The sequence below is a fragment of the Lygodium microphyllum genome, chromosome 2, assembly GCF_053477565.2.
Source record: "Lygodium microphyllum isolate KBCC chromosome 2, Lygodium_microphyllum_v1.1.10, whole genome shotgun sequence".
NCBI lineage: Eukaryota > Viridiplantae > Streptophyta > Polypodiopsida > Schizaeales > Lygodiaceae > Lygodium > Lygodium microphyllum.
In genome coordinates this window covers 150,875,836-150,947,924 of record NC_141136.1, presented here as the reverse complement: position 1 = coordinate 150,947,924, position 72,089 = coordinate 150,875,836, and positions in this window count along the sequence as shown.

The following is a 72,089-nucleotide window of genomic DNA, read 5'->3' as shown; positions in this document are numbered from 1 at the left end:
CCACCTTTTGAAATTTTTGATTGATGTTGTGGGATGTCAAGGTTGAGTAGCAAAAGATTTTATATTAAATTTTTAACACATAGGATAAGAGTCATTAAGTGATGTAGTGGAATAATGGAATGTTCATTGTAGCAAAGTGCGTCAGTGAAGTTTTGAGATCCGAATGAAACATGATTTCCATTAAAGTGCAATAGTATTTTCCTTTAAGAGCAATGTTGCACCTAGGGTTGGGGGGGGGGGGGGGGGGGGAGTGGAACGCCACCCTCCCCCACTAATCCTAGGTCGCACCCTGTGTTTCTAGGAGGAGTGGGATTGCCTTAATCCCCCCTGCCTTGCTAGCACCTACTATCACAATGCTGAGCATCCACTGGTAGAAAACCATGGAAAAATTGATTAAATATGATGTCTTAAAGAAGCTAAAAACTATCTTGGCAAGGTTATGAAAGTTGATATGTGAAAGAAAGCAAAATCTAAGAGATATCAGCCACAAGCTCAAGTTGAGTGATGAGCTTATGCTGGCATAGATGTTTGTATATGTGAATACAAACATGCTAGCAATGGAAGATATGGTGAGCTATTAAGCTTACTTTTGACACTATTTGGGTTGGACAAGGATCAACACAACAATCTAAGAAAGCTAAAAGGAGTGGAGCTTACTATTAACCATGAAAGAAAGGTGGAGAGACATAAAGAAAGAGAGGCTATTTTAATACAAAGAAGATTTTTGAAAGAGGATCCAAAAAGCTACATGAAGGAAATCAAATGAATGCTTGGGAACCTTAGGAAGGGGTATCGAACCTTATGCTTGTGTGGAATTGAGAAAGCGGAGGAGAAAGCAACACTTATTTTTTTGAATGCAAGCATAAGCATGATTTTAATGCATGCATCCAAGTGTAACAAAAAGAGGAGGCTATTTATGTGAAAGTTTTGGGGAAGTGTAGGAAGAAGAAGAGTTATTTGTGGAGTGAAAAAACATCAACACTTGTCATAGGCTATGAAAAATAGGGCACAGACTAAGATGGAAAAGATAGCAGTCTGTTTGATGTTGTAGGCTCATGACGGAGCACATCCTAATCAGTTTGATGTCTGCAACAACGTGTATAGCATCGAGTGAAGATTAAGAAAGAAGAGACGAACATGACCTTTGTGAATGAGCATCAAATGAAACTGTAGATTATCAGGAGGAGCAACCCTCACCTGTAATGCATGAAGATGAAGGCTGAATGTGCCTCAATGCTCCCAATAATATGTGGAGGAAGCAATGTGCTGCTTGCAAACTGAAATCATCTGCTAGGCGTTTATTGTCTATGGGAAGGAGCTTGACTTAGCAACCAACAGATGTCAATAGGTCTGAAAGGAGGTGATGAACGACTATCCTAGGTGTAAAAATTACACAACGCAGCACGAATAGAATCTGAGAAAGAGATAGAGAGTACACAACAAATAAGAGGAGAATTTAAGAAAAAATCTTTAGCTCCAAACAACTGATACAAAGATGGCTCTGTCCACCCGTGCACTTCCATTGTGAAGCTTAGATGGCGATCTAGATAGAAGATAGGTGAAGAGCTTAAGGCTAGCTGAAACAACTCTAACTCGGTGAAAGATAGATGATTGATGGCTCTGAAGGGGGTCATGATGGATGACCTTCCATATGCACCTATGTATGTTGACCTTCCATGTGCACATGTGTTTGTTGAACTTCTATATGCACATGTGTCTGTTGATCTTCCATGTGCCCATCCACTAGTTGGCTAGGGAATATTCCCTACCCCGCAACTTGATGCAATGTGCCTTGATTTACTATGAGCTTAACTAGTCTATCTAACCCAACGATGAGACCCATAATGGTCACCTTTTTGCCATATGGACACATAGACCTCATCTGACATACAAGTCAGGACTCAACCAATATCCGGGCTCACATATGGCTTCTCCTCACAATGGGGGCCTTACAACTTTGAGCACCATGGATCATTGGTGGCACCTTATGAGGGTGGGGCATTGATCATATCTAGCACCCCCCTCAATATCCACTCGTGGCAGGTGAGAACTATCTCCTCGGCCCAATGACAAGTCTTTGAAGATGAACTTGAAGCAGATCCTTCGTAACTTTGGTGAAGATATCCAATCCATTCTCCTCTATTGGACAGTAGACCAGTTCCACTATCCCATCCTCGATTAAATCATGCACATAGTGATATTGGATCTCGATATGTTTGGTGTGTGCATGAAACACTGGATTTTTGGCAATGGCGATGCAACTCTGATTGTCACATCTTAGCATAGTTGGTTCTTCAGCATGCACTCCCATATGCCATAGGATCCTTCTCAACATACAGCTTCACATGAAGGCAAAAAAATTAGCCTTGTACTCTAAATTGGTAGAAGACAATGCTGTTGTTGGGCTACTTCTTACTAATCCAAGAGAAATTTCCTGAACCCAAAGAGAAACAATAACAAAAAATTGACTTCCTGGAATCACTATCATCCAATCTGAGTCACAATCCCCACAAGAGAAGTTTAGGAACTGTATCCGATACCGTAGTTAAGAGTTTCCTTCAAATATCTGAGCATTTGCATCCCAACTTTCCAATGACTCTCATGAGGTTGTTTGCGAACTTGCTCAAAACACCAACAACAAAATTGATATCTGGTCTGGTGTTACACAAGTAGATCAAACTACCGAACCTCCTGTACCTTCCAATTTTTGGTAGTGCTGATGTATCCTCAACTGATAACTTTGCATTTACCTCCATAGGTGTAGCTATCTCCTTGCACTTGGTCATACAAAATGCCTTCAAGATCTCCCATGCATACTTCTTCTGAGAGATGAAGATCTTTCCTGGCTCTTGCTAGACTTCAATCCCCAAACAATAGTGTAACAAGCCCAAGTCTGTCATTTCAAACTTAGAACTCAAAGCCTTTCGAGTTTGGTTGATCATATCTTCATAATCACCTGTAATAAGAAGGTCATCCACATATAGGAAAATCACTACAGACTTTTCACCATCCCTGTAAACATACAAGTTAGCATCTGAGGCACATCTTTTGAAGTTTAAGTTTAAAACGAGCTTATATATCCGCTAGTACCATGCTCTGGGAGCTTGTTTTAGCCCATACAATGCCTTCTTCAACTCTCACACTTTTTTCTCAGAATGGGGGGCCTTAGACCCTAGTGGCTGAGCCACATACACCTCCTCCTTGAGGTCACCATTTAAGAACACTAACTTAACATCCATTTGGTAAACTGGCCATTGCTTGTGGGTGGCCACTGCAAGTACCGTGTGAATAGTGGTCATTCTAGCAGTTGGGGCAAATGACTCTTGAAAATCAAACCCTTCAACCTATGAAAATCCTTGTGCAACCAGCTTGGATTTGTGCTTTTCTAAGGTACCATCAACCTTGTATTTTACCTTCTAGATCCACTTGGTGCCAATAACCTTCCGCTTTGCTGGCCGATCTACTAGCTCCCAAGTATAATTCTTCATTATGCTATCATACTTAGCTTGCATAGTTGCCTTCCATGCTGGATTCACAAGTGCTTCTTCTAAGTCAGTTGGCTCCTTTACTTCTCTTATAATCAGCCATCAAGGCCATATTGACTATGTGAGCAGAAGGCCTCCTTTGCTCCTCTATTCTCTGAGACCTCCTTGGTCCACCATCTGACTCCTCCTCAACAGATGTAGTCATAGGATTATTATGGTCATAGAGCTGCTTCACCCAATGTGGCAATGGCTTTTTCGGTGGGGTGATGTTAGGTTGGTGAACTTTTTTCTCATCATCTGAAGATGATGCTTCCTCCTCCTTAAGTTTCTTGGGACAAGTTCATAGTGCACTACTTCTTTGCTTGATGATAAAGTGGAAGAACTTGCCTTCTCCTCCTCCACTATATGTGACTGCTCCTTGAACACCACATCACGGCTTGCGATGATCTTATTTGCCTCTTGATCATATAATTTGTAAGCCTTCTGCTCATCACTATAAACCAAGAAGATACATTTTTTTTTGTTTAAAATTGTTTCTCTTCTCATTTAGAATATGTGCATAACATTCACTTCTATAAATTCTAAAATGTGAGATAGATGGTTTTTTTTACTAGTGTAAGCCTCATGAGGTGTTTTTCCCTTGAGAGCCTTTGTGTAGCTTCAATTTAGAATGTAGACTACAGTATTAACAGCTTCAACCCAAAAATGGTTAGGCAATCCCTTGCCCTTTAGCATGCATCTTGCCATCTCCACAATGGTACGATTCATGCATTCCACAACACCTTTCTGCTGAGGTGTGTGAGGCATCATCAATTGACACTCGATCCCCTTACTCTTGCAAAAGTCTTCAAACTCCTTTGAGTTGAACTCACTACCACCATTTGTTCTAAATTTCTTCACACTTTTCCATGTTTTATTCTCAACAGGCTTTAGCCATTCTTTAAACTTACCAAAAGCTTGAGTCTTATCACGAAGGAAGAATACCCACATCTTCCTATTGTAGTCATCGACAATCAACATAAAATAAGAAGATCCCCCCAAGGCATGTGTAGGCATCTTACCGCACAAGTTAGCATGCACCAACTCTAGAGGAGCATGTGCTCTATTCTTGCTTTCCTATGGAAATGCCTTTCTCTATTGCTTGCCCATTATACAAGCTTCACATGGTTCCTTTAACTCAGTCATTGCAGTTAGGTGAGCAACCATACCTTGCTTGTGCATCTCCTTCAATACTGCAAATCTGATGTGTCCAAACCTTTCATGCCAAAGCTTACTTGTGCCCACTCTAGTGGTAGCTGTAAGAGCACTTAGCTCATATAGGTTGTTCCTTGTTTCTCCTTTGCCAACAACTTTGCCAGCATTGTTGAGAATTTCTACACCTGTCTTCTTGAACCTCACTTCATGACCAAGATCAAATATGGCAGCAAAAACTGATAATCGATTTCTCCTAATTTTGGAAAGATACAACACATCTGAAATCTCTTTGACTTCACCAGTTGCAGCAACAAAAGAAATAGTACATGTGCCCACAGCAAGGCATTTTGCATCATTTTGCATCATTTCCAACCACCACAGTGATGGATTCTTGTAGAGGTTGCATAAAACTGTATAGACTTTTCTTATTGGTCATGTGGGACGGGAGGCCACACTATCCAACACCCATGAGTTAGTAGTAGATTCTTCTTGTGTTGAGGAGCACACTTCTTCAATGGTCACCATGAATAACTCCATCCATATTGGTTGTCTCTTTCCCTTTAATTTTAAGGATACCATCCTTTTCATCTACCTTCTCAACACGACAATCTACGATTACATGTCCTTTCTTCTTGTAGTAGAAACACTCTCCTTTAAACTTCTTCTTACCACCCTTCTTCTTTTTATCACCATCATTTTTTGTGGAGGTTCCTTCTCAAGCTTTCAGCATCAATTCCTCCTCCATCAATAATGCACAAAACTCCTCAAAAATCAAAGCTTGAGGTCTCACTTGAGTATTAAGGGTAGTTACTAGTCCATCAAACTTTTGTAGAAAAATCCGATTGTCAAGGGCATCAAGGGTATCTATGATTTCAAGGTATCGAACTTTTTCCTGCTGATCAACAAGAACCACCAAGGTACACCAACACCTGAGACTATTGGGGCTATTCTTTTTTCTCAATCCACTTCTCAGAACGTAAGAGCTACTATACACCTTCAACAGTTGGAGAAGCCATTTCTTGTGGCCAACTTGTACTCAAAAAATCTTCCCAACTGAGAAGTTTTGTCATTGTAGATGTCACAAATTTTAAAGCAATTAAGTGGTTCAAAGTTTGATGGACTAGTAACTACCCTTAACACCTCCGAGCTAGCTCCTCACTAGTATTTTGTATCCCAGTGCCAACCATCTGGTCATGTAGATTCTTAATTCGAGTGATGAATGCTTCAGCTATCTCTTCTTTAGCAAACTTATCCGCTACTAGTTAATTCTCCAAATACTATATTAGAGAATTTGGGAATCTTCAAAGTCCCACTTTCAAATAAGGGTTAAAGAGTTGGTCATGTGGCTCTAAATCTTAACCCATGCTTCAAAGTGGGACTTGGAAAGACAATCTATATGTTAATTAGGGTAGACTCCAATTTCAACTAAGGGGACAAGATTTGACCATGTGGCCAAATATTAACTATATTGAAAATTCCTAAACTATATGAGAATTCTCGAATTCCCTAATATAGTGTTTCTAAGTTTTGAATCCTTGTTTGGTTTTCCATTTCATACTAACTACTCAGTACATTCCAAGCCTCTGATGCTTTGGTTGTATGCTGAATCAAAGTCAGAACAACATTTTCAGAACAACTTGTAACTAAGGCACACAATGCATCTGCATTCCTTCATTTCCAAGCTAGTTAGAAGGTATGCATTTAGAGGAATCATCACGCTAGAATTTGAGGGGTTGAGGGTAGGCTGTGGTTCTATATCAGTCCCCAACACAATCTCGAAAAGCTCATAAGAATCAAGGATAGTTGTAATTTTGAACTTCCACAAGGTGTAGTTTGTACCATCTAACTTACCTTCGCTGAAGGTTGGTGGATGAATCCTCAGTGTTTGAATAGCTGGTACAACAGCACCACCTCCTGCACCGCTTCCTTATGTGCCAGAACCACTTCCAGAAGATGACATAGTTTCTCTTTGCTGTTGAAGCCTTTGCCTCTTGTGCATTCTTCGATCCTAGAGCCCCCTAGGCTCTCATACCATGTAAAAATTACAAGATGTAGTGAACCGAATCTGAGAAAGAGATAAAGAGTATACAATAGATAATAGGAGAATTTTTAAAAAAAATCTTTAGCTCCAAACAACTGATACAAAGATGGCTCTATCCACCCGTGCGCTTCCACTGTGAAGCTTAGATGGCGACCTAGATAGAATATAGGTGAAGAGCTTAAGGCTAGCTAAAACAACTCTAACTGGGTGGAAGATAGATGATTGATGGCTGTGAAGGGGTTTAGCTTTTATAGCATGTGAAGGGGGGTCATGATGGATGACCTTCCCTATGCACCTGTGTCTGTTGACCTTCCATATGCACATGTGTCTGTTGACCTTCCATGTGCCCATCCACTAGTTGGCTAGGGAATACTCTAAGGAATATTTCCTATATCATTGGCTAGGGCCCCTGATAACTTCCTTACCCCACAACTCAATACAATGTGCCTCGAGTTGCTACTAGCTTAACTACTCTGTCTAAACCCAAAGATTGTAAAATATTACACGGCGCAGCGAACAGAATCTGAGAAATGTTGAGATATCGAGCTCCACTCGTGATACGCGAGGGTGACCATTGTGTATTTATGTCACCGACTTGTCAGTTGCAGATGCGGTTGGTACACCGCCCATGAATAATAGCCACATGATAGCTATCCTTATCTACTCTAGTTCGTGGCTCAGTTAGTATGTCACCTTAGTTAGTTGAGTTTGGTTTTGAGACCCATATAGAGGGTTCTTCTATTTCTTTGTACTAGAGTTCTTTTGGCTTATACAACTAAGAAGAGGAAAACTGTTTTCAGCCTCCACCCTTGTGTGTCTTCCCCCATTGTGCAAGCAAGAAAGCTTCAAGCGAGACTCCTTCCTTCTCTCCCACAATCTTGACATGGTATCAGAGCCTTGTTCGTGGTAAGGAGCTCAAGAAAGCAAGCCAAGCTCGCGGTGTTCTGGTAAGAGGAGCAGTGTTGCTTTCATTTTCTGTTTTGGGAGCAGATCTGTGCAAGCAGCACAACCGGAAATTGCAGGAGTGCATTGTCTCAGGTTGAGATGCCTTTCGCGGTGAAGCAAGAGGGTAGTATATACTGCGGGAGAGGGCTTTAGCCCTTGGCGACCCTGTTTTTTTGATTTGAGGCCATTTCGGGGCCTGTTTTGGAGGCGGAAGTTTTCTGCACGCACTCAGAAGAAAGCCCTGTTTTATGCTTTGCAACCACTGCTCTACAGGTTGGTGAAAAGTTACCACAGAAATTGCATCGTATGCTTGTGTGCAAAGACATTGGGTTACAGAATCATCCTTGGTTCCTGTTTATGCAAAATCGTCACTAGGAAGTGACTGTGTGGTCAAATACCACTTTCGCCAGTTTTACAGTTTTTCCCTTGTGAGGGTGAAGCTGTGGTTTTTGCAGTGACAGAATTTTTTGCAGTCTTCTGTAATGGCATCTGATTCTCTTTCCCAGATTGTCACTGAAAAACTTGACAAGAACAACTTCCAAGCATGGAAGTTTAGAATGACGAATTTCCTTATGGGAAAAGGATATTGGGAATTTGTTGCAGGAAATGAAGAAGAACCAATTCTTCCTGATGTTCCCAATCAACAGCAAATGCAGGCATTCAAAGCATGGCATGAGAGAGCCAGGAAAGTTATGTACTGGCTGTCTATCAGTATTTCGGACTCTATGATTGTGCATATTCAGGATGCAAGTACGCCAAAGGAGGCATGGGATACTTTGTCAAAAATGTATAGCACAAATACGCAAGCCAGGAAAATGCAGCTCAAGCAAGAGTTGCATAATGTGCAGAGAGAAAGTATGAGCATCAACGACTACCACATGAAGGTGAAGAAGATTGCAGATGCACTTGCTTCCATTGGGTCGCCAGTGGAAGATGATGATTTAGTTTCCGTGACCTTGAATGGTCTAGGAAAGGATTATGCACAGTTTCGGACATCCATTTCAGTTCGTGAAAGATTTCCTGATTTTGAGGAGTTGATTGCTCTTCTAATTTCTGAGGAGCAGAGAAATGGTGGTGCATCTTCTTCAGGAGGAACTTCAAAAGAAGCTGTCTTCTACTCAAATGCTGGAAGAGGTAGAGGCAGAGGTAGAGGAGGCCGATTTGGAGGCCGTGGTAGAAATCAGAGTATGCAGCAAACTCAAGAAAACCAGTCCTATGGAGGAGGACGTGGTAACTCTAGAGGCAGGGGGAGCCAAAGAGGTCGTGGTGGATGGCAAAGAGGCCAAAATGCAAACAGTAATGTTGAATGCTACTATTGTGGTAAAATGGGTCATATGGCTAAAGACTGCTATAAAAAGCAGAATGACATCATGAATGGAAAACTGCAACAAGGGAATTATGCATCTTCTAGCAGACAGGGTGATGACAGAAATGAGCATTTGTTCATGGTGCAGCACATGAACAATTCTGTGACAAGTGCAAAAGAAAGAAATGATGTATGGTATGTTGACTCAGGTGCATCAAACCACATGACAGGTCATGCAGAATGGATGGAGGATGCAAGGGAAATGGAAAAACCAGGATTTGTGGAGACTGGTGATGATATTGCACATCCTATTGTGCAGATTGGAAAAATTCCATTGTCTATGCAGGATGGAAAAAAGAAATACTTGTCCGATGTATTTCATGTCCCGAATATCACCAAGAATCTGGTTTCTGTCGGTCAAATGGTTGAGCAGGGCTTGCAGGTCAGATTTAATCCTCATGGATGCTTTGTTGAGGATATGAAAAATAAAGGTCGCTTGATAGCAAAAGGAAAGAAGAAGGGCAGAATGTTTACACTGGATGCAGACATGTCTGAATTGAGTGCAGCAATGTTTGCACATGGGACCGGTGTAGTTGCAGATATTGATATCTGGCATAAACGCATTGGTCATGTTAATGTACAGCGACTTAAATCAATGCAGGCCCAAAATATTGTTGCAGGTTTGCCAAAATTCAAGGTTGCAGAAATGCATAAGGTATGTGAAGCCTGTCAGTTTGGAAAACAGGCAAGGAAACCATTTCCTAGACATGTTCAAGAGAGTAAGAAGCCATTGGAATTAATCCACTCTGATGTGTGGACTACGAAAGCTGCATCTCTTGGAGGCTGTCATTATTTTGTCACGTTTATTGATGACTATAGCAGAAAAGTTTGGGTGTATTTTATGAAAAAGAAAAGTGAAGTGTTTGGGCATTTCAAAACCCTTAAAGCTATGGCTGAAAAAGAAACAGGTCTGCAAATAAAATGCCTAAGGTCAGATGGAGGGGGAGAGTACCTCTCAAATGAGTTTGCAAAGTTCCTGCAGGAGCATGGCATAAAGCAGCAATATTCATGCAGTTATACCCCACAACAAAATGGAATTGCAGAAAGGAAAAACATGCATATTGGAGAGGTATCTCGTGCCATGCTCAATGAAAAAGACTTGCCAGATTTTTATTGGGCTGAAGCAGTTGCTACAGCAGTCTATATAATGAACAGGACTCCCACTGCAGCAATACATGGGATGACTCCAGAGGAGAGGTATACTGGTAGGAAACCAGATATTTCTCATTTGAAAATTTTTGGTTGCATTGCCTATGTACATGTGCCAGATGAGTTGAGATCCAAGTTGGATCCAAAAGCTGAGAAGTGCATCTTTATTGGTTACTCTCTGCAGCAAAAAGGGTATAGATGCTATAACCCTTCTACTCGTAAGTTTACAGTGAGCAGAGATGTTGTTTTTGATGAGATGAGTAGCTGGTATAAACCAGTAAATGTGATTGATGATGTAGATGCACAAAATGGTAATGCTGCACAAAATTCACAGCAGCAGTCACAAAATATTAGTGGACCTGGAGCGTCCTCTAGTATTGGTTCACATTCTTCGCCATGGACAGGCAGATTGAGATCAAGAGAATCTTCTCAAAGTAATGCAGATAGTGGTATGCAGGTATCACGAAAAGGAAAAGAGAAGGTTGATCAGCCCATGTTTGATGTGAATGCAGGTCACTCTTATGTGGATGGTGAATCCAGTGGCTCAGAACACAGCATTGATGATGAGTTGGGTATTCCTTCTATTGTTACACCTGGAGTAAGGAAGACTAGGGATGTTTTGAGAGCACCTGGGAGTGAACCTACTTTGCGCAGGTCTACGAGAACTAGGTATCCTGTGGATAGGCTGAAATATGATGGATTTACAGCCACTCACTATGCATATATGGTGAAGGTGATACAGGAACCAGAACCCACTTCTTTTGAGCAAGCCATGGGAAAAGAAAAATGGGAGAAAGCCATGGATGAAGAAATGGATGCCTTGGAAGCAAATGCTACATGGGAGTTAGTACCTTTGCCTAAAGGTAAGAATGCAATTGGCTGTAAGTGGGTTTATAAGGTGAAGCACAATGCAGATGGTTCTGTGAACAGATACAAGGCAAGATTAGTAGTCAAGGGGTATGCACAAACATATGGCATTGACTATGAAGAAACATTTAGTCCGGTTGCAAGGATGGCAACCGTAAGAGCAGTCATTGCTATGGCTGCATCAAAGGGATGGTCTTTACATCAGATGGATGTAAAGAATGCCTTCTTGCATGGTGATTTGCAAGAAGAGGTCTATATGGAGCAGCCACCAGGTTATGTGCATGCTGTTCATCCTGAGTTTGTTTGCAGGTTGAAGAAAGCCTTGTATGGCTTGAAGCAAGCACCTAGAGCATGGTCTGACAAGATAGGACAGTATCTTGTCACTATTGGCTTTCAGATTTCCAAGGCAGATTTCTCACTTTATGTGAGAAAAACAGAGAAAGGTATTATGCTACTTGTCATTTATGTTGATGATTTGATTATGACAGGTGACAGTGATGAAGATATCCTTCATGTGAAAATGCTATTGAAGCAGAAGTTTGAGATGAAGGATTTGGGAGAGCTGCGTTATTTCTTGGGCATTGAGGTGATTAGATCACCAAGTGGGATACAGCTCTTGCAGAGGCAGTATGGATTGGACATGCTGTCCAAATATGGGATGACAGGCTGTAAGCCTATTTCAGTTCCTTTGGAGCAAAATGTGAAGCTGAGCACAGATGCAGGTGAGCTTCTAGAAGACCCTACTATGTACAGACGCATAGTAGGAAGTTTGATTTATATGACTATTACCAGGCCAGATTTGAGCTATGCTGTTGGATTGGTAAGTCAGTTTATGCAGGCTCCAAGGAAACCACATTTGGATGCGGCTAGACGCATACTTAGGTATGTGAAGTCCACATTGCAGTATGGACTATTTTATGAGACTGGGGTTCAGATACAGTTGCATGGATACACTGATGCTGATTGGGCTGGTAGTATTTCTGATAGACGATCTACCAGTGGATATGTATTCTCTTTTGGGAGTGCTGCAGTCACTTGGAGCAGCAAGAAACAGCCTACAGTTGCCTTGTCGAGCACAGAGGCTGAGTACAGGGGTGCAGCAATGGCTGCATGTGAGGTAGCTTGGTTGCATAAGCTACTTTATGATATGCATCAGTCTACAGATGGGCCAGTTGTCATTTATTGTGACAACATGAGTAGTATACACTTGGCAAATAACCCAGTCTATCATGCTAGAACAAAGCACATTGAGGTGCATTATCACTATGTGCGAGAGAGGGTTTTACTAGGTCTTATTGATCTAGTTTATGTCAGCACAGAGGATCAGGTAGCTGACATATTCACGAAGGCATTGGGCGCAGAGAAGCTGCGCAAGTTCAGAGACCTGCTTGGTGTGCAGGAATTGGGATTGAGCTCGAGGGGGAGTGTTGAGATATCGAGCTCCACTCGTGATACGCCAGGGTGACCATTGTGTATTTATGTCACCGACTTGTCAGTTGCAGATGCGGTTGGTACACCGCCCATGAATAATAGCCACATGATAGCTATCCTTATCTACTCTAGTTCGTGGCTCAGTTAGTATGCCACCTTAGTTAGTTGAGTTTGGTTTTGAGACCCATATAGAGGGTTCTTCTATTTCTTTGTACTAGAGTTCTTTTGGCTTATACAACTAAGAAGAGGAAAACTGTTTTCAGCCTCCACCCTTGTGTGTCTTCCCCCATTGTGCAAGCAAGAAAGCTTCAAGCGAGACTCCTTCCTTCTCTCCCACAATCTTGACAAGAAAGAGATAGAGAGTACACAACAGATAAGAGGAGAATCAGTAAATTCTTTAACTCCAAACAACTGATACAAAGATGGCTCTGTCCACCCTTGCACTTCCACTGTGTGAAGCTTAGATGGCAATCTAGACAGAAGATAGGTGAAGAGCTTAAGGCTAGCTGGAACAACAACTCTGACTGGGTGAAAGATGAGTGAGTGATGGCTGCGAAGGGGTATAGCTTTTATAGCCCGCGAAGGTCGTTAGGTCGGCCTGCTGACCGCCGACCTACCATATGAGCCTCCACTAGTCAGCCAGGGAATATTCCCTTTACCATCGGGCCGGGGGCGCTACCCCCGGACCCCACAATAGGGGCCCCTTTTAACTCCCTTACACCGCAACTCGATGCAATGCGCCTCGAGTTGCTACCAGCTTAACCACTCCGTCTAACCCAAAGATTAGACCCACAATGGTCACCTTTTTGCCATCCGGTCACATAGACCTCATCTGATATACAAGTCAGGACTCCACCAATGTCCGGGCTCACACTTGGCTTCTCCTCATAATGGGGGCCTTACAACTTTGAGCACCATGGATCATTGGTAGCACCTAATGAGGGTGGGGCATTGATCATATCTAACAAAGATTAGACCCACAAGGGTCATCTTTTTGCCATCAGATCACATAGACCTCATCTGACATACAAGTCAGGACTTAACCAATATCTGGGTTCACATATGGCTTCTCCTCATAATAGGGGCCTTACAACTTTGAGCACCATGGATCATTGGTGGCACCTTATGAGGGTGGGGCATTGAGCATATCTAATACTAGGCAGTGAAGTTGAACCATTAGAGGCATGGGGGAAAGAAGGCTTAAAGCAGGGCAGCCTACTCTGGTGGAAGTAGCGTGCAAGTGGGCAGTGGAGTTGAAGCATTAGAGACATGGGGGAAAGAAGGCGTAAAGTAGGTTGGCCTACTCTGGTGGAAGTAGTGTGCAAGTGGGCAATGCAGGCCTTGTTTAGAGAATACAATAGCATAAAGGTGACGAACTACAACTGAGACACGACTTCAGTTTCTATTTCACAAACCTTCACCTTCCAAGGATTGAACTACAAATAGAAACCTGTTGTGTTCATCAAGCGTAAGAGAAAGGAAAAGTTGGAGCCAATGAGCTCGATGATACGTGCTACAGTAAATCCCATCGCAAGTCAGAGGTAATTATGGCTATATTTACGTTGAGGAGGAGTAGTTGAAGAGACACGAAAGAAGGCGCAGGGATAGAGATGATGCTGACTTAGAAACTCAGCTTGCTACCATGAACTGATCAAATACTTGATTACCCTTGAAGATCTTGACCTTCTAGATGCATACATCGTCAATACTAGTTCCTTAAGGTGATGGACCGCAATAACTTACACGACAAGTTAGCTTGTGCTTGAGATTTCTAGCTAGGTGCAACAATCTGATTCTCCTCTTCATCAACAAGATTAGTGCTTCTCTCCTCTTTATCAACAAGATTTGTAAGAGAAGCACTATCATGCCAGAAGGAGGCTTGTTATTGAAATGTTACAGATGGCGTAAAGGATTGAGTTCTTCCCAAAAAACCGAAGGAGAAAAGTGCAACTTATGGTTAAATTGAAGAAACCTCAAGCCTTCCCTTATTGCTCCTTCTTGCTATTTGTTTCCCTATTGCTTAGCTTTGTTCTCTCTGTATCCAAGTATGCATATCTCTTCCCATATCACATTGATGTTGTAATTGATTGGAGAGACAATCGTCATAACTTTAATTGATGAGCTTGCCTTATGCTACATATTCTAGTCATGTTTGTGCTTTGAGTTGAATATCACTCATGTTAATCAAAGAGTGAGTGAGAGAGAGTCTCAAGCCACGCAATCGTTGCTATGTTTTCTTAAATTTGGATTTTAAGTTATGTGTTTAAGTCGAGGATGAAGGAGCAGCAAAAGATACTGGATTTGTTGCAATGCCAAGTCCTATGCAAGCTGATTTATGAGTGAGCAAGGTTCAATATTCTCTTGAGAGTGATATGCTAGGAGAGGAGTTGAGTTACAGGCCAGTTCCATAGAGTATGTTTGATGTGTATTGAGTTTCTCGTAGGGTCCGACAAGGCATCCACTCCAGTGTTTTTCTAGCATTTTTGTCTTATATTTTATAAGTACTAGCTCCCTACTTGCTATGCCTACTTCATGAGACCCTGCATCTTTCGGCCCATTGAGTATGCAGTGCCCCAACACTGCTTAAAAGCAAGTGCCAACTCGATGCTAGCAAGGTGAATGGTATTGCCTGTCTAGGATTGGCTATGTAGTGACACTTTTTAGCAATTACATTGTCAATTGTGAAGTGGAGCCAATAGGAATCATCTTTTTTAGATATTTAATGTATAGATTTGCTTTTCTTGACGTGGAGCAACCTCCGTATTTGCCTCAATTGGTTGCTGTCATTTTATCCATGCTGCTCACCTTGGCGTGACTAGGCTCTGAGTCCCTTAAAAATTTATAGAGTTTGAAATCAAGAACTTACCAATGAATAGAGTATCGTTATTGTTTCCTGAGAGGAGCAGCAAATTACATTAAATCCTATGATTACTCATAAGCTAAACATTTGTACATTTAAGTGATGGAAAGCTTAACATAATTTAAAATAGTCTTAAAACATCAAAAACATTAAGAAATTAGTATTTTAGATGATTTGGTTCACCAAACTAGTGACTTATTAAAATATTCTAAAAAAACCAAAAAATGAATTTTAATAAGTTTAAAAGTCCGTTTAAAATGCTTTAGTCCACCTAAATAGTGTCTTATTAACATATTCAAAAAGAACAAAAGAAAATAAAAGTATGGCATGTAACAGGGTAAATAAAATCCATTGAAATGTCTTTAAGTTGATAAAGAAAAATGTTCTGACAAAAATCAAAGCCCTATCATGCTCGAATGCCATGCAAAGTTGACACGATCCATATCGAGGACGAAAGAATAGAATAGAAGTCATATTATGTTATTTAAAAGGGTTTTTCCTCCCAAGAAAATCATATTTTTATAACCTTGTGGCCACATAGGTAGTAATCTCGAAAGTGAGGGTGGCTGGGAGCACGCATGCCACATAAGGGATGAGGCTTGAAAGATATCCCAAGCCAGGGTGGTGGTGGTGGGGGCCACGGTCACACTTGGGGTGACTGACCCTTACAATTGCAAGGCTCAAGCTGATCTTGGTAAATAACGGAGCAAATGATGTGCCTGTGATGATATGCAAGAGTGTGGATGACATGCCGGTGATGATATGCAGTGCGCACTGATCAACATTCGAATCAATAAGGGCCATCATCGGCCTTCAAGCTCATGGTTTAATGAAGAAAATATTCTACACGATGATGATCTCTAGTCGATGAATAGATTCGTAATTAGAGCATAAATTAGTCAATATAAATAAAACAAATTACTAGGAAGTTGGCGAGCCACAATATCGACATTGGCATCAACTATTATACAACTAGTTGCAATCATGTAGATAGTTTTAAGAATTACTATTATAGTAAAAAAATATAAATTAAAATAATAGAAAGAAGTAAAAGATGTTATCTTCATTAATAAAGAGGTCAATTCAAGATACATATATAATCAATACTCAAAGGTTTATTGTGATTTTTGTGACATGAATTTTCTCTCTCTAGAGTAACCAATCCACAAGAGACTTTCTCATGGCTCGCAATGTTTGCTCATTGCGTTCTCTTAAAAAAGTAGGATATCTCTTAATAACACCATATGTAGATTTTAATGATGCATATAGCTCATCAATGGATTAGATGTCCACATATTTAAGAAGGATGATTTCTTAGTCTTCCTCTTCAAAGGCATTAACAACCTGCATTTTAGAAATACAACATAGATTAATGCGCTACTACATCATAAGTTAATTAGCTACTCTATTGTCTTAATATTTAATAAGATTGAGTTACATATAAAGTTCTTGATGGTAATCCTATATCAGAAGGATCCACACTTTTTGATGGCTCAACATGGTCGAGAGCCTATAGTATAGATAACAAAATAAAGTTAACAAAATTAAATTATGCCACATTTAGTAAACAAAGATGCAAAGAAGTACCTTAGATAATTTCTTATTTTTGCCCTTACTCTCCTTTTGTTGTTGCTTGCTTTGCTGCATTTTCTCGCTCATCTTATCGCAATAAGTTTGTAATTAGATATAATTTATTAATTGCATATATTAAAATAAAAAATCAAGAGATGGCTAAGCATAACCTTTGTACACGAAGACTTTTTCTTGCAACTTCAACCTCCTTAGGATCTTGGATCGTATCTTGTGGAAGAGAGTGTTCACTACTGCATGAACCCTATAATACAAGAAAAGTAAAACTCAAAAATGGAATATCTTTTAATTTAAGAGTATACAAAATCAAGAATATATGTATATATTCCTCATACAGATAGAATTCCTTGTAGTAGCTCCATAAAACTATGATCTGAGTTTAAATAGTCCTGAAACATAGGTTAAGTTTTAGAGACAATCAAATGGAAAAGGACTACAAAAACCAAGTTATACTGACCATTTCATTATCTTTTTGACATTTTTTGGAAGCAAAAATTGAAATAAGAGACAGACCATCATTGTGTGATTCCAACTAGAACAAGCAAGAAAATTGAAATCAATATCAAAAGCTAAAATTTTCAAATATTTAAATATTTAAATGAGTGAATGGTGTACATACATGTGTTATACTATTCTCAGAAAAGATACATTTATCTTCCACCATAAGTTGTGGATAATACACCTCGTCACTTGTATCCTAAAATTTTAGAGAAAATATAATGAAAGGTAAATATATCTAAGAAACTTAAAGTGAAATGATTATAATAAATATAAATATAATAAAAAGTATACAATAGAAAAAATAACACTTGAGATGAAAATTGCAAATCTTACCAATTTTTATTGCATATCCACGTGCTCGAGCTACGATTCTTCTATTAAGAAAACATAGTTGTGCCAATCAGTAATAATTTCATATGTATATAATCTATATTGAGAAAATTTTGATAAATAAATATGCTTACCAAAGATATATCCACCAAAGATGATCTTTTCCTCTTGAGTTTCTTTCTGAGATTTTGAGCAACACAAAGATAGCACAAATATACATCCTTCTTTTTCCAAAGGTAAGTAGCACCAGGAAACTCAATGGGGTAAAATTTGATCATAGTTTTGATCTATGATCTCTAAAATTCTATGTTTGTCATCTTTATTATTATGAAACCACAAATCCTTGCCAATCTCATGGCTCTTGACCCAATTATACACTTTTATGTGATTATCACAATACCTAAAAATGTGTGTATCTCGATAGTATTTTAGTAAAAATGGTTTTCCAAACTCATCTTGGTCTTCTCGACTAATCCTTTTAGGTGGTTTGAAAATCTAGTCATATATAGGAGACTTCATAAAAAATACATCCCCTATTTGTATACTCTTGATTTGCTTTTGAGGTGGCAACTGGACTCTTTTACTTTGTATTGAAACTGGTTTGCTCATGCTCAATGTTTGTTCAGAACTATCATTCTTTGATTTCAGTTCCTCAATTATTTTTTGCAGAGTGATGATAGTACTTTGCATCATTGAATCTAGAGTTTGTTGACTTGGGGAGGCCATGAGACAAGCTAAAATTAAATCAAAAAATTATGTTAATATTCAACCAATAAAAAATCATTCAATCATATAAAAAGGATACAACAATGATCACACTCTCTTTTACTCTCTCTCTCTCTAAATGATTTTTTTAAATTCAATGGGCTTTTAATTTTTAAAGAAAGACACCATAAAACAATACAATATGCAACTATACAACTATACAAACTATACAATATACAGCTATACAAACCATGAGACAAGCTAAAATCAAACAAGATACAAGCTAAAATCAAATTCAAAACTTAATATGCTTAGTATTCCTCAAAAAAGAGATTATATCTATAAGCTAATCTTCTTCAAGCAAGAAATTTTCTCGTTCTTTATAAAAAGAAATAATAATAATCACCCTAATATACAAACACCCATAGATAAAGCATTATGATATACACAATGGGGTGGCGATTAGATAATGATGCCCATTATGACCAATGCTACTAGCACCCATTTGGATCTCCAAGAATGCAACACACACACACACACACACACACACACACACACTCTCTCTCTCTCTCTCTCTCTAAAGCAATCAAGTTACATCACGTGATCTCCACACTATCGGAACATCTAGAGACTCTCCAATTGATAATGTTACTCTCCTTCCCTTTGTAACTTCAAATTTTGACGTTACCATGCTACACAAGTTCCAATCCCTCCAAATATCTTCATCAATATCAATTCTCCATGTACCTCTATTATGATCACACTTCAACCATGACAATTTGTACCTTTTTTCTTCATAATTTACATCTCTTATCATTGCATGAATGTACTCCCCATCCATGTCATCGTCATGTTTTCTTGCCAACACAATATTATATTTTTCTAACCAAGGAGGTATACAACCAACTGTCCCTATTTGTAATAATCTTGCTCTTTGAATTAGATCTTTTACCTCATATGCAACAAGTCTATTATGTAAAGGTAAAGGAACAAACTTATGCAATAAAGAATTCAATGGTCTTATGCAATCCCATGTAAATGGAAGTCGTTGAGTTTGTAGTACACTCATTCCCATGATTGGATCTATAAGTAAGCATTCTTCATTTTCTTTTACAGTTATGCATTTCCTGTAATATTCTCCACTAAAAAATGCATAATACTCTCCATCCTATTAAATGGGAAAAAAAAATAGTGAGTCTTGCTTTCCAATGACCTATACTTTCTAACGTTCTACAAAAAGTGTCAGTTTTTACCACGATGCCATCTGTGATCTTGTATATTTCTCCATTATAGAGAATTCTTCTATATGTGGTAACTAGATGTCCTACTAGTGCATCCTCTTGGAGACCAAGAAATTGTGCAACATATTTTTGTTCTTTTGATGAAAGCAGCCTACGATCTCTTCTCTTTTTTGTGATTAAAATGCATTTTTCACGCATCATTATGTTATAAGGATATTGGGAATCATCTCTTTCAAAAAGTTTTCATATCTCCTTTGCCTTCTCAATTGAAGAAACCTCCACAATGCCATTCTCATGAAATGAATAACAACATGGTGCCTAGTAATTGGTGAAAGCATAACCATTAGGTAAAACAAGACATGCATGTACTTGGATAAGCATTCGTTCATGTGACAAAAGCCCATCTACTTCCATTTCTAATAACTTAAATATTGAAGTGAAGAATGTCCTCTTATAATAATTTACATAAGATATTTTGTTAATTGATTATTAGTATTTACCGTTATATATAATGCTACCATTCACTCAAAGTCACAACACCAATAGACATCATGTGATCCATGTCTCAATATGCCATCTAGTAGTTCTCCATTTCTTGCAACGTGTTCTAAGGGAGAAGAAGTAGCACCAAAGGCTTCTTGCTTTCGAACTCTCCTAGCAGAAAATAAAGTACATATAATACCTAAACATTCTTTTGACCAACCAATACATTGACTATAACTATAGAAGGCATGTGCAATATCTATGAGCAACAAGCCTAGGTCACAAATTGACTTTGGTATCTCATCAACTATACCTAAAATATATGATAAGCACCATCGGATGAACTTTTGGTTCTCTTCAGCCTTAAAGCTTTCGTAGTACTTACTTGGATTATGAGGCCACTGTCCATGACGAATAGAGGGTGGAGAGAGCTTATAAGCCTTTTCACAACAAAAATCTATCATCTTTTTCTTTTCATTGGACATGGCTCTCATGAGTACTCGTATGTATTTTTGAAATATATTTAGAGACAACACATGCATCGCATCATCGCATCATATACCAAGTCTATTGACAAGTTAAAACCATGCAAATCATATAGTTTCCATAGAATAGACTCTCCAGCTAATCCTGCAAGCTTTAGTTTTCCATCCTTTTCAACTTGTGTGGATGCCCTCTTTGAACTTGATAAGGCATCAATCATTTCACCTATGGACCTTTGGGTTGGAGGTTATCTTGCTTGATATTAACTACCATCGTAAAGGTAACATTCTTGGAATGAGGGATTACTAGTATCAAGAGTCGCTTGGGCTTTGTATCTACGACAAAAGAATTGCCCACCTTCTTTGAAGGATCCTATTTTGCATTGTGTAGAATGATCCCCTGTAACCATCATTAGCATCGATCTAACAACACAAAAGTTTGATTGTCCCATTTGATTTTCAAAAATCTTTTCTACAGGGTAGTTTTATGACACTTGCATACCATTTATATAAAGGTCTTGTAGCTCACTAATAAGTGGTCTTAAAAAAGTTTGAAATGCATCAAGAGTATTACAAATAAGTTTAAAGCAACTAAAAGTTATGAATAAAACAAGAATAATGCCTAATATGAAACCCTTCCCACCATTAAGGACCTTAATTTCAACCACACCATAGTCCTTTTGAGTGGTACAAGAGGCTTGGAAGCCATCCCAATGTAAAAGAAGTGCCAAGTTCTAAGGATCACCTCTACACATTTTCTTTTTACATTTGTTGAGATGTTGACATTTTTTACAAACAAAATTATACTCTTGCATCTCTTGGTCAAAATCTTGTTCTAGAACTATTGAAAAACAAGACCTTGGAAAAGTTGTATATACTTTCCCACATGTAGGGTTGTTGCACGCAACACCGTCTCATACTCAACATCAGGATTCCAAAAATCTTGATACTCTTGACACTTTGTTCCATCCCAAAACTCGTTTATGAATTATGGTTGCATATGGATATCTTTCCCTAACCATCTTGTTTTATGATGCCACACGCTTAGGAAATCATGACAAAGTGTCTTGGATTGCACTAAAATCTCTAATTGTTTCTTTAGAGGTAAATAATCAATAGCTTACATTTCTCTCCTTGGTTTATTGCATTTTTTACACTTTTCACAACATTCAATAAAATCACACTTTAGTATTATTTTTCACATATTTTATTTGCAAGAACACAAGACTACATCTTTGGCATAAGAATCTTCTTTACTAGGTGTAAGAAGTTCAATTTCATGATCATTGTTTTAAATTCCCATGCAAAACCTATAGCGCTCAGGTTGGACCATGCCAAGACCATGATACGTAGAGTCAAGTTGCTCCCAAGATGTCGAGGCTCTCACTCCATCAAGGTTTCCATCCCATGTATCAGGTAGTGTATCAGGTAGTTGCACTAATAGCTTACTTAAACTTGGCTTGCACTCTTCAACTCTTTGAGTCCTAGCCCTTGGTTTTCCCATGTCTCCAAATAATAATTGGAGCATCTTCTCTTGTGCACTAATTGATATTTGGTTATCATTCCAAAGAGCTTGAAGCTCAATTATTTTTGTATAGTTTGTTATAATGATGGCCCAATAATAGATATGTGATTGTCTATAGAAGGATCTATTTGAGGAAACTCAGCATGGTTAATTGAGTTGTTGTCATGACCGAAGGGGGGACTTATAGAAGTATTGATAGTTTGATCATTGCCTTATTCATGTTGCCTTTCATTAGAATGAGTAAGACCAATTTTCATATTTAGTGCATCATATTTGGCCTTCAACTCTTGGTGCCTAAGAAAAGTTTGTGGACCAACACTCCTCCCACCATTACAATATGCAAGGCAATCACACCAAGTACATTGTCTATTTAAATAATCTATCTTAGTTTCACCATGCACTGGAGATGATTCTTCATGCCTTTGGTTCTCAAGATGATCTCCTTGCACATTTGAGTCGCTTGGTTCACTAGGATGTGATCTTTCTAGAGAAGAATGCGTAATCCCAAGCATGTCATTTTTAGTGTGTCTAAAATAAGTACTACAATTCACTAATTGCCAACCTTCAGTACTATGTGCACACTTATAGTTACATATACATTTTCTTAATGTGCTTGTAGAAGAAGACATCCCTTACTTGAGTATCTTCAATCTTCAATCCAAGGTTGATGAAATTATGAGCTCCACAATTAAAACTCCAAGACTGCAAAAAACCTGGCCCATAACATATTTTATGTTAATAACATATTTTAGTTGTGTAGTTAATATCATAGTCTATACTAGTTTAGCAATAGAGCTACATTCAAAACCATACTTTGTAGTTAATATCATAGTCTATACTAGTTTAGCAATAGAGCTAACTCTTCATCATGGGTTCCAATATTAACATTGTGATGTTTTCTATTTAGAGGCCCCTGATATATGTTTGTTCTTCTTGACCTAGCCTTGATCTCAAGAGCAAGAAGAAAATAGGGTTTGTGAGGGAGATGAGAGCCTTACACTATGAGAATGAATATTGCTTTGCAAGAGAAGAGAGCCTTGCACTATTAGAACTTATTTTTCTCATAAAATTTGCAAGAGAAGAGAGCCTCGCACTACGGGTACGATTTTGTATTAAACCTTAATTACAAGAAATAAATACTACAACAATATCTAAGTAAGTTTCTTTTTTGTTCTAGGCACATCTCTAGATGCCAAACATTCCCATCACATAAGGTAATAAGATTAGTGATTAACTACTACTAGTCATCTAACCAAAATTTTCTTGATGCATAGAATGAGACAACCACCTTGGCTAATATATTTATATTTTTCTTGATGCATTCCATCAAATTTGAGTAATTTATACATTATTTCTCTTGCCTCCACAATATTATAAGCTTTTTTAAAACTATTGTAGTTGCATTGCTGATACACCATCTTTGTACTTAAGATTTAAAAACACCAAGTTTCATTTTTATGCGTACAATCTAATATACTAGAACAAGTTTGGATTCTTGTGATCATGAGATTGAAAATTCATGTGGAGGTTTACTGATATTAAAAGGGTCTTCCACTAGTATGTAATTTTTGTCAAGAATATCAAATGAGAGAGTTGGTGCCATTGTATCAAGCTCTCATGTGAAGATTGATATGCTAATAAAAATCCTTTTGTAGTACATACTTTCATACAAATAATTCAATCTCCATTGAACCGATAATATCTTCACATAATGAATGTTGTAAAATTAGTCTCCCCTCAATATATTGGCAACCTTCAATCGTTGTCTTTCTTTCTTATATGTAATATTTCTCTTATAGAGCATAGTAACTAATATGCTAATAAGACTATTGGGTACAATTATCTAGCAAGATTAAAGGTGGTCCCCATGGGTTCGGTTTTAGTGGAAGGAGAGTGAGATCACTAGCTGCATGCAGATTCTACTACATGTAGCTATGATAGACTACACTCCACCTCTCTACGAGACATGTAATGGGGTTTACCAGCATCGGTTTCCATCTACCAGCAGCTTCGACTTGAAAAGCAGCTAATTTGCATGATCTCTTGACGGAGTTTTGTGATGGGGGCAACCTGTTCAACAGGCTCCAATCGCAAATGAAGGAAAAGGTACTGCTATAAGCCTCCCCAAGTGCGTCATGCTCACCCACAAGGGACTGGTTTCTAGTGTGGCCCAGTAGGTCGATGGAGAGAATCCCAACCAGCTCTACGTCTTCAAGTCTGATGATGGCATCCTCTGTGTATTGCCCATGTTTCACATTTACTCCCTCAATTTTGTGCTGATGTGCTCTCTAAGGGTGGGGGCCTCCATTGCCATCATGCGCGAGTTTGAGATAGGCGCCTTGCTGGAGGACATCCAGAAGCATAAGGTGACTGTGGTCCCCTTGGTTCCTCCCATAGCGCTGGCACAGTCCAAGCACCCCTTAGTGGAAAAATATGACCTCTCCAACATCAAAATGCTCATGTAGGGGTTGCCCCCTTGGCAAAGATATTGAAGATGCATTCAAGGCCAGAGTCCCCCATGCAATCATTGGGTAGGTCTGTACTTAACATGAACAATTTTGATGCCTTTCCTTGCTGTGTGTGAAGAAACATATTCTTCATGCATGCCTTTCCCAGCTTATACGGTGTGGATGGGGCTGAGGTAATCATAATGATGTGCAAAAGAGGGGTATCTATATAAGACTCTACCAACTACATTGCTTGTCAGAGCTGATCTTTCTCTTGAGAGCCTGAGTGAAGATATTGTTGGTAGACATAGTTGGAGCTTGCCTTACATCTTATCTATATATATAATTCATACATTGATAAGCTGCTCTAAGCAAGTCTGCTGAGAGATGTAGCTTGAGAGAACAAAATATGATTCTGAGGCAAGAGATGCACTAATCTACCTCACTTTGATAATGTGGCATAAGAATGGCATGTATCGAAGTCGAAGTGACAATGTCAAATGTGTGCTCACAGAAAGGAGATTGAATTTCAGTATTTTGATCACTTGCACTCATGACTTAGAATGGATCACATTGTGATTTTGCATTGTCATGGATAGAATCCCAAAACACATTCAGAGGCTTTGTGCAACTGAGGTCAAGGGCTTCATTTTTTTGTGATCTTAGCTCAAGTTAGAGGGGTGATGACATAGCAATAGAGTTTACAAACCTTCTTGCTTGACTTAATATGATCAATGCCTGAATTTTCTTACTGTTATTACACTATTGAGGGCTATGGGATGAGTGAGGCACGGAATGTGCTAGCCATGTCCTTAGCATTTGCAAAGCATCCATTTCCTACTAAAGCAAGGCCATGTGGAACAGTTGTGCAAAATGCGGTTGTGAAAATAGTCAATCCCTGGTATCTTGCTCCCTCACAACAAACCTAGAGAAATCTGCATCAAAGGCCCCCAAATCGTGAAAGGCAAGAAGCCTTATGAAAACTCTACTTCTAACCAGCTGCCATCCTTCTCTGTGGTGGCCATAGTGGGCATACCCACTTTTCTGCCTTCTAAAAATGAAGAAGAAGACGAGCACAGAGAAGAAGTCGAAGTAGCTAAGCTGCCAAACTGCAAGTACGTATTAATGGGAGAAAATGATCAGGCCGGCATAAGTCGAAAAGATAAGTTGTTTGAGGATGACGTACTTACCAAGATCAGTGACATCATATGCATGTAGTACGTTGCATGTGCATGCAAATGGAGCAAGGATCAGTGATTGTACTACTTCTATGTCTACCAACTATTATTAATTTGTATCAGTGATTGTCATCAAATCAGTCGGGATTAGGATCAGGAGGAGCAGGTGGTTCTACTAGACTTCAGTTTGGCCCTGCATTTGGACAATCGAGGCTTCCTTTAGTATGGCATTCAGATCTGCATCAGCTCCTTCTGTATGTATCAAGTTTCCTTACAACTTGTTTGCTTGCACGAATATCTTTAGTATGGCATTCAGATTTGCATCAGCTCCTTCTGTATGTATCAAGTTTCCTTACAACTTGTTTGCTTGCATGAATATCTTTCAAGCTCTAATACCACTCCCAAGGCCACCTAGCATTACAGAGGGGTGCAGAGGCAAAGACCATGGGAAAATTTGCAGCAGAGATTCAAGATACTCCTCGAGGGAAGGTGCATGCATTTGGCTTGGCACATTTGATACGAAAATTGAGACTGGTATTCTTGTTGTGCCATCATGTCATGCAGATGGAAGATTGCAGCAATTACGATCCAATCCAATTGTAGATAGTGTGAAGCTTACAAATAATGTTCACATTCCGCATACACATGATAATGCGTAAGGTAGTCAACTGATTGGGGAGAACTCAAGTAATAGCAATATGGCTAGTAGCAGACCAATTTAGAGGAGCTGAGTACTCTTCTATAGCTATTGTAGGGGGGGTCAGAGTATTACGTAGGGGGGAGCTAAGTATGCAGGGGAGAGCTGAGTATTTGGTGTAGGGGGGGATTTGACCATGGGGCAAACTTGTAGTAGAGATTCGAGAGACTCCCCAAGGCAAGGTGCATGCATTTGGCTTGGGAAATGAAAGCCTGCAATTCTCTTCCAATTAGCTTAGATGGCATCTGGTTTGAATTACCATGGGCCAAATTTGCAGCAGAGATTCGAGAGACTCGGGTCGAGGCAAGGTGCACACATTTGGCTTGGCACATTTGATACAGCAGTTGAGACTAGTATTCTTGATGTGTCATCATGTCATGCAGATGGCAGCTTATAGCCATGAAGGGGAGCTACAAGCTCTACCCCGAGACCTACGGACCACTTATTGCTCAAGTGTTTTGAACCGAGCGGCCATGGCTACCTCTCACATAGCCGATGCGCAATGCCTACCTTACGGGTATAGTGAGCTTACCTTGATGCTGCTCGATTGAGTATCCTCCTCTTTCTTGCACTCCGGTAGCTCCACGATCCTTGAGGCAAGCTCAAGCAACCTCAATCCCTCTCCCATGAGCTTCATCCTCCATAGCCACGCGCGAGACAAGAGAAGAGAAGAGAGGAGGGGAAGATAAAGAGAGAAGATGGAGAGCTTCTTCTCCAAGATCCCTCACTCTTACACAATCACTCCCTCACACTCTTTCAATCCCTCTCTCAAGCACAAGCAAGAAGGCAAGAAACAAGAGAAGAAGAAGAAAAAGCTTTGGCCACACAAGAGAATGAGCTTTTCATTCACTTTTCAACTTTATATACAAAACCCTAAATCCCTTTTGGGCGGTCATCCCATTTTCCCCTTTTTTACATGGCCGGCCGTAGCCTAGGCCCTTTTTTCCATTGTCCTTCTATCTTCCTAGATTCCTTTCCACCGCCCGTCTACATTTACAAATTCCACGGGTGAGAGCCCGGTGCTCCTTGAATTAAACCATAATGCGCTTGCGCTCTTTTACAATAGTTAGACTTGCGCTTTTCCTCGTGTGCCTTTGTCTTCCGTTTCTCTTTGCCTTGGCCTTTGTCTTTATCTTCTGTTTTGGCTTTCCGGATTTTCCACCGCCTGGCACTCTTTTACAAGATCTCAGGGAGCGCCTTTGTATTTTAAAATGCACCTTTCCCCTTTTGCATTTGCCTTGGACTTTTAAGGTTGCCCTTGCACTTCTGGCCTTTTCTCCTCTTCTTTCTTTAGTTGAGCTACCTCTTTTTCGCCTTTGCCCTGCGTCTTTTTTATTTCCTTTTGCTTTTTTCGTGTTGGGGTTAACATTACCCCCCTCCTAGACGAGTGCCAATCCCATGGCACTCACCGTCGTAGGTAGCAGGCTGTAGCATGCACCGAAGATGTGGGTGACAAGGGCGCCTGTGGTTTCCGTGAAGGAGTGTTGGTGGTGGTGTGGCAGAAGGTCTTAGGAGCCTGTTGGTGGCTAAGGTGGCTCATGGAAGGTTGTTAGAGTTGGTGGTAGGGCTATTCTGTGTTGGGGATTGCATTGATGGCCAGCACAAGTGTTGGTTTGTTGGGGATTCTGCACATGACGATTCTTTGCGGGCTTGTCAGATGGTAAGGGATAAGCATTCAAAGTTGGGTGTTGATGAAGAGCGAACGACACTTTTGTTGGAGTCTTCAACACCTGCAATTGAAATCCTCTCATGTGGTCTCTCCCTAAGGGTAGTGCTAGTCTTCTCTATTGTGAACAAGACACAGTGCTTTAGTTTGGGAGACAGGTCGAACTCTAAGCAAGCTGAGAGTATTGTCGGCCTGGTTCCTTGTATAGCAATGGGTCAGTGAAGCAAGGGGCTAAGTTGATGAAAAATTTTGTCGATGAAGACGGGGAGTACACTTGAAGATTTCTTGAGACATCATTATGGTCTTGTCAAGGCCATGTAGCATAATTGAGCTCCTTAATGTCTAGTTCTTGGTAGCTAGTGACTACTTGTAGTGCTTGAAAAGTATGGTGTACTTTTCCATTGTCTTTCATGCCTTTCTTACCACTATTGATTGTAATGGCATTGAGATGGAGTGCAAAAGAAATGGCAAGTGGTTCAGGGTGACAAGTCTAACCATAGGCGAGGTGAGCTCCCTAGGTATGTCCTACCATTGATGTGCCCTGAACAATTGTGGGGGATGTACAAAGGGCTAGGGAATTAGGGACGGAGCCAGCCGACCAAGGTTACTGGGCATACCTAATTTGAGGACCCCTAGGTGTGGTGCTATGATCGTGTGCATTTTTCTTTTTCTTTTTCTTTATTTCTTTCTTTATTTATTTCTTTCTTTTTCTTTTCTTTTCTTTTCTTTTTTTCTCTTTTTTTGTGGGAAAAGTGAATATAATCAATGCCATACATTGAGACTGTTAACCTTTCATTTGGATTGAGAAATGTTGGGATTCAAAGGCTATGAAGAATTGATATTACAGAGATGATTGTGTCACCAGCATTGATGCTAGAGGAACTATTATTGAGATGAAGAGAAACACTTGAGATTTTGCAAACCTCTTTGTAACATGTGAGACATCGAACAATTGAGACAGCACTTGGAGTGAGCTGTGCATGGACAAGGGCAGAGCATCTTGCGAATTGAATCCTGGATGATGAAGAGACATTCGCCCTTGTTGAGAGCGTGGCTCCTGCCCGAACATAGAGTTTGGCCAAGAAGAAGGAGGTAATCGATGATTATGCTTTGGCCATGCTCAGTTGCAATATGTGCTTTTTTTTGCAGAGGTGTCCTTGGGTTCTCATCTAGTGGCGTTTCCGTCATGGCTTTTTGTTTCTTGGTCTTCCTATCACTTCCTCCATAATGGTTCTTTGTGGGGTTGGTGGTCTTGTGGTGACTTGGATATTAAACGCTTCTAGACATTGACCTGTGTCATTCTACATCAACTTGTCACTTCGTGAGAGTACATGCTCACTTGCGTTAAGTACATCGGACCAATGCAATCATATTAGACATAATTTTTCAGAATGCTATGATGCCTATCCCATTACTTATTAAGGTCGCATACATTAACGGTAGGTGAAGGAAGTCTGTACAAGTGGGGATCTTGCCCCTTTACTCATCAAAAACAAAAAGTTATGGCATGATGACTTGCCAAGCTACTTGTACAGCATAGGGACTTAGTCGATAGGTACTAGGCGGGGTGAGTCCGGTTGGCTAGGCGACTAGGGCTTTGCTGGTGCGGGGCTCCCGTGGGGTTGGGCAGGGAACATGTCAGCCGAGGACATGAATGGTGTAGTCTCAGCCCGCCACCATTTCCAAAATACCTTTGAACAGTTCATTAAATTCTTGCATGTCCCGCTCTGCCTTTCCTGCCTTTGAGCACCTGGTGCCCGAGTATACATTGGGGGTTTGTGCCACTGGTGTTGCCACATTGTGTGCACCTCCTTGAGCGTCCGCTCCCCTGACCTGCGAATTCTTCGGCCTTCATTCGGGGCGGTGTTGCTTGGGGCCACGTTTCTTGGCGTACCTTTTAAGAGTGGGCACGTAGCGCACCGGTGGAGGGGCGTGTGCTGCATGTTCCTGTCGGCTGCGGAGAGCGTCCTTGCAAGCTAGTTGCCCTTGGTTCTCCATGTTTTCCTCGCGGGGGCCTGTAAGATGCGAATCAAGGATTAGGATTTGTCACATGATAAGACCATTCATATGTAAGGGATTATAGTGCAGATTATCAAGCGCATAGGACGAGAAGGGGAGGGGTGGGGCATGCAGTGTTGTTGTAGAGGGATGGCCCACGTGATGTATATTCAGCCTCCTACCATTAGCAGATTGTGGTTCACGCCGAGTTACGTCAGCTGGCAGTCATGGATTTAGGCAGGGCTCCTCCTCGGAAGGATAGACTAGAAAGGGAAGAAGGTGTATAGAAAGGGACTACACCCTGTCTACACCATCAGAGTTGTTGGTCAAGGCTTCCTATGGCGGTAATGTGGGTTGCGTGCCCTTCACTTGGAGATGGGGATGGTCACACGGCTTTTAAATGCGTGATGAGAGGAGGACTTGAGAAGCTTAGCCTATCAGACCCAACTGTTCTCTCTGCTCTTGCTCACATTGATCCCCCCCCGTCTTAGATCTTTCAAGGAATCCTTCCTAGGATTAGCACAGGAAGTACGAGGCAAATATTGTTTTTCATGGATTGACTTACTTAGCCAATAACCAATCATAGAAGCTTGGATTGTATTCGAGTTGGGCATGACAACCAAGAGCAAATGGTTGGATGGAGACTTGGGAGATGCAGGTCAAGACATCGTGAAAGAGATCTTCAGTATTAAGGCGGCTTGCAACATGTAACTCCTCTTCCGTAAGGAATTGGTCAATGTAAGGGTGAGCGAGCACATGGTCGTCTAAATGTTGGTTGTAGGTGATGGCCAAAACCCTAAACGAGATAGGTGCCACATAAGTAGGGTCATATTCGATGGTTTTAACTGCCCTGTGTTGCTCAGCATTGGTCATTATCTGGCAACCTTTTTTCTCCCATTGGATTCTCAGAGCAAACCACTGCTGCAAGAACGTGGAAGGCGAGCTTGCGAGCTGCGTGATCTCTTGCAACTCGTGCTCAGGAACAGAACGAGGAGGCTTACGATATGAAGTGATTAGTCTTCTGAGGGCAGCTTGCTCCTTTGAGATTTCGTCGTTTGCTATCAGTTCAGCAGTAATTTTGGGGAATTGATTGCTCATAAGTTCGTATTCTTCCCAAGTGCATGGTAATGCATGAACATCCGAAGCAAGTGTTTTGTCAAGAAGACCTAGGTCTAGCCTCTCATAACTTCTAGCAAATGTAGTGAAAGTTTTGTCCAACATCTTGATGCAGGTTACTAAGTCATCCCTAGAAGTCGCAGTGAGGTCTTTAGCCAAGGAAAGGAAAGGTCGTACCGCGTAGGAAGGTTTAAGACTTGCTAGTGGGAATGGTGCAAATGGACTGGATAGTGGTGACTCCATCATTGGTGTCACAGGTGTGGCTTTGCACTCCGAAGCACTTTGAGGTGTTGTAGGAAGCTCTGGGGACATGGGAGTTGTGATGGGTTCTGAGTGAGCAGTCATGGGGGTATTTAAGTTCTCTGGATTAGGTAAGTCTAAGGCTTGTGGTGTTTGCTTTGGTCGATAGATGAGCTGGGGCTTACTAGCCACAGCGGACAATGGTTTGCTGACTATGCCCTGGGTACCATGTGTGCAAGCCTCCCTCACTGGGGTGAGATTGCTTGTAGATGAGCTTTTAAACTTGCCATTTTTAGGCATCCAAATCCAGGGGTTGCCCTCGTAGTATCCTTGTGCTCTCAAGAGATCTTTGGGGATCCATCACGGCGTGGTTGTGTGTCTACGTCGATAGCGTCTAGACTGCCTCTTAGGCCGTGATGGTGGCTGATTATTTTGGCATTTAGAATCACGTTTGGGTGGTCTATCCGGATGTGGTCTTTGCCATTTTGGCACCCATATAAGCTTGGACTCCTTGGCCTTGTGAGCACTCTTGGTGGGTTTGGGCTTAGGGTCGAGAGCCTGGCATGAGGCCTTAGTTTTCTTCTGTTTAGACTTGGGCTGAAGTGTGGTCGTAGTGGTTTCTACCGGTGGCTTCGTAATGGTGGAGGAGTCAGGACAGCCCTTGCTGAAAGTCGTAACTATACGCACATTGCCTATAGCAAGATGAATGCAGTTTAGGTTGTAATCCACATTACAGTTCGTTTGCTTCTTGAAAGTACGACCTAATAGTGACATATTACTGGCTCCTTTAGTGTCAGGCAACACATGGAAGAAAGCTGGTAAACTTTCAAACTCGATAGAAACGACTACCTTGCACTTCCCTAGGAGTGAATAAGCATTACCCCAAACAAGGTGAGTTTGGCATTAGTGGGTTGTAGTTTCGGTTGACCAATGCGTGTCCCATGGTCATGCGTCAAGATGTTGTAGTCGGCACCTTCATCAATCAAGGCATCGAAAGAATACGTCGCTCCTACTGTGACTATGATTCGTAGATACGCCGGTGCCACTGCTTCTTCATCCTGATCTGTAAGGTCGATAATAGTAGCCATGCAGACGTTCATTGCGGGTTCTAGCATGGGTGGCTTATGTAATGGATGGAAAGGAGGATAGTACTTCTTTATGTGGCTGCCATTAAAAAAGCCTATTCCTTCGCCTTCAAGTGTCTCTAACTCAACATTCCCTATTCTACCAATCATGCATACTCTGAAAGGCCCTAGCCCCTGAAACTTCACCTTCTGTTTATGTCCTTTTACAGAGTATAGCAGAACAAGGTCCCCTTGTTCAAAGTCTCGCTGTTTGACATGCTTGTCAAACCACATCTTTCGTCGAGCCTTCTCACAAATCAGAGAGTGAGTGGCGAGGAGTCGGTTAGGCGCTCTAACTCCACTGAGCGATTGGTCCAAGCCTCTCTTCCCTCCCAACGCTCCTGGATTACTATCCTTAAGCTAGGGATGAAGAATTCTAAGGGTAAAATGGCTTCAGTTCTGTACGTCAGCATAAAAGGGGTCTGTCCTACAGCCATTTTATAAGCTGTGCTATAGGCCCACAAGGCCGCCATTAGCTTGTTGTCCCAATCACTTCTTGAAGTAGACACTACCTTTGTAAGCACGTTGACTAAGATTTTATTCGTGGATTCGGCTTGGCCATTAGCCTGAGGGTAATAGGGAGAGGACTTCTAATGAATTATTAGGAAGGTAGAGAGCAGGTGGGAAATCACCTCATTAAGGAAGTGCGTGCCTTGGTCGCTTACAAGTTCAATTGGACAGCCAAACCGTGAAATGACCTGCTTCCACAAGAACTTTGCAGTGGTTCTAGCATCATTCTTCCTCGTGGCTCGTGCCTCTGCCCACTTCGTTAGATAATCAGTTGCCACTATGATGTAGCGAGCTTGGGAATATTGTGCCGCAGGACTGATAGGTCCAATAAAATTGATGCCCCATTTTTCAAAGGGTTGTCGGGCTATGACAGGGATCAACTCCATCTTGTCTTTCCGCACAGGCACTTTGGTCCTTTGGCACTCATCGCAGTGCTTTACGAATTTAGCTGTATCGCGGAAAAGGGTGGGCCACCATAGTTGGGATTGTAGCACTTTTTGGGCTATTGTGTCCCCACTAAAGTATCCTCCAGCGATTCCGCCATGTGCTTCTTTCAATGCATCGTGCATCTCGTGCTCACATACGCATCTACGCAATAAACCATCTTGTCCCAACGTGTAGAGTTGGCTGGCTATCAGTTGGTATGGCTGAATTTTCAGGATAAGTCTTCTCAGCCTGGCCGTCTCAATGAATCTCTCAGGTAGTCCACTCTCTAGCACTTGCACTATGTCATCGTCCCAATACGACGTCAGATCAGCTTTAAACAATTCTCTCTCACTAGACAGGTTAAAGAGATGAGCATCCAGTAAATCGTCAGGTATGCCTTGTCCAACGGCTTCTCCTGTGGGTATGCGGGACATGTGGTCAGCCATGTAATGTTGCTTTCCTTTGCGTACAACCACAGAGAAGTCAAACTCCAGTAAAAGGAGTAACCATCTAGCTATGCATCCCGTAGCGCAAGGCTTGATGGTCAACAAAGAAGACAAAGGGAGTGGCCAACAGGTAATGCCTAAATTTCTTTACCGCAAATACCATGGCCAACCCCTCCTTTCTATCGTGGAATAGTTCATCTCGGTCTCTGTGAGCTGCCTGCTGGAAAAACTCACCGGGTAATCTAAGTTATGTTCACCAGGCTAGCATAGCACGGCTTCAATAGCGAACTTAGAGCCGTCTATGTGTATATGAAATGTTATGTTCCAATCTAGGGCTCATAAGATTGGTGCAGTAGTAAGAGCCTTTTTCAACTCCTCATATGCGTGTTGGCATTCCTCGGTCCACTCGAACACTATCAACAGCTTGTACAATGGTCTAGCAATTAGTGTGTAATTTAGTACAAAGCGTCGATAATATCCAGTGTGTCCTAAGAAGCACTGAAATCGCTTGTAGTTATCGGGTGGCGGTAAGTCAACAATGACTCTAACTTTAGAAAAGTCAGTGGCAATGCCGTTTCTTGACACTACGTGCCCTAAGATGCATCCTTGTTTCACCCAGAACTGGCACTTTAAGGGGTTCAACAAGAGGTGGTACAACATGCACCTTTCAAAGACAGCTCTCAATTTCTCTAAGTGTTCCGCCCAACTAGAGTGTACGCATAAGTCGTCTACAAACACTTCCAATTCGCGCCTAAGCATGTCCTTAAAGATAGTGCACATTAGGTGTTGAAAAGTCGCAGGTGCGTTCATTAGCCCAAAAGGCATGACAACTAGGCGAATACACCCCATTCCGTGGCAAAGGCAGTCTTGTGCCTGTCGTCGGGGTGCACTTGCACTTGATTATAGCCCGAGAAACCATTCAGAAAACTGTAGGCTTCTTTACCTGCTACCCTCTCAAGCATGTGCTCGATGTAAGGTAAAGGATAGTTATCCCTCCTTGTAGTGGCATTCACTTTCTTGTAGTTCACGCACACTCGGATTTTTCCATTTTTCTTCATGACAATCACGATAGGTGATACCCAGACCGTGTGCTCGATCTCATATATGAATCCTACCCTCATGAGTTTATCAATCTCCTCTTTTACTGCATGGGTGTGTTTGGGATTCGTGGGGTAAGGTCATTTTTTCGTTGGCACTGCATCAAGGACCATTGGGATATTATGAGTCATAACCCTAGAGTCGACTCCCTTAAGTTCATCCAATGTCCAGGCAAATATGTCAATGTACTCTTGCAAGAGTGCAACAAGTTTGGTCTCCTCATCCTCCGTCAAGTCATCTGCAATGAATACAGGTCTTGGCTTTTCACCTTCTCCAGCCAAGTTAACTTCCTTGACTTTGGCGGGTCCCTCGATTGGTTCATTAGTTTGGCCTTGTCTTTTCGCACCTAGCAGAATCACCACTCTGTCACCCTTTTTAAATTTTGTAAACCGTTTGGGTAGATCCTGCAGTTTCTTTTACCTTTCTGCTTCTGAGTCCTTTGCTTGCTTCCTGGCCTCCTCCTTTAGCCTCTTTTGCCTTAGGTGGACTGGCAAGTCTCCCTTGGTGCATTTGACTTTAGAAGGTTGTGGTGTCTTAGGATCACTCTCAGTGCTGACTTCCGACTCTGAGTTAAACTCGCATCCCTCACTTGAGGAAGGTGTTTCCCCAGGGGGTCGTAGTTCAGTAGGTGCATCCGTCTTGAGCACTGGGATTACCCATGGTCATGCCACTCCGACTTGCTCGTAATCCATGGCCCCTATGTATTCTAGCCAGGACCTGTCACACTCCATTCGCATGACTACTTTTTCGTTCTGATTGGTCCTTCCTCTCCTAGGCCTCGAGTCTGCCCTGATTTGTTCTATCGCTTTTCCTTCCGTGTCGTACTCTATTGTATCTATCTCTTCTTCACTCTCCTCTCCCGTAGAGCGACAGTCCTCATACTCCTCGTCTCATCAAAGTCCTGTCCTTCTGACTGCTCATCATCACCTAAGCTTTCCTCTCCAGTCTCCTTGTCATCAGTAACTAAAGCCCAGTTATATAACAAATTCAGGTCGTGGACCTTGGTCCATTTCCATTCTGGCTTAGCTAATAGATCATGTAGAGGTTTTAAGTTAACAGCCAAGTTGCCTTCTAGTTTATTGGTTAGATACTCTACGATTTCCTAAAGCTCTAGTTTGTTGTTGGGGATATGGAACGAGGCTGGTTTGCCTGGGTTGAGTGAGCTTCTTGCCATCATGCAGAGTGGCACAATTGGCTCCTCAATTGGCATGGTTGTGGCTTTAGCAGCCTGCCGATATAGTTCTTCCTCATCCGAGAATGGTAGGTCAATGGTTGCCAAAAACGTGCATCCAATCCCTCTCATCCTCAGGGCAAGGAATATATTTAGTGAGTGATCTATAGGGTTTGGTCGTTTGAGTATCGCCTTTCAGCATAGCTGAGATGGCATCTAGGTCAACAGGGGTTGTCTTCCAAGTGTCCATCTCTACCCTTACTGCACTAGTTCTATTCCCTAGGAAAATCAAACCATTGCCCCATGCCTCAATGACATGCGCATTCCTCATCCAAGGTCGGCCTAATAGTATGTCGTAATCCACTCCCTTCATGACAATGAAGTTTATGAAAAACTGCACACCGACAATCTTTACAGGCCAATTCTTTAAGACCCCGAATGGTCTTACCTTCATTCCATTTGCTAACGTGACGTTAAACCTGGCAATCTCTACAGGATAGTTTCCCCATGCCTCTAAGACTACATGGTTTAGTACACTAACACCTGTGCCTGTGTCTACAATTCCTTTTCGCGTCATATCTCCTAAGGCTAGGATGGGTAAAACTGCATGCATTTCAGTGCCTTCCCAAAAAGCATTGATGTGCAAAGACTTAGGAGTTGAGTGTAGAGTTAGACTTGGGATCTATGTAACCGCATCATGATCTTGTGGATCAGCACCCGCAAGTTCTGTGTGTCCCTCCATCAAGTCTTTTAACTCCTGCCATAAGGAATGATTCTGCCTAAGCAAGTCTTCCAAGCTTAGAGTTACTGGAGTAGACAACAAGGTTGTGAGGAGGCTACTGGGCTCTTGTATTCACTTGAGGCTAGCATTTCTAGGCCATGCATTATGTCTTCCCTGGCAAGTTTCCCCTTGGCCTTGCTGCTGAGTTGCCCCCAGTCGTGTAGGTATGCTTGTAGCTTGTGGTTTTGAAGGTGAGACTGGTGTGCTCACCCTGGAGAAATCATCAATAGGATCTTCTAATATGGGTTCAGCATCCTTGAGGTGCTTTTGGGCGTCCTTGACCCACTCCTTGACCTTAGCTATAGCCTCAAGCTGCCGTTTGGGATGGGGATATTCCCCTACCTTGGCACTCCCTAGCTCAATTGTCTTAGGAGCTGAGGTCTCCGCCTCTGTGTCTGTGACCCTCTTTCCCATTACTAACGTAGTCGCTTCCTTGGTTTTAAGAGTTTTCTTTACATCGGTTCTCTTTTTCCGTCTCCTCCGGCTTTTCTTTCCTATTGAGGTTACATCAAGGTTACTTGGCCCTGGCAAAGAGATGCCTGCCTGTTTTGTTTGAGCTCGCGTCATAACATGTAGTGGGATGGGTATATCCTCACTGTCAAAGGTTTCCACTCCAAAAAGCCCCAAAGGCACCGATGGCATGTTGGCAGAGCTGGTTGATGGCTTCCGCCTAGGACAGTCAGGAAACAGATGTGTGATTCCACACTCTGTGCACCGGAGATCTGCTTTGTCCTTGTTAGCTTATTCCCGTTCTGGGTAGCATGATGAAATGTGGCCTGGGTGGCCGCAAGTCCAGCATGTGATTGGATCTTGGCTAGGCCCTCCAAAGCCTCTGCCTCTTCCTCTTCCTAAAGCCATCACCGGCACCGGCCGATAGTCCATCAGGACTGGGTTGCCTTCCTCGTCATAGGATATGTACGGGTTGACATATGTTTCTTCCTCATTAGGCTCCTCCAAAGTAAATAAGAGCATCGCTAGATGGGTGGGTTACAAAAGGCCCTAGTGGTCTGGGTATACCAGTTGGGTTCATCTCCAGCCTAGGTATGGCAGGTCTTGAGTCAGTCGCGGTGCTGGGAGAGCTAACTGGGCTCCCCTCCCAAAGAAATTGGGTGGCCTATTACCTAAGTATGGAGGGTTGTACTGATGCGCGTATGGGAATCTCCTTGGCATTCTGCAATGCACTGCATCATGCCTGAATCTACCACAATTTGACCACGGTCGAGATCTAGGATCTTGGCACTCAACTGGGAGGTGATTGCTGCTGCAATATATACATTGTACATGCAATCTCACAGGCTTCCTTACCAGCTCTTGCAACCGTGCAATCTTCATTCTCATTTCTGCCATCCCCTAGTCATGATCTACACTCTTTCCCTTATCCTGCACACTAGTAGTTGCTTTTTCCCACGAAGTAGTTGATCTCTCAGGGTCCCTCTGGCTTGCACTCTCTCGGTTGGTAGTCCTCATGTTGCGTTCCCTGAGTTGATCATCTACGCGTATTGCCTCCTCGAAAACTCTATCTAGCACATCTCCTTGCAAGGTGGAGTTACTGGCCAAAGCCTTGTAGAGCTCCTCACTCCGAATCCCGTTCATGAACACTGTAGACACTTCCCTCTCGGTAGGTCGCTCATTGGCAGGGATTCTCTTGTAGAGGCTACGCACTTGAGTGATGTAATCCCTAACGTCTTCCTTCTCCCTTTGAGACTAATATTCATCAATCTAATGATGAGGTTATCCGAATACCCTGCCTCCAAAAACCTCTTGATGAAGAGGTCCTTAAGACAAACAAAGTTCGTACGTTCTGCGTCATCTAGACTAGAATACCAGGTTCTCCCCTTATCGCCTAAGCACAAGCCGAAAGCTTGAGCTCACTGCGCAGGGTCAGTAAGACCGTTTGCCTCGCATACTTGCTAAAACTGCTCCATGAAGCTGTACGGGTCATTGCTAGGTTCGTATCTAGCTAGTTGTTTTGCTACGATGGGGATTCTAGCCTGCCCTTTAGCCCCTTGCGTGACTCCCAATCTCGATAGTAGCGCGGTGGCTAGGGCAATAGCGCTCTATTCAATGGACGTATTGTCCAAGAGTCGCTTTGCTACTAGTTCGCTCAATGTCATGTCAGCCTCTGCTGCCCGTTCCCTCTCTACATTCGGTCCAAATTTGGCCGCTCCAGCTAGGTCTAGCACTTGTCTAGCCTCATACATATCTACATCTTGATGTAGCCTTCTAGCCCTTTGCTCATGGTTGTAGGCAATTATGCCTTCTAGCGCTCTCTTGATTGCTCTTCTCTCTTCTTCCAAGTTTGCTACCACTTCCTCTACAGATCTGCCCTAGATCACGGTCCTAGTGAGTAGATCATAGTTGTGGACCAGTTCTTGGACTGAGGTTGAAAATTCTCCTAAGTCTAATTACTCCTCTCCTCATTCGCCTCTTAATCCCGACATTGTTTCTTGCTTCCAGCTCCACGAGATTGTCAATAAATCCAAGCAGCTCCGGCAACGTCCAATCCTCTATATTGTTGCTTTCCGTGTCTTCGTGTCTTCTCCAGGTCCTACTAGTAGGGCACTCAGGCACCTATCTAAGTCTTGGGGTCTTCTCCTACTGGTGGGTTCCTTAATGTTATTAGATATCCTGATGTGTTCCTTGTTATTTTAAAGCAGCTACAATCCTTATTCACACGTTATGCTTAGTGCTTTCGTGGTACTTGGTGAGAAAACAAGATTTTCTCTTTTCTTGCAGTGCAAACTTAGTGGAACACAAGAGTGAAGTGCTGATGCAGAAAGCATTTAATGCAAACTCCACTCTGTTTCTCTCCACATTCTTAGCCTGATTTGAGTTCTAAGCTCGGTTCCCGGCTATTCTATGGTCTTTCTGAAGATCTGTGCTACATTTTCTATTCTGCTCTAAGTTCGATTGGTCTCTGAGGTTCTAATGGTCAAACTGGGTCTTGGGGGTGTTCAGGGTTGTGTCCTGGGGGTCAGGTCTGTGGCAAGGTCAACTAAAGATCATTATTTTTCCTTCTGGCAGGATGGTCCGATTCTGGGAATCGGACAGGGTTGGTCTGACTCTAGTAGTCAAACGATCCGAGTCTAGCAGTAGGTCAGGGCTGGTCCGAGTCGAGCAGTTGGACAGGTCTGGTCCGAGTCCAGCAGTCGGACAGGTTTGGTCCGACTCTAGTAGTTGGACGGTCCGATTATGATGGGCATTCGAGTGCCACGTGGCACGTCCGATCGGACTGTCTAATTCTGGGAATTGGGCAGGGCTGGTCGGAATCCCTCAGTCGGATGGTCCGATTATTGGAATCGAACAATCCGACTCCAGGACTCGAGTGGTCCGATTCCCAGCCAATTCTAGGAATCGGACCACGGAGATCTAGTCCGACTGCGTCTGGCGGCAGGCGCGATTTCGACGCGTTTCGATCCCACTTGACGCCTACTACACACAATCACAAGAAACTTTCCAGATATGATTAGGGCACTACTAAGAAGCACCAGACTCACCTAGAGTAGCACAAATCTATGGCACCCAGAATCGTGATAGCGCTCCCTGTTCCTAGCAACCAGAAGCTCTCTCTCTCTCTCTCTCATAAAGCTAACCAGTGAAATGAGATTTGCCCTGGCTGCCCAAGCCTCTTAAGGTCCTTTCCTAGCACTGCAAAACCTTAAAGCCAGTTCCCTTTTCCTGTTTTACCCAGAAATTTGAATCTGGTCCCCTGTTTCCAGCAGCAGCCAAAACCTTCTGTTTTCTTTTTTCTTAACCTAATCTAACCTTAATCTAGTGCAGCCAAAATGCAAAACAGAGATGCAGAATGGTATCCTACACTAGTGCTTCCAAGAAACGAAAACACTTACTTGTTTCACGGATTAAAACCTCATAAATCTCCTAGCTATCTGGAGCACCGGTTCGAGCTGCAAACCTTACTTCTATGCTCGATTTGATGCATGTGACGCTCAAGGCTCGATTCCTCGGTCCTGGCAACGGAACCAAAATGAAGGGGAGCTACAAGCTCTACCCCGAGACCTACGGACCACTTATTGCTCAAGTGTTTCGAACCGAGCGGCCATGGCTACCTCTCACATAACCGACGCGCAATGCCTACCTTATGGGTATAGTGAGCTTATCTTGATGCTCGATCGAGTACCCTCCTCTTTCTTGCACTCCGGTAGCTCCACGATCCTTGAGGCAAGCTCAAGCAACCTCAATCCCTCTCCCATGAGCTTCATCCTCCATAGCCACGTGCGAGACAAGAGAAGAGAAGAGAGGAGGGGAAGATGAAGAGAGAATATGGAGAGCTTCTTCTCCAAGATCCCTCACTCTCACACAATCAATCCCTCACTCCCTCACACTCTCTCAATCCCTCTCTCAAGCACAAGCAAGAAGGCAAGAAACAAGAGAAGAAGAAGAAGAAGCTTTGGCCACACACAAGAATGAGCTTTTCATTCACTTTTCAACTTTATATACAAAACCCTAAATCCCTTTTGGGCGGTCATCCCCTTTTCCCCTTTTATACATGGCCGACCGTAGCCTAGGCCCTTTTTTCCATTGTCCTTCTATCTTCCTAAATTCCTTTCCATCGCCTGTCTACATTTACAAATTGCACGGGTGAGAGCCCGGCGCTCCTTGAATTAAACCATGATGCGCTTGCACTCTTTTACAATAGTTTGACTTGCGCTTTTCCTCGTGCGCCTTTATCTTCCATTTCTCTTTGCCTTGGCCTTTGTCTTTATCTTTTGTTTTGGCTTTCCAGATTTTCCACCGCCTGGCACTCTTTTACAAGATCTCAGGGAGCGCCTTTGTATTTTAAAATGCACCTTTCCCCTTTTGCATTTGCCTTGGACTTTTAAGGTTGCCCTTGCACTTCTTGCCTTTTCTCCTCTTCTTTCTTTAGTCGAGCTACCTCGTTTCTGCCTTTGCCCTACGTCTTTTTTATTTCCTTTTGCTTTCTTCGTGTCGGGGTTAACAAGCCATTACGATCCAATCCAGTTGTAGATAGTGTGAAGATTACAGATAATGTTCACATTCCGCATACACTGGACAATGCGTATGGTAGTCAACTGATTGGGGAGAACCCAAGTAATAGCAATATGGTTGGTAGAAGACCCATACATAACCTTCAAGCACATGATGGAAACAACATTATGTTAAGGTTCAAGTCTTCTATAGCTAGTGCATGGGGGATCTGGGTTTTATGCAACTAATCTAGCTCACTGGTACTTGGTGCTGACCATTTGGAGGAGCTAAGTACTCTTCTATAGCTACTAGATGGGGGATCTAAGTATTCAAAGGAGTTGTTGAATTTCAGTGTTGCTTGGAAATGAAAGCATGCAATTCTCTTCCAATTAGCTTGGATGGCATCTTGTTTGAATTACCAGGGGGCAAATTTGCATTAGAGATTCGAGAGACTCCCCAAGGCAAGGTGCACGCATTTGGCTTGGGAAATGAAAGCTTGCAATTTTCTTCCAATTAGCTTGGATGGCATCTTGTTTGAATTACCATGGGGCAAATTTGTAGCAGATATTCAAGAGGCTCCTTGAGGCAAGGTGCATGCATTTGGCTTGGCACATTTGATACAACAGTTGAGATTGGTATTCTTGATGTGCCATCATGTCATGCAGATGGCAAATTGTAGCCATTGCAATCCAATCTAGTTGTAGATAGTGTGAAGCTTATGGATAATGTTCACATTCCACATACACTTGACAATGCATATGGCAGTCAACTGATTGGGGAGAACTCAAGTAATAGCAATATGGCTGGTAGTAGACCCATACATAACCTTCAAGCACATGATGGGAACAACATTCTGTTAAGGTTCAACTCTTCTATAGCTAGTGTAGGGGGGATTTGGGTTTTGTCCCAACTAATCCAGCTCACTAGTACTTGGTGCAAAGCATTTAGAGGAGCTAAGTACTCTTTTATAGCTACTAGAGGGGGTATCTGAGTATTCAGAGGAGCTGTTGAATTTCAGTGTAGCTTGGGAAATGAAAGCTTGCAATTCTCTTCCAATTAGTTGGATGGCAGCTTGGATAACCCCAAATGTTTTTTGAAGTTTGTGTCGTATTCTAGGTACATGATTCAAAGCAATGCGCTTTCCTGTTTTTATGAATGCAGGTGTGAAAGGATCCGATCACGAGGAGGAGTTCGAGTGCGACCATGGTCTTGTGGGGCCTCCAAAATTGGGGAAACCTAAGCCCAGAATGGAGGATGTGCTGGGTTGGATGGTCTTGGTCTCCAGTGGAGATCAAAATGAAAAAGGGCTATCTCCAACATGACATCATGGAAAATTACAAGCTTGAATTCCACTACACAAGTGGCCCTGCCTTCCTTGAGATTAGAAAGCATGATATGGAGCTGTGTGCATACATTGAACATTCTCTTCCAAATTTGTTTTCATAGCTAGCATGATGTGTGTGGAGGTGTGTGCATGCATATCATGCTAGATATGAGAATTTATTGATCATGCTAGTCTTCCAACTAAGAACTTGTTTCCATGTCTCATATCCAGCATGATATGGAGGTACTATATATGCATTGAACATGCTAGTCTTCCAACTAAGAACTTGTTTCCATTCAAGAGAGTAAAAGGTAAGGCACTCCTCTCAGTATGCACTGCGATTTATTCTACCCCAAATGTTTTTTGAAGTTTGTATCTTACTCTAGGTATGTGTTTCAAAGCAATGCACTTTCCTATTTTTTTGGATGTAGGTGTGAAAGGATCCGATCACCGGGAGGAGTTCGAGTAAGACCATGGTCCCATGGGGCCTCCAAAATTGGAGAAACCTAAGTCCAGAATGGGGGATGTGCTAGATGGTCTCGGTCTCCGGTGGAGATCAAGATGGATAAGGGCTATCTCCAACATGACATCATGGATAGTTACAAGCTTGAATTCCACTACACAAGTTGTCGTACCTTCATCAAGATAAGGAAGCATGATGTGGAGGTGTGTGCATGCATTAACCATTCTCTTCCAAATTTGGTTTCATAGCTAGCATGATGTGTGGAGGTGTGTGCATGCATTAAACATGCTCTTCCAAATTTGTTCTCATATATAGTATGATATGGACCTTGAAGGTACTATGTATGCATTGATCATGCTAGTCTTCCAACTAAGAACTTGTTTCCATGTCTCATATCCAGCATGATATGGAGGTACTATGTATGCATTGAGCATGCTAGTCTTCCAACTAAGAACTTGTTTCCATTCAAAAGAGAGTAAAAGGTAAGGCACTCCTTTTATTATGCACTGCAATTTCTTCTACCCCAAATGTTTTTTGAAGCTTGTATCTTACTCTAGGTACGTGTTTCAAAGCAATGCGCTTGCCTATTTTTTTGGATGTAGATGTGAAAGGATCTGATCACAAGGAGGAGTTTGAATACGACCATGGTCCTATGGGGCCTCCAAAATTTGGGGAAACCTAAGCCTGGAATGGAGGATGTGCTCGATTGGGTGGTCTCGGTCTCTAGTGGAGATCAAGATGTAGAAGGGCTATCTCCAACATGACATCATGGATAGTTATAAGCTTGAATTCCACTACACAAGTGTCCATGTCTTCCTCAAGTTAAGAAAGCATAATGTGGAGGTGTGTGCATACATTAAACATTCTCTTCCAAATTTGTTTGCATAGCTAGCATGATGTGTGGAGGTGTGTGTATACATTAAACATGCTCTTCCAAATTTGTTCTCATATCTAGCATGATATGGAGCCTGGAGGGATTATGTATGCATGAAAATGTATGCATTGAGTATACTAGTCTTCCAACTAAGAACTTGTTTCCATGTCTCATATCCCATTGTTTGATGTTCTCAATGAGAAAAATAGAGGATTTGAAGCTCTAATTCTGGTCTAAAATGCTGAATTTGTGGGTATGTGATTGTAACTTACTCTAGGTATGTGATTGTAGTATCTTTCAAGAGGGGTATTTGCCAAACCCTTGTTTGATGCTCTCAATGAGAAAAATAGAGGAGTTCAAGCTCTAATTCTGGTCTGAATTGCTGAATCTGTGGGAATCCTCTCTCAAATTGCATGATTTGATCATAACTCAAACTCTAGATTGGAGAATTGGACAGCAGCTCTCATTGGACAACATCTCTGATTTAAATAGTACTGATTGTAGTATCTTTCAAGAGGGTATTCATAGCTACAGTAGTGATTACTCAAGAGACTTTAATGGTAGATTGTATCTTACTCTAGGTATGTGATTGTAGTATCTTTAAAGAGGGTATTCATGACTATCTCTGAGACTTAATGGCAGATTGGGCCGCTCAGACCAGAATTGGATAGTGTTGTCATTATTGGATTTTGTATTCTATTGTGGCAAGTTTGTCCTCTAATTTAAATAGTGTTGATCGCAGTATCTTTCAAGAGGGTATTCATGACTACACTAGTGATTACTGAAGAGAATTGAACGGCAGATTGTATCTTACTCTAGGTATTTGATTGTAGTATCTTTAAAGAGTGTATTCATGACTATCTCTGAGACTTAATGGCAGATTGGGCTACTCAAACCAGAATTGGACAATGCAGTCATTATTGAATTTTGCATTCTACTGTGGCAAGTTTGTCCTCTCATTGGACAACAACTCTGATTTAAATAATGTTGATTGTAGTATCTTTCAAGAGGGTATTCATGGCTATAGTAGTGCAAATGTAGGACTATTTTTGCAATCTTCAATTTCTGAGATTGTAACCATGGCTCTCATCCCAAAGAGCTATGGCCAAGGCTACACTACTATTAGTCATAGCAAGCATTGTCTAAGTAGCTTGCTCTTTATCCCAGAAGACAATGGGCAAGTTCACACTCAGGATTAGATGCTTGTGCTGTGAAGGATAACAATAAATACTTCGTTTTATACATTTTCTGTAATGTACATTAATTATGTGTTAGTAGATGTACCATATTTTTGCAGCTTTTAATTTCTGAGATTGTAAGTTTCTCAATGCTTAGCTATGCTTATGAAGACATGACATTCTTACAACCATACTATATTTTAGAAACAGTTAAAGAAGAATCTTGAAGTTTATCATAAAATAGTACCCGAGCTATTAAGGAGTGGTACTGATGGTGAATAATTGAATTTATAACATCTTGACTCTCGTGCCTAATCACAGTGTGAGAAATTATAGCTACACTAATGAGATTACAGTACAACAAAAACATTAGTATAACCTCTTAGGATCAATTAGTTATTATGACTATCATGATAGAGAAGATTATCATGAGTAGTGTTACAGTGAGAGATTTACGTCTTTCTTACCTTGGATCAGACTTAAGCTTGGAGATTGCAAATTACCAAGTGATCAATGATGGAGATGTGGAATATTGTAGTATCATTGTACAAAACTAGAGTATTGTTTCTTTTGCATGCCTGCACCTTGTGCTAGCTCAAAGCACAAAGTACAAACTCGTCTTGTGAAAGGAACAAAAAGAAAAAGAAGTGGTACGTTGGAGAAACAGGCGGGAACCCCAAAATGTAAAGGAGGGAAGCCAATTCGTTTTTTGGCTAATGATAGGATGAGAAATTTCTTTGTCTAAATCTTCATTTTATGGTAGGATTAGATTTCTCTTTTTTCCACAAAATCTTCGTTCTATGGTTTTATAATTGCTTATTGTTAAGATATACTATATTTTAAATATAGTTAAAGAAGAATCTTAAAATTTATCGCAAAATAGTACCCGAGCTATCAAGGAGTGGTGATGGTGACCAATTAAAATTTTAATGTCGACTCATGTGCCTAATCACGTGATCAATTGAAAGTAGATGGAAACTATAACATTTTATTGTATAGGCTTGCAAGTGGTTGGCATGCTAGCACACTGGCTCTTATGCTTCAGGCTTCACAGTCAACAAATATTTATAAGCTCCATCATGCAAATGGAGCTTGGAATGTCTAAAATATAAGAAACATTAATTGATTTAGCAAAGTTTTCTCTTATATTCAAAGGGAATTTCTATAATGTTTTTGAGTAATGTAGCTTTCTAGTTATATCCAAAAGTCATTGTAGTGATAGCAATGTAATCAAGTTAATATTTCTACTAATCAAGTCACATATTCAATTATTTCCAAAAAAAACCATTTCACTTTGGGATAGAATAGAGATAAGTGCATGAGGATCTCCTAGGTTTAAGTACTAACACAAAGTCAATAAAGCAACTAAAAGAGTCAACTCATCATTTATGGAGGAACATTAGATGAATTGATGGGATTCTATGGCAAGTATATTTCCATGTATGTATGGGTATAGTAAAAACAATACTCATGATTTGATTGGCCAACTTATAATGAGATCTCCTCTCATCTTATGATTGTTTCCTAAAAGAGAAGGTTCATCTATGTTGCTGGAATAGTGAGTAATCCAAAAGTTTTTCAACCTCATGATAGACCTTGCAAGGATGTTATCCAAACCTCCTATCTTCTAAAGCTCCTATCCAAATCTCCTATCTTGTAAAGGAGAGAAAATACAACGCTTTTTGGCTAACGGTAGGATCTCAAGAATTATCTTTTTCTAAATCTTCATTTTATGGTAGGATTAGATTTCTCTTTTTTTCACAAACTCTTCATTCTATGATTTTATAATTGCTTATTTTTTAGAGCTATCCACATGTGTATGTATATTTAAAGTCACATGCTCTTACTCAAACTGTACACGAGAGAGAGAGAGAGAGAGAGAGAGAGAGAGAGAGAGAGAGAGAGAGAGAGAGAGAGAGAGAGAGAGAGAGAGAGAGAGAGAGAGAGAGAGAGAGACAGAGAGACAGAGAGAGAGAGAGAGAGAGAGAGAGAGAGAGAGAGAGAGAGAGAGAGAGAGAGATGCATGATTGCCTTTTAGAAGCAATCATGTATCTCTCTTTACAAATTTTTTTTTTGAGTTGTGCAGGTAAACTCCTCGGTAGACACACACAGTGTGCTTGGGGTTCAACTTCCTTTGAGTTTATCCTCCTAATCACCTTTTGTAGGTTTGATATGTGCAACCACAAAGATATGGTTACAAATATATGTGCAGTCATAAAGGTATGACTTTTGTAGACAATGAGGTCACTACATCTGAGAAGAGGTTTTCTCTAAAATTTTCCCAAATAATTTCAAAGCTTCATCACGATTTTTATCTATCAACCTAAACATTATCAAATCAAGCAAGTCCAAGAGACTATATTCAATGCTAGAAGCAACTTCTCATAATTTCAAACTTTTTTCTTTCATCGAAATGCAAGGATTACCTCAAATCATATCAATGGTGTGCATGTGCAAAGGAGTCTTGAGATAGCAATTGTGTGACTTTATGAGATAGGACCCAACAATTGTTGTAGCTAGCTTATATAAGGCCATGGAGAGAATCACCAACAACTATTGCAACTACCTTATTTCAAGCCATGGAGATACTGTAAGAGCCACTTGAGCTTAATGACTAGGAAATGGGACTAAAACTATCTTATTCAATGGTGTATTTCTCATATGACATGTACATCAACAATGTCTCAATAGCAATAATGGATATTAGTCCTTAGTTGGATCTCTTTCTCATCTCTTTACACCATGAAAATCTAAAAAATGTATTGAACCATAGTGCAAGGCAAAAACTTCATCGAGCATGCTTTCCCCCTTTGTACATCTCACTTCGAGCTTCTCCTTTCTCATAGAAATATTGGTACCAATGTACTTGATGAGCTCATCCTAGACAACCTTTTGCACCATGTACACTAAGGGTGTGCTCTTTTCTTGGATTTCTCTTTTAATCAACATTCTTTATTTTTCACATATTCTTTATTCTTCCTTCTATGCTCATCTTGCCCGCCTTTCTTGTGCTAAGACTGTAATGAAAGAGACCTAACTATCCTAACTAAGGGAGAGAAGAGAGAAGACTACAGGAGAAGAGGGAGAGGAGAGAGAAAGACAGGGAGAAGAGAGAGAAAGAGGGGAAAGGGAAGAAGAAGAAGAAGAGGAAGAAGAAGCCATGGAAGCTTTAGAAGGTGAAAAGAGAGTTTCTTGATAATTTCTGTGATACCTCAAAATACCCTCTTACACCTTATATACCGTCAGTGTGACTGGTATGTTCCCATGCCATGTTCCCGTGATCCCCGCTCATTACAAACCATCTCGTCAAATAAAGTTTTTGTCCTAAAAAACAAGGGATGTGCTCATGTCCTGTAAGGATGTGCTGTAGGAAAGTAGCCATAACTTTGTGTGAGAAACTCTGAATGGGACAATTGAGGTGTCGTTATGGAGCCCATGAGATGTACTTTCAGCCCATGTGGGTGGGGCAGGGCTGAAATTAGGTCAGGACCAAAACTGTTGCAAAATAGAGGGCTGTCCAGGAGTTACTAGTGTGCTGTCCCAGATGTTATGACTGGAGAAAAACAGCCATAACTTCCTCTAGGAAACTCCGATCGGGGCAAGTGAGGTGTTAGCACAGAGCCCTTGAGGTGTACTTTCAGTCCATTCCATGTATGGGGGATGGGCCTGAAAATGGACCAAGACCAAAACTGGTGCAAAATAGGTGGTTGTCCAGACGCAGACTGCAGCCCAAAATAGGTGTCATGGTTAAGTTCCAGCCACCAATACGGCCTCCTTGAGGTGTGGAAATTCATCCAAGATAGATGTTGGGTGCCAAGAACCTTCCTCTGTTGGTGGGCCTTGCCATTTGATCAGGTATTTATGTATGGAACGAGTGCGGAGTTGCTTTTCACGTTGCCCAATGACCGCTTCAGGAATATACTGGATAAGGCCCTCCTCATCTATGGGGGGTAGCTCCTCTACATGATCTTTGGGAGTGCCAATGAAAGGTTTCAATTGGCTCACATGGAAGACATTATGGATCTTAGTAAGTGGGAGGGAGTTAGAGACGGTAAGCCAAGTCCCCGACCTTCTTAATGATTGTGTAGGGTCCATAGTAATGGTGTGCCAACTTGTTGCAAGAACCGTCCTTTAGTGTAGCATAATGGGACTTGGGGACCTTGAGGAGTACCAATTCACCCTCTTGAAAGTCAAGGGGTCTTCTTTTTACATCAACATGGAGCTTCATGTGCTCTTGAGACCTTTTGAGGTTTACCTTGTTGAAGTAAAGCTTGCATGCAGTCCAACTCTTCTTTTCCAAGGGGGTTGAGCTTTTCATTGAAGAAATCACGGTAGGAAGGGGCACCTGATAACCATACAATGCTTCAAAGGGAGAGACTCCAATGCTCGAATGAGTGGAGTTGTTGTAAGAAAATTCAGCCAAGTGCAGCCATACATCCCAAGAATTCTGCACATCATGACAAAAATGTCGCAAATAAGTTTCAAGCCACTTATTGACTCACTCGGTCTGCCCATACGTTTGGGGATGATAGGTTGTAAATGGAGCCAATTTGGTCCCCATGGAGCTGAAAATTGTCTACCAAAGCTGACTCATAAATTTGGTGTCCCGGTCATGTACTATGATGTGGGGTAAGCCATGCAACTTAAAAACATGCTCCATAAACTGAGTGGCAACTTGAGATGCTGTAAACTGAGATTTTGTAGGGATGAAATGGGCTGCTTTAGTGAGTCAGTCAACTACCACCTAGATGCTATCCCAACCGTTCTTGGTTGTAGATAAACCAGTGATGAAATCCATGGTAATGTGGGTCCATTTTCCTTCGAGGATAGGTAAGGGCTGCAACAATCCACCCGGTTTAAGAGTGCTATCTTTATTTTGCTAACAAGCCACACATCTAGACACAAAGTCTTTAACATCCCGCCATAGGCCTTTCCAATGGAAGCTTTTTGAAACTTGGTCATATGTTTTGAAGACCCCTAAGTGGCCAACAATCGGTGAAGAATGCATCTCTTCATCAAGGATCCTTTGGGTGAAAGGAGAGGCATGGGGAATCACAATACGGCCATGGATCCAAATGAGGCCGTTGTACAACTGATATTGAGAGTTGTCATCCATAACACCTTGCTGTAATTTTTGGAAAAGAGGGCTAAATTCAGCATCAAGCAAGTATGCCTCTTGGAGCTCTTCAATCCAATCATGGTGGAGAAACCTTGCATGCCCACATGCGAGAGAGTGCATCAGCCACTACATTGTCCTTGCCACGGGTGTGGGTAATCTCAAAGTCATAGTTTTGTAGGGTAGCCACCCATCTACGTTGTTTGGGAGTGAGGTTGGGCTGAGTCAAGAAGTATTTGAGCACACGATGGTCACTTTTCACCTTAAATCTACTGCCATACAAGTAGTGATGCCACTTTTTGATAGCATGAATGACTGCCAGCATCTCCTGATCATAGACATGCAACTCTCTCTCTTTATTGTCCAAATTTTGACTCTCAAATTCTATTACCCAGTGTTCTTGCAACAAGACTGCACCAATACCTCGTCCACTAGCATCACACTGGATGGTAAAATCCTTTGAAAAGTCAGGGCATACGAGGATGGGGGCTGAAGTGAGCAAGTCTTTCAACTGCTGAAAACTGCGGTCAGCCAAATAATCCCATAGGAAAGCCTCTTTTTTCAGCATGTTTGTTAACGGGGCTGCAATTGTGGCATAATGGAGAATAAATCTCCAATAAAAAGAGGAGAGGCCAAGAAAACCATGCAAGGAGGTAGTGGTAGTGGGGGTGGGCCACTCCCAGACACATTGCACTTTTTTAGGATCAGCTTGGATGCCTTTTTCACTAACAATGTGTCCCAAGTACTCAACCTCTGTTTGCATAAAGACACACTTGCTTTCTTTGGCAAATAACCGGTACTCACTTAGTACAACAAAAATTTGTCTGACATGCTTCAAATGCTCATGCAATGACTTGTTGTAAATGAGTATATCATCAAAGAATACCAACACAAACTGGAAAAGCCATGGCTGCAATATTTTGTTCATTAAGCTCTGAAACGTGGCGGGTGCATTAGTGAGCCAAATTGCATGACAAGGAAATGGTACAAGCCACGGTTAGTCCGAAAAGCTATTTTGACTTCATCACCCACCCTCATTCTGATTTGGTGGTAACTAGATCGCAAATCAATCTTGGTGAAGTAGCGTGCTCCCTTGAGTTCATCAAGCAAGTCATCAATTCGAGGGACGGGGTATCTATTTTTGACGGTGATCTTATTAAGATTGAGGTAGTCAATGCACAACCGGAAGGATTCGTCCTTTTTCTTAACCAATAGAACTGGGAGGCATAAGGGGAAGAGCTAGGCTCTATGAATCCCATTTCAGTGAGCTCCTTGACTTGCTTAGCTACTTCCTCTCCCTCACATTTTTGAGAGCTGATATGGGGGTTTATTGATGGGCTTGGCATGGGGCTCCAAGTCAATCGGGTGATCCACCGATCTCTGAGGAGGGAGGGTGGTGAGGGGCTGAAATAGGTCCTCATATTCAGCCAAAAGCGCTTTTAGTGTTGCATTTTGCTTCCCCAAGGTGTTTGGTCATCATTATCCTTATGCAAATGCAAGACAAAGATCTACGAGCGTTTCTTGAATTCCTTTTTGAGTTGTCTTGCTGTTATAAGCTGAAAATCTGCAATTTCTTTTATTCCCTCCAAATGTACAAGCTGCCCATGCATTACAAACTCCATATACAGCTGAGAGAAGTCCAGAGAGATTTTTTCCAACTGTTGAAGCCAATCACATCCCAAAACAACATCCATGGGGCCCATATCAAGGGTAATTAAGTCCACCTTTGCTGTATAATTTTCGGTGTAATTCAGTAGGAACACATGTCAAACGGCCAAGAGTTGATTTATTCACAAAACTGAGCATGCTGCCACTATCTATGAGAATGTATACACTCTTGCCATCAATGTTACCATGTACTCGTAGGGTGTTTGGGCTCCTAGAGCCGGTCCATGCATCCATGGAGATCAAGCAAGCTGATATAGTGGTGAATGAGGGGTGCCAAGGGTCATTCCCCAGTATGTCATCTATGGGGCAGCCACCGAAGTCAAAAGGGAACCCGTCCGGTGAGTCATAAAACTGATCGGTATCAAGATCCTCTTCGTATTCAGCATTTTCAGCAAGTGTCATCATGGGAGCATTGTCATGCAAGTCCTCTTCCAACTTGTCACTATCTTCTAGCACATACATGCTATTAAACTTGACAATTGAAAGGTGAGAAGGATCGAAGCTTGCATGCAAGCTATGGTGGGAGAGCAAGAGCAAGAAAGAGAGAGACAAGAAATGGGAACTCCAACAGTCACAATGTGTGACCGGGCCTTCCTTTATTCAAACTATCACTAAAAGAATAAAGAATAAAGTGACGTGACGGGCGCCCACCACCTACAGTGTGCAGTGGCGGGTACTGTCAGTGTAGTAATATACGGGGCGGCACGGCGAAGGCGCCTTTACCCCCAACAACCTCCCACTTAAAGGCGAATCTGCCCTAGTGAGAGAGAAAAGAAAAAAGAAAAGACAGTACAAATGTACATAGGTACAAGGGATGAGGAAAGGCGACATCTCATCCAACACCCATCAACCTCTTGAGGAAGACAAAGCACTCAGTAGTGAGGCTCTTCGTGAGTAGATCTGCAGGATTCTCGTCAGTGGAGATCTTGACAAGGTCAACAGACTTATCCTCCATGACACCATGTAAGAAGTGATACCTCACCTCAATGTGTTTTGTCTTCGCATGGAAGACCGGATTCTTAGCCAACTGAATGACACTCATAGAATCCGAATGCAGTGTAGGTGTAGCATCAATCCCAAGGTCAGCAACTAGACGGCCTAACCATATGGCCTCCTTGCAAGCCTCAGTGGCTGCAACATACTCGGCCTTAGTGGTAGACAAAGCCGTACACTTCTGAACCCTGGACATCCAAGAGACAGCCCCTCCAGCATAGGTGAATACATAGCCAGAAGTGGACTTCCTACTATCTACATGTCCTGCATAATCGGAGTCAGTGTACCCCACGACCCCTGTATCCTGGCTGCCATAGCAAATACACATATCTGTTGTGCCCTTCAGGTACCTCATGATACCCTTCAAGGCATCCCAATGTCTGCTGCCAGGTGTAGCCATATAGCGTGCCACAACACCAACTGCATGCGCAATATCTGGACGAATGGCTATCATGGCATACATCAAACTGCCCACAGCTGAAGCATAAGGGATCTTGGCCATCTCGGCCCTCTGCTCATCTGTCTGCGGACAATCGGCCTGTGATACCTTCACATAATAAGGTAATGGACAGCCAATAGGCTTTACGTCCTACATGCGGAAGCGCTCAAGGACTTTATGAATGTACTCCTGCTGTGAGAGATACAAAAGCCCCTGATGCCTATCGCGCTTAATGCGCATCCCAAGTATATGTGAGGCCTGTCCCAAATCCTTCATCTCAAAGCTCTTCTTCAGCTGAGATTTAAGAGAATCTAGCTCATCATGAGCTTTCCCTGCTATCAGCATATCATCAACATAGAGTACCAAGATAAGCAATCTACCATCACGGGCTTTCTTCGTGTAAAGACACGGATCCATAGCACTCCTGCTATAGCCCTGTGACTGCATAAAGGCATCAAACTTATGATACCATTCCCTAGGTGCTTGCTTCAAGCCATACAAGCTCTTCTTCAACTTGCACACTAGGTGCTCCCTGCCAGGTTCTGCAAAGCCCTTAGGCTGATCCATATAGATCTCATCATGCAAGTCCCCATGTAGAAAAGCCATCTTGACATCCATCTGATATAGATCTAAGTCAAGCTGTGCAACCAAAGCCAAGACTAAGCGCAGGGTGGTCATCTTAACCACAGGAGAGAAGACCTCATTAAAGTCCACACCATGTTCCTGCTTAAAACCCTTTGCTACCAATCTAGCCTTGTATGCCGGCTTGGGGTGTCCATGGGGTACTTTTCAGCTTGTACACCCACTTGCATGGCAAAGCCTTCTTGCCCTTAGGCAAGGCAACCAAATCCCAAGTCTCATTCTTATGCAGGGAGTCTATCTCAGACTGCATAGCCCTCTCCCAGGAGTGACTGTCACCCCTGCGCATAGCCTCATCATAAGTGAAAGGCTCTCCTGCATCTGTAACCAAAACATAATGCATAGAGGGCTGAAATCTGTCAGGTGGACGTCTGTCTCTAGCAGACCGTCTCACCGCAGGGTCTGCTGCCTGTTTAACTGCCTGTCCAACACCCTGGCCCTGTGGAGGAACTGCTGCAGGCTGTACTACTGGCTGTGCTGGAGCTCTAGGCTCCTCCTGAAAGATCACTCTGCGGATCTCAACCACCTTCTCAAGCTGCCTGTGCATCTTGTCTTCATGGAAGACGACATCATGGCTGCGTACTATTTTTCGCGCATGCGGATCCCATAGGCGATAGCCCATCTCTCCTAACTCACCATAGCCAAGGAATATGCATTTAATGCTCTTTGGATCCAATTTACTCCTCTTGTCCTTGGGCACATGGCAGAATGCCTCACATCCAAAGACACGGAGATGCGCATAAGAGGGTGGCTTACCAGCCCAAACTTCCTCTGCAACCTGGAAATCCAATCCACTGGAAGGCAATCGGTTTATGACATGCACTGCCGTACTAACTGCCTCAGCCCAAAAACTCTGGGGTAAGCCTGCATGGCTAAGCATAGAGCGCACACGCTCCTGAATAGTCCTGTTCATGCGCTCAGCCAAACCATTCTGGGGTGGGGTGTAAGGGGCGGTCAACTGACGCTTAATACCCCTGTCATCACAAAACTACTCAAAAGCACGTGAGACATATTCTCCCCCATTGTCAGTCCTAAGGCATTTCAGCCTATACCCAGTTTGGTTCTCAACAAGAGCAAGCCATCTCTGAAAAACTGCCAAGACATCGGACTTCTGCTTTATGGGATAAGCCCACACTTTCCTAGAAAAATCATCAATGAAGGTAACGAAGTACTTCGCGCCACCCATAGACATGCAAGGCATAGGCCCACAAACATCAGAATGCACCAATGCCAAGGGCTCACTCATGCGTGGCCTACCCGATTTCTTATGCGTAGACCTATTCTGGTTACCATAAAGACAATGATCACACGAGTCAAAACATGCATAATCCAAAGGCGGAAGATACTGCAAACCAAATTACATTTTCATTCCCTTTAAAGACATACGCCCCAAACGGGCATGCCAAAGTGATACATGTGGGATAGAGCCCACTGCCAGAACATGGTCTACAGAAGACCCAGATACAACAAGAGGATAGAGGTTGCCAGCCTTGGCGCCTCTAGCAAGCACAAGTCTGCCTTTGGTGATCTTCCAGGCAGAATCCCCAAAACAGACATGAAACCCTGCATCATCCAACTGTCTTGTAGACATAAGACTGCGCGTAAGTGCAGGTACATGACGTACATCCCTTAGAAAAAAGGAACTGCCAGTGGAAAACTGCAACTGAATATCTCCACAGCCCATAATATTAAGAGACCTGTCATCTCCAAGTCTGACTGATCCAGATACAGTACGGTAAGAGTGAAACCACTCACGGTAAGGCATCACATGGAAGGATGCACCTGAATCCAATAACCAGCACTGTGCATACATACCAGGTGTCTCAGTCAAGTGTGAAGCATCAGAAGAACTAGCTGCAAGTATAAACTCATCACCACCATCGGACTCCTCAGTCTGCGTGACATTAATTTCCTCAATCTTGACGCTGGACTTCGTAGGTACTATGCTGCGATCAGAGGACTTCTCCTGCACTTTATCTTTCCCCTTATCCTTGCGCTTCTCATTGCGCAACTCATGACACTGTGGTCTAATATGGCCCTTTTTCCCACAATGATGACAAGTGACATTTGCATTGCGCCCACGTGACTTACTACGCATCTTGCCACCACGAGATTTAGACCGACCCTTCTGCGAGTCACGGCCTCGGCCATTACCATGGTCATACCTGTCATTCCTGCCTCTAACTGTCAAAGCATGACTACCACGAGCAAGTTTTTGCGATTCACCTCTTCCTGAAGAAGAGCACTCTCAACATCTGCCAATTTTAGAGTAGCACTAGAGGCACATAGGGCAGTACGGAATACATCCCATGACTCATTCAGAGTCCCAAGCAAGAAAAGAGGAGTTACTTCCTCTCCAAAGGTGATATCCTCCGAAGTCAGGTTCTTCAGTATAGCATGGAACTGGCTTAAGTGAGCAGACATAGTCGCATTATCCTTCATGCGCAGATCCATAAGCTGCTTCAACCAGCACATCTGACTTGCCGGACTTTTCTTATCATAAAGATTTTTTATCTTATTCCATAGATCCCATGCACTCTGTGCTTCCTCAAATACATTATAATGTACCTGTTCAGTGAGAGACAATACAATCGTGGACTTGCATAGCTCATCAAGTTCAAGCCAGTCGTCATTGTCCATAGTTTCAGGCTGCTCCCCACTCAATCGAAGTGGCTTAATCTGAGATTTCTGCACCAAGACCTGCCAAATTTGACTCTTCCAATAAGAGTAGTTGGTATCATCCAACTTTGTAATGTTAAAGATGGCACTATCATGCGAAGATGATGCCATTATGCAGGCTGGAAATGCCCAAACAGTCCAAAATTGCTTGTTGTTTTATTGCAGAAACTGCCCAAAAATGACCAAAATGGGGTCCAAAGGGCGAGCAAAGTGTGCCAAAAGTTGCTGCCCACTTAGTACTAGGTGCGGTACACTAAATCAGGATATTTCAGCATGAAAAGTACACCTCAGTCCACCAATAACTACTTGCTGTAATAAATTGCAGGTATGCAATCTAGAGAGCAAACTATCCCAAAATAGGATCCAATGTCAAGCAAACAATGCTAGGTCCAAAGCCGGCATGAAACGGACATAAGCAAGGCCAATGACAGTGAAAAGAACATGAGCTCAACACCGAAGCATGTCAAAATAACATCTGCCAGTGAAAGGCACACCCCCAGACACTCTAGGCAAAGTGTTCCTGTAACTGCCAAAACCTGACACAAATAGGTATCTGCTCAAAGAGAAAGATCCAAATATGAGACTCAACTCATAAGCATCTTGTGAACCAAGAGTACATCAATGCATATCCATAAAGATCGGAGTATGATCCCAAAGTCTCAATGCGTATGTAGCTGCTCAAGACATAAACTGCTCCAAATACATGTAAGTGCTCCAATAGCATGCAACTGTCAAAGGTCAAGCAAGCATGTAAAATGCTCCCACTGGCACAAAAGGCATACAAAGCGAGCTCAGAAGCTCAAATAACCCAAGAGAAAGCACCAGTGATAAGTGATCCTGTCAATGCATCAAGCGCATCCAAGAGAGCATGACATACATGAAGCACCGGTCGTATTAACCATGAAGCAATACATAAGCCCAAATAAGCTCTCGGTCAACTCAATGACATCCAAATAGCAACCAAGATCAGTGATCAAGTAAGCCAGGAATGCTCAAATACATCCAAATTCAAGCTCCAAATGTTGGTATGGCATACACGAACCAAATAGCATATGTCACGAACCAAAGCATGTAATGCAAAAGCCTAACTGTCAAGCAGAGACATGAGGCATAGGCGGTCCACGAGCATGCCAAGTTGGTCCAAATGCCAGTGAAGACGGAGCTAATGTGAAGCTCAAAAGCATCCCATAATCTCATACATATGCTCCAAGCCGTCCCCAAATGTCAGAGACATCATGCCAAAGCTCAAAGCATACATCCGGTATCGATAGGTAAGTGCCAAAGCCTGTAAAGTACCTTCAGCCCACTGTTATTCCAGCATGTATTTACCATTCTAAATAGTAGATTTCAGCCCCAAATTCAAGCCAAAAATCATGGTCAAACCAAATGCATACATCCCCAATACATTCGGGTAGGAAGTAGACCGCATACGGGCATCAAATAAGGTAATCGGAGTAGAGTATAAGCATCAAATGCCAATGCCAAGTGTGGCTGCCCTGTTTCCAGCACTGTATAACAGTAAATAAAAGTCCCAAATCAGCCAATATTTCAAGCCAAAATCATGGCATAATCATGTGCATACATTCCCAAGGCACTAGGCATCATGTAGACTGCATACGGGCATCAAATAGCACAACCGGAATGGAGTACAAGCAACAAATGCTAATGCCAATGGTGCTGCCCTGTTTTCAGCATGTTATGACAGTTTATGACAGTCCCAAATCTGAAGAAATCAGCCCTGAATGATCAAGACCAATGCCCAAAGCTTGAATGACATCAAACATGAAGTCTATAGCCCTCTTGATCAAGGTAGAGAGCAAGAAGCAATGGCCAAGTGTGGAGCTGAAGTAGATGAGTGCTCACAGCCTGGAAAAAAATGATGCAATCTACCCTGTTGGTGCTGAACTTGCTGCTGCTCCACATGGGCTGAAAAGGGGGTAATGGGGGGCTCAAGAAGGGCCTATCAAAGGCCTATGACAAGCCTCTTTGAGCCTTGATAGGTGTAAGGCACAATATGAGGGGAATAAGCTTCAAGGGTTTGAAGCCATGGCTGCCCTTGTTGTTTGCAACCTATAGACTGAAATAAAACCGTGAAAGAATGATCAAATACCTCAGTATCAATGCCTTGAAGGTGCCTCAATAGGCTAGGAAGGTGCTCGGGAAGCCGGGGAGTGATGGGAGCTCGGGGAGATCGGATATGGCTGCCGGGATGGAGACCCAATGCGTGAAGCGAGTCGATGCAAAGGTCGGGAAGCACCGAGTCAACCTCGAGCAAGAGAATGCCAAGCTCTGATACCAGTTGAAAGGTGAGAAGGATCGAAGCTTCCACGCGAGCTATGGCGGGAGAGCAAGAGCAAGAAAGAGAGAGACAAGAAATGGGAACTCCAACAGTCACAATGTGTGACCGGGCCTTCCTTTATTCAAATTGTCACTAAAAGAATAAAGAATAAAGTGACGTGACAAGCGCCCGCCACCTGTAGTGTGCAGTGGCGGGTACTGTCAGTGTAGTAATACACGGGGCGGCACGGCAAAGGCGCCTTTACCCCCAACAACAATGGCGTTATTAAAGGGGCATTTGGATGCATGATCAGTCGTGTACTTATCCCCACATTTAAAGCACAAGCCTTTAGCCTTTCGATCCTTGACAACTTCAAGAGGAATGAATTTTTGACCGTTAGGACTGAAGCCATTCCGTGTCTTATTTTCAGCATACTTTGGGTCACTTTTGGAGGGGGGTGTTGTCCCAAAACTGCCACATTTCCTTTCAGCATTAAAAGTGGGGTAAGTGGGGATTTTGGGGCTGCCATTCCATGCATTGTTGCTATGATAATTACCAACATATGGGGGTTTGGGCTGCATGCCCTCATTGCGACAGTATTTCCGACCATAGCGTTCAGCCAATTCTATGGCTGCAAACAGGGTGGCTAGCTTTTGAGCCATTACATCAGCTGAGAGATGCGCATCTAGCCCATAAATGTATTTATACAATTTGGCCTCATCACTGATGACTGCCTCAACATACATGGATAGGTTCATAAACTAGTCAGTGTACTCCCTCACAGTGAGATTTCGCTTATCAAACTGATACCATTGCCTAGCCAAGCGTTCTTTTTCTACTAGGGAGACAAAAACTTGGATCATATGCATCTTGAACTCTTCCCAATCACAAAACTACTGATTTTCTCTTTGAACGAATCTCCACCGTGTGTGGGCAAAACCTTTTAAATAAAGGGAGGCAAAAATAATCTTCCCCTCATCAGTACGGGGGTAGATGAGAAAATAGGCTTCCAATTTAGAGGTCCATTCCTCTAATTCAGCTGGGGATGAGGACTGCCCATTAAATTTAGTAAACACAATCTTGTCACGTAGCTCATTTGGGCCTTGCTGTCCATGAATGACATGTGCTACATGCTGCCCATACATGTCTTGCTGTCCAATCCCTAGTTGTCCAAAATTTCCATGGGGGCCATGCTGTCCATGCATTACATGAGGACCAAATTGCACATTTGGACCTTGCTATCCAAAATGGCCATGCTGCCCAAAACTGCCATGTGCATGCTATCCATTGCCATGTGTATGCTGCCCATTGCCATATGCATACTGCCCATTGCCATGTGCACGGTGCCCATGTACTCCTTGCATTCCATGCTGCCCAAGATTTGCATTGGAGCCATTTCCCTGAGTGTGCAAATAGCTTCCGTTACGGGGGAGTTGTGGTGCCAAGGATGGGCTTGAAGGATTCGTAACGAGGGAGGGAAGGAGGGGTTCATCATGTCGGGTGGAAGGCTCACCCGTCTCATAAGTGCTATGGGGAATGCCACGGGTACCACCAAGACCTTGTGGGCTACGCCCGGTCTCCAAGGGGGGAGGGCGGTTAGCCTCATGGGGAGGGACATACTCCTTGGGTCAATCCGAGGGGGGGGGGGGGGGGGGGGCAATGGCAGGGATGAGGGCACCCATGTGCTCTATGAGTAAGTCCATCTTGGCCTCATCTCGGAATGACGGTGATCTTGGCGGGTTTCCATTTCCCTATGGCGTTGTTCCATCTCTCAATGTCGTTTAGCATTACGGGTCTCATGTTGGCATAAGGTTTGGTTGAGCATAGATAAGCGGTCCATCTCAAGGACACCCTCTTCAAACATGTCTTCACAATCCTCCTAGGCTGAGCTAGGATCCTTCATTGAGGCATGGGAGTCCCTTATTTCACGCAGGAAGTCCTCGTGGGCCTTTGCTTTACCCTTGTGGCTTGCCATCCCAAGTGTAGTCCACCAGACCCCTTGTTACGGAAATGACGATATCTTGAGCTAAGAAGCTCCGATCGCACCAAAATTTTTTATTCAAATGAAATCCCTTGATCCCTCTACGAGGCTATGTAAAAATATCTTTGACAGTAAATGATCAGGGCTTTGCTCTAATCACTATTTGTGGGCTGACTGTGTAGGACTGCTCCTTGTCCCACAATACCTCTAAGTACAAAATTGAGCTTATCTCCCAAACCATAGGGTGAAATGGGGAGATTTTTGGTTCAGATCAAAGGGGGGAATGCCCTCTTAGAATCGATCTATGGAGCCCATACTTGGTCACACAATAAGGCTTTGCTGTAATAGAATTTTGTGGGCTGATTGTGTAGGACTACTGCCTATCCCACAGTGCCTCTGAGCACAAAACTGAGCGTATCTCCCAAACTGTAGGGCGGAATGGAGAGATTTTTATCTTAGATCGAAGGGGGGGATGCCCTCTTCAAATCAAACTATAGAGCTTGCACTCAATCACACAAAAAGGCTTTGTTGTAATAAACTTTTGTGGGCTGACTGTGTGGGAGTGATTGTCTGCAATACCCTGCAAAGACTCCCTCAAGGAGCATACCTTATCCCAATGGTGAGGAGATTATTCCAGACATCTAGGGCCTCAACGGTGGTTCTCAATGCCACATAGAGCCATACATCCTTTGCATCTATAGTTCTATTATTGAGACCATTTCCATGACTGCATACCCTGCTCTTCTTACATGCATCCACCATACATTTCCAAGTGATACATGACATTACCAATGCATGTAGAGGGCTATAGACTCAAATGATCAGGGCTCGGGCTATTCATCAAATGTACCTGCACCTGCAATAATCTTTGGGCTCCGAATCACTGGGAGGTGGGCAAAGTTTCCCCCGGGCCAGGTTGTGCACCCCTTCAAGGTCTTTGATGGAAAGGGGGGTCACCCCTCTTTTGTCTTGCCACCTCGCTTGGCATCGGGCTTTTCCTCACCCGGAATATACATGGCAAGCATTTATTATTAAGCAACCAACATGATATGCATTTACAAATTGGGGATTGGGCTTTTCATGATATGCATGATCAATAAGGAAATGGGATGGGGAAGGGGATTACCTCTGCAATTCAGTGACTCACTGATTGCATGACTTACCCTTCTTACAATTTTTTTTATCAATAGGAATCAAACAAGAGCACTGTTAAGGATTAGAGTAAAATCTTGATCAATGGGAAAGAAATTGAAGGTTATCCAGCTATGCATGCATTCCCAGGGTGTGGGCTGGAGGGTGGGAATCCCATTGGCAATCTCAACCCAAGAATTTATTCCATCTCTCTCATCAAGTGGCTAAGCTCAACAATTGGATGTAAAAGAGAGAGGAAGAACTGATTGACATACCTTGTTCAAGCCTAGGGAAGAGTTATTGGTGGTAAAAAAGGATCGTCCATGGCATATATCCATGATAACAAGGCCTTGAACAAGATTATAGTCAAGAATCGTTTTCCAATTCCTATGATCAATGACATCATAGATAGATTGCAAGGATCTACCAGTCTCCACCGCATAGATTTAAAAAGTGGTTATCATTAAATATGTATTAGGCTTGAGAATGTGCCTAAGATAGCCCTTTACACTTCCCCTGGTTTGTATAAGTTTTCCATTTTGGCTCTCAAACGTTCCGACTACCTTCAATTGCATGTACTCGAATGGGAGATTGATCTCCCTAGGATATTTAAATCCTAGGTATTTATGAGTGAACATGAGGTTTTTTTTCTAAGGGACTATTTTCCAAAATTTCCTCAAGATTGCCAAAGGAGAATATTGGATTGGGCAAGAGACACAGAATTAGTAGAGGGAGGCAAATATTTTGGCCCTCAATTAACTATAGATGTAGAACAATTATCTTCTTGGAGTTGGGGCTATAACGATTGCGTGCAAACCATAGTTTTATTAGTAGCGCACTTTGGATTAATAGATGCAATTGAAATAGATGCAATTAGTGTGTCTTACCACTTTGATTGGTATTATCGTAACGTTTATCAAACTTTTAGAAGAGTGGTATGGAATGATGTGTTGCCTTGGATACATGTATCCAGAGGTTTAAAAGTTACATTCAACACAAAAGACATTAGAGAGGTCACTGAAATTTTAGGCCTAATCCTTGAGCAAGAAGAAAAGTTAGACCCAGAGTTACCAACCATTCTAAACCTTCTAAATGCACAAAAAAAGTAACTTTATAGCTTCAAACAAAATGTGTGAAGTTTTGGAGTATGACAGTAATAGATATTTTATTAATAGTGGATGAATTCAGAGGATAGACGGAGACAGTAAAATGAAGCTCAAGATCGAGCTAGAGAATGCGCGACACGACAGGAGGCTTGACTATTAGAAAGGCTTGAAAGGGTGAATACATTATTGAACTTGGGGATAGACACGATGTCTAACTCAACTGTAGAACTTGTTAGGCCTAGCATATCATTCGATAGAATATCATCAAAACAAAGTGAATTAGACTCATATCAATGGGATCGAGTGGCCTCAAGCACTAGTATTGTCACTGGGAAAAGGAGTAGACAAAGTAGCTAGAGTAGAGAGAGTGAAGCTAATGCTACAGTACGGAGTACTGAACCACCCTTTGATTGGGATTTAGAGTCGAATTTTGAATTGCACCAATTATTTAAGGATCCAAAAGAGGTTATGTGGCTAGATCGAGTAGCGAATTTCAAACTATGATCTTTATTTAGAATTTCCCACAAGGGAGATTCAATTCAAGTCATACATGATCTAGGGTTGAGACCTTTATTTGAGGAGCCTAAGGAACCTGCATGGTTTGATATTACCCAAGATTTAGGGTTAGAGATATTATTTAGAGAAACAATGGCTTGCAACCCAGTTAGATTAGCTAACTTTAGACCATTTGTGGGACTGTGGGACGAGGATCCTGATGCACATTTGCAAAGATTTGAGGTGATCTGTGTCACCAATGAGATAGCTGATGATGACCAAAAGCTTCTTATCTTCCCTGCAACACTAAAAGATGAAGCAGCAAGGTGGTATAGGAACCTAGATTCCCAACATAAAGTAACTTATGTTGCCTTATAAAGAGCATTCCTAGAAAAAATTCGACGACAAGGTTTCCAAGATAGATTATCCCTTTAATTGGATTATTTGTCCCAAGGAACAATCGAAAGTGTTGAACATTATATTGAACATATGGAGACAATTATTGAAAGATGAATCTAGCTCTTGATGAGCCCACGCAAAAGCATAAAATTATTGATGGGCTTAATCTTGAGGTTCATCAGCATGTTAGCCTACAATGGCAGCTACATTTGCACATGCTAAAACACATGCTAGATGGTGGGAAGAAGTGCAACTTACCCAACAATGACAGAGGGACTTATTCAAAGAACCTCGGATGGAATATCCAAGCACTTCAAGTGGGATATCTAAGAACGTGTCTTATGTGACCGTTCCTTTAAATCCATCGGTAACTGCAGGTTCCAATGTATCAAGTGTAACTTTAAATTTGTACACTTCTATTCCAGCATATATGATGCAAACAAGAATGCCTTCTATGCCTCAATCTTAGTACCCTCTTGATGAAGGGAAAGTAGGGATATTATTGCAAAATCCCTAAGAAAGTTAAAGGAGGAAATCATGGGTGCAGTGCAAGCACCCTTGAAAGAAATTTATTCGATAACAACATAGTCTTCTAGTGCACAACAATCCTTGAGCAACTCAGCTCCAAACCCACCTAGATCCAATATCTAGTGTGGTAAGTGTCATGGGTATGGCCATGTGGCTATAGAGTGTCGGACGCCTTCAATATTGATGCTTGACCATCCCCCATTCTGCACTTTTTGCCTTAAGACAGGGCATTTAGATACAAATTGTTGGCATAAGATAGGTCAAGAGCAACAAAAAGCTCATTCAATGCAAAAACATTACAATTACATGGACTATAATAATACGACTTATGCAATTGGACCACCTAATCAACCTTTTAGGCCAAGAGGATTGCCAACCTGAGATAGACCCCCGGTACCGCAAAATAATTACAATAGTGATGGAAACCGAGGAAGAAATTATCATTTTAGGAGAAATAATGGTACTTTTCGTAATCCAATGGGGCAAGGGGGACAACAGAGGCCTAGGGGACCAATAATGTATCATTGATGCCAACAGGAAGGTCACATAGCTAGATATTGTCCAATGCATGTAAAAAGCCGAACTATACTCCTCTATGTAGGAGGTGTAGTGGTGAAGGGCATCATGAAGAGAAATTTCCTAAGCGAGAAGATAACAAAATTAATGACAAGGATAAACAAGTTTCCAATGAACCCTCAACCTCATCCACAAATTTAGTGGAAGTAGAAATGAAGGAACAAGAGATTGGAGTTAATTCCAAATTCATACCCCACAAGGTGACATTTAAAGATGACCCCATGATTGGTGTGGTTGCTAGAGCGCAAAAAAAGCAACAAGAGGAGCAAGGTCTGGGGGAAGAGAGTCTACAATTAAAAGGAGCAATGAAGGATAAATCTAAGGATATAGATCCTAATGTAGAGCTACCTGAGTCAGATTCTCCACAGCATTCCTCTGACCATCCATTATTATCTGTGCCCTTAGCAAATCCTAAGATTCAAGTAGGGGTAGATCCTTTTCTCTAAACACTTAAAATGCCACACCCCTAGTAGTATACTCATCCTATTTAGCCATTTGAACTAATAGTAGCTAGTGATATCAAGGAAAGCAATTGAGTCACTCTCATAGATTAGCTATGGTTGCTCTTATTATCTTGGACATCAGGAGAATTACTCAATAGGTCATCAATCCATGATGGTGGCATCTATGGAAACTAGCTAGCAGAAGGGGCTTGTTGATGTGATCTTTGAGTAATAGTACCATCAGGGTAATGTACATTACCATCGGGGTAATGTAGAAACTATTGATTTGCTTTAAATCACAAATGTGATCTAGTGAGAAAAGAAAATTTGATGTCCATTAGTACAACAATAATACACAAGTGCCCAAAATAATACAATGGAGCTCCAAAAAATTATAGTCCTTCCAAAAAATAGTAGTCGGTAGTTGTACTTTGACTTTTCTTTGAGCTTCTTAACTTTAGCCTTTACAATATACTATTAAGCCCCCTCCTTGACGAGTGCTACTCCCATGGCACTCATGTCAAAGGTAAACATGGAATGTTGGGAACAATCCTAATGAAGTAGTCCTAATGGAGAAACAAAGGTTGCTAATAAAGAACTGGATTATGAGAGTGATATGCATGCTCTGCTAATGTGAAGAACTAGTATATTGAAGAAGATGATGCTTTGGCTAATGTTGTAGATGATGTACAAAAGATGAGGCTCAATGATGGTAACATGAAGGATCAATGATGGCTCTACGAAAGAAGAAATCATGGAATGTTGAGGATATAGATGACACGGATGTTGATGGTTCTTCAGTACTTCAAATAGGCCTTCACAAAAATAACCTGCAAGCCAATGTGTGCTCTCCCTAAGGGGTGTGTTTAACTTACTTGTGGAATGATTTGTGTGCATGCAAGTGCAAAAATCAAGGTGATAGGTCGTTTGAGCAAGCCTAGGAGGTCCTCCCCTTGATGTGCCCAGAGACTGTGTAGTGAGGAACGGCTAGGGGGTTAGAGATGGAGTTAGCCAATTGAAGCCACTAAACACATCCAACTTGAGGAATCCTAAGTGCAATGAAATTCATGGTCAATGGCCTTGACTGATTCGCTGGCCCATAGCGATTAGGCTTTGTCTAAGTAGCACTGCTTGTGATGCACTCGCATCTCTCAATGTTGGTCGTGGAGGCGACACTGGTGTGCTTATGCTTGAGAGATCATTGATCTCTTCTTCCAATATGGGCTCAACGTCTTCTAAGTGTTCTTGGGCTTCTTTCACCCACTCCATCACCTTTTTTATGGCTTCGAGTTGGTGCTTTGGGTTTCGACCTTTGCACTTCCCTTCTCACATGTCCTTGGAGTTGACGTTTTTGCTTATGCATCAGTCGCTTTCTTTCTAGCAGGCAATGTTGCAGCACTCTTTATTTTCAATGTAACCTTTTTTTGCATTTGGTTTCTTATTTCTTCTCCTGCAGGTTCTCTTTTCGATTGAGGATCTTTCTAAGTTGCTAGGTCTTGGCAATGATATGTTGGCCTGTTTTGTCTATGTGCAGGTCATGGCATGCAACGGGATAGGTGTGGCCTCCCCATCGAGTGTCTCGACACCGAACAACCCCAAACAATGGGGCCGATGACTCATTTGCCGAATTAAGTGCATCTAACTAATCATGGAGCTTTTACTCTCTTCTCTTTTTTTCCCCTTTCAATTTTTTTCCTCTCTCTTTTTTTTAGTATTTCCCTAGCTCAAAGCATGGAGTTGTTTATCGGAGTGTATCCATGAAGATTGAAGACTAAGCCTGGAACTGTGAAGCACAATGCCTTGTTGTTGTTGAATAACATGCACGTGTTGAAGATTTGTGTGTTTGCTTATGAAGAATTTTGCAACTCTTTCTATAGAATAGATGACCCTTAAAAGTTAAAGTCAAGATATGCTATCATTGAAGAAATTGGGACACCATTGATGATTGTTCTCTGTTGTCTTTATGGCATCATTGAGGCTCGAGGAGGATCTTGTTGCCGTTGATGTTTCTTCATCTTAAGATAGTCAAGGAAGCTTCCATTAATGATGATGGTGTCTTCATGAGACCATAGCCTTCAAGCTGCAAACATCTTCTATTATCCATGATGTTGTTATCAAGTCTTGAATGTGCAGGTCTTTGCTTTGCCACCTATGGTTTTCCTGCATTCACTTGGTGAAAATGTGAGAGTACCATATAGTAGATACAAAGTTAAAAGACATAAAGATTTCTTTTTTTTAAAAAATATTTCACTATATACCTTGAGAAAAAGTTGGAATCTCATACCTAGATCGTGCCTTCACATAAAATATAGCATTGTTTCAAAAAGTAAGAGGATCTTTGGCTCTTTTAGTGCAACAAAAGAAAAATATATATAAGGAAACAAAGGAAAGTTATATACAAGGGTCAATATTTTGTAGTTTTTGGGATCCACCAGTCATAGAAATTTGGATTGTAATCCAACTTAGCAAAAGCATCTAAGCTAGTTGTTTTGTAGCTAGTCCACAAATGTAAGTGATTAGAACATCAAGCAAGGATGATCCTGCAAAGTGACTAGCTATATGCAATTCCTCTTCAATAAAAAAATTTTAAAGTAATGGATGATAGTTCAGTTGTGATGGCATATCCAAATTTTAAGCTAGGATGCTAGAATGCAATGAAGTGGTCTCAAAGTAAGTTGGATTGGATTGAAGTATATTGATTGTATGCCACTTCTCGACCATTGTCAAAAAGACAATTGCCATCACAAGCAATCTCAATTGGATGAGAAAACAACTTCTACAAGAATGAACTTGAGGAATTGCAATTTAGCTTAAGTTCATCAAGTAGTGACTGTTCATTGATTTTGATCACAGAAGCATAAACGAAAATAAGTTGGCATGACGGAAATTGCTTTTGAGGAAGAGCTTTAGCATATTCAACTTGAACCAAGGGGCTTTTGTGGTAGAGGTGTTCACTCTCTTCCCAAATGGGATGCCATTTGGAAGCAACTTGTATTGTCTCATCATCAACAAGGCCTAAATTGATCATTGCAAACAACTTGGCATAATTAGTGAATACGACATCAAATTGGAGTAGGCATTCTCTTTCAGAGGAATTGAATTTCTTTGCCAAATCAACGGCCATGATGTTAAGTGGTCAACAAACAAGCAAAGGCTAGAGACTAGAAGGAGGGTCAAGTTTACTAGGGTTGATTTAAAGGTGATTTTGAGCAGCTTCCTTAGGAGCATCTTAAATAGTGGTGGTTACTAGAAGTTTTATATACATCACTCTAGTTTACATCATATAATGAGTATTGACATTAGATGGTGGTAGAAGTAGAGGAAAGATGAGATTTTGTGTCACTCAACCTTGGAATAAACCACCCAAAGAAATTGGAATTGTAATGTAACAAAGCATGGCCATCAAGAAGTTATGGGTCATGTGTGAGGTAGAAAATATATCGAATGATGTCAATCATCACGTTGTTTTGTCCAAATTGACTTGCAATGTGTAACTTTTACTCTAAAAGGAGTTTGTCACATAAGGAATCTAGTTTAGCAAGTTTAGAAATGTTGACATCATGGATGGTTGCAAGCACTCTCAGGGATGTAGGCGCTATATATGTTGGATCATGTATGGAAGTGTAGCTAAACCTTGACTAGAATACTATTTCCTTTCAAACTCACTTTGACCTTTAACTTCTGTGGCTAATGCTACAGTGTATTCCTTGCTTGCCATGCACTACTCACAGTGGAACACAAGAATCAAGTGATGCTTCTCTTGCTGTACCTTGGACATTTTCTTCATGACTTCTCCCACAAACATTGGATAACACCAACAAAATTGTGATTTCTCTAACCATGTCAAAGGTCTTTCTAAGAACTTCTCATCCTCAAAAGTGAATTTCAATGTCAGCATGAATATATGAGTGAGTGAAGTCAATAGTGTTTTATTTAGTTCCTTCAAGCTTGTAACCTTGGATTGATAGTTTTGTTGCTCCATATTTTCTAAAGCTTCCATGAGAGGTCTCTTAACTGGCTTTAAATGCATTGAAGCTTTTGGTCGAGAAGAATAAGATTTGTGAATCATGGGATGAACTCTTTGGGTTGGAGTTAGTACTCTATTGTGAGACTGAAGTACTTGAGGCTTGTTCCTTAGTTGAAATGATAGGTCTAGTTATAGCCAAGGATTGGGACTGTGTAGGTTCCACCTCAGAAAATTGGAAGTAGTAACTTCTAAGGTAGTGGATTCATCAATCGTGTCAGTCAAAGATGATGGAACACTAGGATCCTTGGACTTATGGGTGGTAGTCTTGGTCTTCAAATATCCAAATTTGTTCTTGACAACACTCTCAAAGGGAGTTGCCTGATTATATAATGTTTTCTTAGTTGTCCCTTGTGGATCCTTTTTAGTGAAGCGAGTAGTTACACTTGGCCATTGTTTTTGGATGTTCTGTTTTGGCTCCTCTTTCTAATAGCTTGAGAAACTATTTTAGTGGTCCTAGCTACCTTGGGCTTTACTATGGTGCTAGGAGAATTCACACTAAGTGGTTCTCTCCTATTTGCATGTGCCTTGAGAAGCTCTTTCAAAACTCTCTAGTCGTCCTCACTAGGTTTTTTATCTGACTCTAAGGCAGGTTGCTTGCTCTTCCTTGGAGAAGAGACAAGGTTCCTTTTGATGAAGGCAGTGATAATCTCAACTTTTGGTAAGCTAAAATGTATTCAGTTGCTTCATATTCCACAATACATCTAGTCATGGGCTTGAAAGTTCTTCCAAGCAAAACTTGTTTACCCATATCTTCCCAATTTGGAAGCTCCATAAAAAAAACGGGAAGTCTCTCAGTCTCTATAGACTGAAGAATCTTACATCGCTCTAGGAGGGGAGAAGTTGATTCTCCATAAGGTTTGAGAACTACATTTTTTGGGACCAGTTCAGGTTGACCAATTGTAGTCTGTACATCATGAGTCAAGCTATTTTAATCTAAACCTTCATCAATTGAGAGCATCAATGACAATCTCTCGCTTGGAAGCTAGTTTGATCCAAATATATGCAGGAGGTATTAACTCTTCATATTCCGGATTAGTGTTGGTGGCTTTTACCTTTTGGATGTTAGGATCTATAGATTGTCTGAGGATACTAGTGGATGCCTTGCGTGTTGGATAGTCATGATACATATGAGTGATGCCACACTAAATGCATCTAAGGCCAATCTTTGTGAATGTGTCTATCCCCATCTAGTTTGCTAGCTGTTGTCTAGCTTCTTGAGCTACTAACTTAGTCATATTGTCAATGGATAGATGGATGGGAAGGTTTCTCTTTATTGTTGACTTTGAAGGTTTTAGGACTTGTAGACCTATGCCCTAGTCCTCTATGAGACACATAAATTGAGTTTGAGGCTCAAAATCCAGATGATACTATTCTTGCAAATTAAAGTTCTTATGTCATTTCTTGTGTGTATTTCTGTTCTTCTAAATCTCTAGAATGATGCGAATTCAACTTGCTACTCTTAACAGCTTAGCTAATAACTTTTCTCTCATTGGGCCCTTCTTGTAGTGATTGAACTTGAGCTCTTGGTGGTAGCTTGGATGATTTTCCAGCTCAACTTGTTGTGTGTTTAATGCGTAGGTGTGAAAATGATTGTTGTGGTTTTGCACTACAATTCTAAATGTCCTAGGTGATGTTAGCCTAATGTAAGTTGCCTAGGTGCTAACTGTGCCGCCATGTCCTTATGATGTGACAAAGTATTTCCTGGGCCACTT